We start from the raw sequence: 68709 nt of genomic DNA on the forward strand, positions 1-68709 counted from the left end.
ATCCCATGTAAGGTCACTGGTGGCCAGCTTGGGCTGCGACCCTACCACTATTTCAGGACATTCGTTCCGCATAGGTGCTGCGTCCGCGGCATCCAAAAATCGAGTGCCTGCACATGTTATTCAGAAATTAGGGCGTTGGCACTCGTCATGTTTCACCCGTTATATACCTCACCCCGAAACTGAAATGTCAGCAGCCTTTCAGAACTTGGCTTTGTAATAACGTTGCAATAAATGACTTCTGCCTATCAGTATGTCTTTTGCCCTCTTTCAGGCGTCCCTCCATGACGCGGTTGCGGCACAACTCTGACCGCTTAGGGGTAGGGTATCCCAGGTAGGGTCAGGTACGTACCTGGTTGCCACGACCACAAGTGTAAGGCCGATTCATTGGCCTGTATTTGTGGGAGGGGCTTGGCTGCCTACTTCAACGGCCGGCGCCCTCCCACATGTGTACGACGTGCAGAGTTCTCCCTCCCACCCACCCTTTTCACCTGTTACTCTCAAAGGGGATGCCCTCTTTCAGGCGTCCCTCCACGACGCGGTTGCGGCACAACTCTGACCGCTTAGGGGTAGGGTATCCCAGGTAGGGTCAGGTACGTACCTGGTTGCCACGACCACAAGTACAAGTGTTGGTACACAATAAGACCAAACACCTATCCAGCTTCCACCAAAAACCGCAAATATGGGTAAAATTTAAGTAGTCCCAAATAGCAGCCAGATGCAACATGCAACAAACATAGACTAACAAATCCACAATAGATACATAATGCACAATAATGTCGTCCTGAGGAAGCCAGACTTTACTAACGATACGCGTGGGGCGCTAGTCTCATGATCCAGGCCCACCTTGGTATTCCCTGCAGGTTTATTTGGTTCAGGTATTAGATCTTTGATGCCACATTATTGTGCATTATGTACCGTAGTGCCGTATGTATTGTGGATTTGTTAGTCTATGTTTGTTGCATGTTGCATCTGGCTGCTATTTGGGACTACTTACATTTTACCCATATTTGCGTTTTTTGGTGGAAGCTGGATAGGTGTTTGGTCTTATTGTGTACCAGCACTTGTACTTATTGTATACAAGTTTTAATCATGTTTGTGTGTCTTATGTAGCCTAATAAAAATCCTTGCAAGGAGAAATAAATAGTTCTATGTGTCAAAGTCGCAAACTAAGCAGCAGTCCTGGAAATAGGAGTCGATCCAACCTCCTTATCACATGCAATCAATAAACCAGAGTCCAGGTCCGCGCTTCAAAGGAGATATAGTTTAGAAAACGCCTTATTAAAGGAAAGCGCAGTTTAAATCGTATACCACGCTGAAAGTTCCCCACAGGCACACACCACACTGCCGACCGAAACTTCACGGGACAGCGATGACCCTTCAAAAGATCAGCAACATAGTGCAGTACCCGTGAATATGTCAAAGATTAAAGGTTTTATTATACTCACAACAGCACCGCTAGAAATCAGCATATAAAATCATCTGAAATATCAATGCCCGACCCGGGTTTCGCCCAGAGGCTTCATCAGGGGCTCTACATAGGTAAGTGCCGGTGTCTATTTATGCACCTGAGCAAGTGCTTCCATGTCAGGAATTAACCCTATCATGTCCGGCAAACCACCTTATCAGGTCATTAACAAAGGCAATGATCCCATATTATTTCAAAGTATCCCACATAACAGTGAAGTTATGTATGTACCTTCACTGTTATGTGGGATACTTTGAAATAATATGGGATCATTGCCTTTGTTAATGACCTGATAAGGTGGTTTGCCGGACATGATAGGGTTAATTCCTGACATGGAAGCACTTGCTCAGGTGCATAAATAGACACCGGCACTTACCTATGTAGAGCCCCTGACGAAGCCTCTGGGCGAAACCCGGGTCGGGCATTGATATTTCAGATGATTTTATATGCTGATTTCTAGCGGTGCTGTTGTGAGTATAATAAAACCTTTAATCTTTGACATATTCACGGGTACTGCACTATGTTGCTGATCTTTTGAAGGGTCATCGCTGTCCTGTGAAGTTTCGGTCGGCAGTGTGGTGTGTGCCTGTGGGGAAGTTTCAGCGTGGGATACGATTTAAACTGCGCTTTCCTTTAATAAGGTGTTTTCTAAATTATATCTCCTTTGAAGCGCGGACCTGGACTCTGGTTTATTAATAAAAATCCTTGTATTTCCTTTATACATAGTGGATATGCATTTTTTCCGGTTTCTGTGGGCCATAAGGCCAGTATTTGTTAGTATGCTGCCTGCATATCAAACTGTATGATCCATGGAAGTTGGCCCAACTAGATAGGATGGGGACAGGTAATGTAATGTGTGTACATGAAGACATACATAAGTATATAAGCCACTATGCATATCAATTTGTGTAAGGATGTAACAGTTAAAGGGGCCTTTAATATTGATGAGCCAAATGTATGAAAATGTATGAGCAGGCAAATAGGCATAGATAAAGTAAAATTATAATGGTGCGACCACACAACATGGTCGAATTGTGGTTGCAATGTGGCTGCGCTGCAGTGGAGTACTGCGTGACCGTGTGGGTTAGAGCCGGCCCTAATAAAACTAATGAGATCGCACTGTTTAGTCGGTCTGCATTGTTAATGGTCATGTGGCCATTAACAAGGCAGACCTTCTAAACAGCGTGGTCTCATTAATTTCATTAGGGCCGGCTCTAACCCACATGGTCACGCAGTACTCCACTGCAGCACAGCTGCATAACAAACGCAGCACGACCACACCGTGTAGTCCAATCCTTATAGCTAGAGGACCTTACTTAGGAGCATAGAAATGCACTTGGAATGGACATCAAACCAGGGTTTGAGGACTTTTCGAACGTGTCTTTTTACCACCACCCAATCTCCAGACACAAGTGGTGTTTTATCAAGATCTGTAAGTGAAGCAAAAACTCGAGAATGCATTTTAGTCAAATGCTTGTGCAAACTGATAACATAATCTGTCAGGCAACCATGTTGCATCTGGAGCTGCTGTGGGAAATATAATTCTGTCTTAGGGGCTGACCCAAAAAAGACCTTATAGGGACTAAGGCCTTTCTTACGGTTAGGGGTATACCTTACTGAAAAGAGGGCTACCAGCAGGCACTCTGTCCATGGCTTACCAGTCTCTGCCATGGATTTTTAAATCTTTAACTTTAGTGTCCCGTTCAGTTCTTATTTTTTTTACTACCCTACCGCTGCTATGTGGATAGTATGAAGCATGTAAGGTCTGTTTTATACCCAAAACCTTCATCATCTCCTGCATCACTTCATCTTTGAAGTGAACACCTCTGTCCCTTTCAAAGGTATCAGGTACCACATACCTGCATACAACTTCGGCCATAATCTTCTTTGCTGTGGTCTTAGCTACCCGGTATGCTTCTGGCCACCCTGAAAACAAGTCATTACACACAAATACATACTCATACACGCCCACCTTGGGTAGTTGAATGTAGTCTGCAAATGTTGAAACAGATACAAAGGGCAAGACGTGTGTTTCTGGGGTACCTTAACCACCTTGCCCACGTTGTTCTGGGCACAAATCATAAATCCTTGAGTATATCTGGCTGCTACAGTGTTGAACCCTGGGGTGTACCATGTGCTATGTACTAAATCACACAAAGCAGTTTTTTGACTGGTGCCTGTGCCATCGAGGGTTAGAGGGACCTGGGAAGGCAGAGTTTCCTTTGGAACTGTATTAGGCCTTCCTCATTTGCAGTCCCTCCTTTTTACATCCACTAGTCCCTTTCCTCCTTCCCTGCATGGATCTGTAAGGTCTTAAGAACTTCCAGAAAACAGGAGAAGTTATTTCAGGGACCTGAGCTGTGTCCACTAAGGCAGGGGTCTGCCTAGGCAATTTGGCAGCCATTGTTGCCGCCTGATCTGCCTTGGCTTTTCCCTTATCCTCCTCTGAGTCTGTTTTACAGTGACCTTTGTTTTTATCACCACCACTCAAGTTGGCGACATGAGGGCTTTCATAAGAGACCTCACTGCTTCCCCACTTTGATGGGTTTACCTGAAACTGTCAGGCAAATGGCCCCATAGTCATGGGCTATCCCAAAGACATACCTAAAATCAGTATAAATGTTGGCTGTTTTTCCCTCTGCATATCTGCGAACCATCTTCAGTCTTTAGCTCTGCTACTTAGGGCTCATTCACACGACAGTGGTTTGGTTCCGCATCCGAGCCGCATTTTTGGTGGCTCAGGTGGGGACCAATTCACTTCAATGGGCCCGCAAAAGGAAAGCACTGTCCACATCTGTTGCTCCGTTCCGTGGCCCCGCAAAAATTATAAGTCATGTCCTATTCTTGTCCGTTTTGCGGACAAGAATAGGCATTTCTATAATGGGCCGTCTGTTCCGTTCCGCAAATTGCGGAAGGCACACGGGCGGCATCCGTGTTTTGAGGATCTGCAATTTGCGGACCCCAAAACACGGCACAGTCGTGTGAACAAGCCCTTAGGCAGACATGTGTGGTGGTAATGACTATGCTTTTGTAGTGTCATGTTTAGTCACCACTGCCCAACCTGTGTAGTACTTGCCATGCTGACCATACCTCGATCCATCCACAAAGAGCACATGATCTAGATTACCTAATGGCTGATTTACCAAATCCCACTACCTCTTGTGACATCATCTGCAAACAGTCAGGAGCCTCTTCCTTTGAATCTGGAAGAAATCTGGAAGAAAATTTTAAAGTGCCCTAACTCTTCCCTCCCCCCTTGCTCCAGAGGCAACAGGGTGGCTGGATTCAAAGTATTACACCTTTGGACAGTAACATTGTCAGGCAACAAAATGCAACACTGCATTCTGAAATGGCAGGCGTCAAAAAAAGATTTTTGGGTTGTACTTGCATGAGGATAGATGTAATATCATGAGGAGCAAGCACTGTCACTTTGTGGTTCAGGACTATCTCAGAGCTTTTATCAAACATGGCTTGTACGACTGCTATAGCTCTGACGCAGAAAAGGCACCTCTGGCCATGGGTCAAGTCTGACTAAATAATATGCCACAGGGAGTTGTTGCTGGCCATGCAGTTGGGTAAGGACAGCTGAGGCATGGCCATTTACTTCTGTACAATACAATCTAAAGGTAATAATATGATAGGCCCAGTGCGGGGGAGCACAAAATTGCCAAGTTTAGGGCATAAAAGGTATCTACCACCTCATCTGTAAGGTGGAAGGGACTAAAAGACAAACAGTCATAAAGAGGCTGCATCAAACTTGCGTATACACCTAGCAGCCATGATCAGCCAAAAAGGACAAGAGTGACAATAAGAGCATTAAGTCACCAACATATTGCAAGGAGCCCAACCTCTGCATGTAGTACATTCCAATCTGACAAAACTTATGACATGACTACTATATACATACGGGGCGAGTTCTGGGCTCCCTGCGGCAGCACCACCTAGGTATACACTCATGTGTGAAGGCAAACAAATACCAACTGTCTGAATGTAGTGTATTGAAAAGAAAACATTTGCCAAATCAATCACAGTGAAGTGGGTAGAGGTAGCGGGAACCTGAGCCAGCAAGGTGTGTGTATTGGGCACAATGGGGCTGTTAAAAACTTCATTGACCGCACGTAGGTCACGTACCATCTGGTACTGGGTGGGTTTTCCCTTCTCACTTTTCGTTTTCACAGGTTACAAAAGAGTGTTAGAAGGGGATACAATCTCCTTAATAACCTTACCTTTTTTTAAAAGGACTGTCTGAGATATGGCATCTGACTGTGCCATACTCAAGAGATACTGCCTCTTCCTGGGAAGTGGGGCGCCAGGTTTCATCTCCATTTCAACAGGGGGAACTGGGAGCTTGCCAACATCCGTGGGTCCAGTAGCCCACAGATGGCCTGACATTCCCACAAGCAGGGCTTCTTTTCCCTCTTCTGAGAGTACTGACACAAACATGGACCATGGAGTTTTATCACTAATGGCCAACAAAGTTCCTAATCATTGAGCGCACCTGTGAGTTTCACAGTACCATCCTTCTGGTATGAGATGCTGGCATGTACTTTTGCAAGCAAGTCTGCACCTAGGAGGCAACAGGGGGCATTATCACTGACCAGCAAACCGGCAAGCACTTCCTGGTTAAGGGCAAATCTAACACGGATGGGTGGTGTTAAAAGGGGAGTGTACTACTTCCTATCCACGCCAACATAAGAACGGGTGTCCGTGGAGATTAAGTCAGGGGAGGACATGTTTGCTGTGCACAACTGTCTTGGCTGCTCCATTATCAATCAAAAACGGGACTACTTCATTATCGCCCAGAGCGAGGGATATCATTGGGGCCTGACTTGAATCTGCTAATATGTTTAAGGGCACAGCCGATACTAGATTGCCTGTTTCCTAATCTTGGTTTAACTTTTCCTCCTCACCTGTCTTTGTGTCATCCTTACAGCCTCTCCAGCCATCCCTAAAAACATGGGTGTCTGTGGGGACGGACAGTGATCTGGGCACAGTTAACAAAGAATACAATCTTCTCATGTGGTGTGGCCGAAGAGTACCACACACAGCACAACACTCTCTCCCTTCTGGGTTCTGGGTCCCGCAGACTCCGCAGGTCCATCCCCCAGGACCATTATAGGGTGGCAGACTTACTTTTTCCTTTCTCTGTTGGGGAGGTGGTTTAACATTATCATGATAACATTCATGTCTACACCTTTCATTAGCTTGCTGATGTCCTTCACTGCATTCTTTCTTCCTTACTACTTCTGCAGCATCTTATCTCAAGGTTGGCATTCTTCAGTAACATCATATGAAAGACAGAAAAGAATCTGTCTGGCCTTAAAGCTACAGTTTACCACAGTTGAGACCATTTCCATCACAATTCCCTTATTTTGTGATTCTAGCAGATGGGTAGGACCCCCAGGGCCGCGTACTTCACTTGACCTGGAGTCCTGAACATCTGCACCAACCACAACAACCTTTTATGAATCGAGATGAAGTTGCTTCCAAGTGCTGACCTAATCCTAGTAAAGGAAAAAACATAGAAGGCATTTCATCTAATTAAACAATACTACCAGTAATAACTAATTATAGGTACAGTATATGTGTATACTTCACTTATTCAGTTGAGTACTCTATGTAGTGCTACTTAGATCTATATGTACTTTTTCGTGCTTGTAGCTGTATCAGGAAAAATACCAGTAACTAAGATGGCTTCTGGGCAGGGAGTTAAGTTCCCTCAGTTAAGATGGCTGCCAGGGCCGGCCAGAAGTTGCAGGAGTTAAGATGGCAGCCAGGCTGGAAGTTGGATTAGTTAAGATGTTCGCTGGTGAGGAAGTTACCTCAGTTAAGATGGCTGCTGGGGGCGCGGCAGGGTCAGGAGGGTAGTATCCGTGGCATGTAAAAATAATTACTTGTCTATTCATCATGCATTTCTGCCAAGCCTAATTTCTTATACTTTATTATTTCTATGCTGATGCTGGCATTGTTTTTCATAATATCTAGAATAGAATGTTCTAAATTCAAGGCCGAATGTCCTGTGTTCACTTCTGTGAGAAACTTTGTAATAATTTTACTCCTTTTTGGTCTAAAGCCAGAGCACACACCTCCCTATGTCTCTGTGATGATTTATTTCATTCAAAACGTAACTCTTAATTTGGCCTTATCATCACATCAGTAGAGGTGATTTTGCTCACGGTAAACTTGGCTATGTGACATAAGGTCAGATTCCTGGTCTACACAGACATAACATTCAACATAGAACAGACATAGAGAAACATTTCCCATACATTAACCCCTTAAGGACCCATGACGTACATGTACGTCATATCTGGCCGGGACTTAAAGGGATTCTGTCAGCCAGATTTTCGATACAGAGTTGTTCATATCATCATATTAGTCTCCTTATCTAAATAAAAATATACTAGTTTTACCCCCACCTGTCCTTTCATTTTTGATAAAAATCACTTTTATTTATATGCTAATTACCTTCATAACGTGCCCAAGGGGCTGTCCCTCTGGCCGTTAGTGCACAGCCGCGCCCCTTATCTTGGAGCCCAGCGCCACCCCGCTGTTAATTATTCATTCTTCTCCTTGGCTTTTTCTTTTCGCAGTGCGCCGTAATCTCACGCAGGCGCCATTGATATACAAGTCAGGGCACACGGACAGGAGGAGGTGAAGCAGCGCGAGATTGTGGCACACTGCGGAAAAAAAAAAGCAGAGGAGCGGAGTGAATAACTAACAGGGGGGCGGCGCTGGGCTCTAAGATATGGGGCGCAGCTGGGCACCAACGGCCAGAGGGACAGCCCCTTGGGCACATTATGAAGGTAATTAGCATATAAATAAAAGCGATTTTTATCAAAAATGAAAGTTGAAGTCCCAAAGTGGGACAAAAAATAAAGTAAAAAATTTGTTTTACAAAAAAAATGTAAGTTTCAAGTGAAAAAAAAAAATAGGCGTCCTTTTCCCAAAATAAAGTAAAAAAATATTGCAAAAGGTAGGGAAAAAAATAAAAGTAGACATATTAGGTATCGCCGCATCCGTATCGACCAGCTCTATAAAAATATCATGACCTAAACCCCATGAACACCGTCAAAAAAAATAAAAACTGTGCTAAAAACTCAATTTTTTTGGTCACCTAACATCACTAAATGTGCAACACCAAGTGATCAAAAGGTGTATGTCCCCCAAAATTGTGGCAATCTAACCATCACCTCATCCTGCAAAAAATTAGCTCCTACCTAAGACAATCGCCCAAAAAATAAAAAAAATATGGCTCTGGCCTCATCCGTAGTGTTGAGCGCGAATATTCGAATTGCTAATTTTTTTCTCGAATATCGTAACTTCGAGATTTCGCGAATATTTTGAATATAGTTCTATATATTCGCGAAATCGAATATTCTTTTTTTTTTTTATCTGAAAATATGATTTCTCCCTGCTTCTTGCTTGTGTGTCAATAAGCCACTGACCCACAAGCAACTTAAGCAGGGGGGAATCATGTTTTCATATGGAAAATAAAATGACCAATATTCTAAAAAACTAATACATAGCAATATAGTGAATATATTCATTATTTAGTTATATTATCTGTACAGTTGTTCGCATACCCCTCCCCGACACCATGGGAACGCTTGTGGGTTAGAAAATACCATCGGATCTGAGTTTTCCCTGAGATCGTGAAAGCTCAGATTCGATGGTATATTCTAACGCACAGGCGTTCCCATGGTTACGGGGACGCTTGTCGGGGAGCAGTATGCCAAAGTGGAATAACAGTACACATAAATTACAGTCTATATGTGTATTTTACGAATATTCGTAATATTGCTCTAACTTCGTTTTTTAGAATATTCTTATATGACTGCAATTTAGCTAATATAGTGCTATAGTAATTTTTTTAATAGTGTATATATTTTCCAAAACTGAAGTTCAGAAGAGGCAAAAAAAAATTAGACAAAAAAAAAAAAGATTATAGCACTATATTAGCTAAATTACAATCTATATGTGTATTTTACGAATATTCTTAATATTGCTCTAACTTCGTCTTTTAGAATATTAAGAATATTCCAAAAGACGAAGTTAGAGCAATAGTAAGAATATTCGTAAAATACACATATTAGCCTAGCCATAGTCATAGGAACATTGCCTTATACAGGAAAAAAAATAAAAAATCGCACGATTAATTTAATCGCATATTATTCGCGATAAAGGAAATAATTACGAATATTCGATTTCGACAAATATAATACGAATATTTAATCGAATATTCGCAAAATATTGCGAAATCGAATATGGCACCTCCCGCTCATCACTACTCATCTGTAACAAACTGCTCTACAAAAATACCACATGACCTAACCCCCCTCAGATGAGCACCGTAAAAAAAATTTAATGGTGTAGAAAAAGCCATTTTTCGTCGTCTTACATCTCTAAAAGTGTAATAGCAAGTGATCAAAAAGTCATATGCACCCCAAAAATAAAACTGTGCCAATCAAACCGTCATCTCATCCTGCAAAAAATTAGCCCCTACATAAGACAGTCACCCAAAAAAATAAATATGGCTTTCAGAATATGGAGACACAAAAAAAATATTTTTTTTCAAAAATGCTTTATTATGTCATATTTGGTATTGTCCCGTCAGTAACAACCTGCTCTATAAAAATACCACATGATCTAACTTGTCAGATAAACATTGTAAATAACAAAAAATAAAAACGGTGCCAAAACAGCAATTTTTTGTTACCTTGCCTCACAAAAGTGTAATATAGAGCAACCAAAAATCATATGTACCCTAAAATAGTACCAACAAAACTGCCACCTCATCCCATATTTTTCAAAATGGGGTAATTTTTTCGGAGTTTCTACTCTTCAAATGTGACATGGCAACTTAAAATTATCCCAGTGAAATCTGCCTTACATAAACCATATTCCTTTCCTTCTGCACCCTGCCGTGTGCCCGTACAGCAGTTTACGACCACATATGGGGTGTTTCTGTAAACTACAGAATCAGGGTAATAAATATTGAGTTTTGTTTGGCTGTTAACCCTTGCTTTGTTACTGAAAAATTTTTATTAAAATCCGCCAAAAAAGTAAAATTCTGAAATTTCATCTACATCTTACTTCAACCTAAAGGGTTAACAAAGTTTGTAAAATCAGTGTTGAATACCTTGAGGGGTGTAGTTTCTAAAATGGGGCCATTTATGGGTGGTTCCTATTATGTAGGCCTCACAAAGTGAACTGGTCCTTAAAAAGTGTTTTTTGGAAATTTTCTAAAAAATTTCAAGTCTTCTAACATCCCATAAAATGTTATGTAATTTACAAAATGATCAAAACATGAAGTAGACATATGGGCAATGTAAAGTAATAACTCATTTAGGAGGTATCACTATCTGTTTTAAAAGCAGAGAAATTGAAAATTGAGATTTTCTTTCTAAATTTTTGGTAAATTTGGTATTTCTTTATAAATAAAAATTATATATTTTGACTCAAATTTACTACTGTCATGAAGTACAATATGTGATGAGAAGCGCTCCATACACACACACTCAGTACTTCACACACATTGCCTTGTTATTATCTCTTAGTATTGCAGACATTGTACTCTCTATCACACATTCCAATATCATGACGTCAATCCACTCACAGCTGCGGCCCCCGCTGTCTACCTTCATACACCTCAGGCACCAGCTGTGGGGTGGTATATTCACCGGGCAACAGAGACACGGTACCTCCCATGGTACACAGACAGACAAGACACAACACTCCCTGAGAGGGATGGCAGTCGCAACCGGACTCGACTCTTGACAGCCCTTCCTCCGAAGGGAGACACACAATCAACAAGTATATAAGACAGAAACAGCCGGACCCCCTACTTCTTACCAACAAGCAGAGCTCACCTCTACTGGTAGGATATTTTCCCTGGCTCCCACATCTGTTCTGCCAGCCGGGACTAATACATCTGCCACCACCTCTGGAGGGTCTCTAGAGATTCCCCAGTTCAGGCAGACATTTATTGTAGTCCCTAGAGATGAGTGAATCGAAGCTGACGAAGTGGAATTTGATCTGAATTTCAGGAAAAATTAGATTCACACCGAAGCCAAATTTCTTCGCGATTCATGGTAACAAATCACAATTTTTCCTAAAATGGCTGCTTCACATGTGAGGACATGGAGCAATGAACTCTGTGAAGGTGGGATCACCCATAATGCCATGCATGCAACCAATCAGCAGCCAGACAGCCCTGAGATGTCACAGCCCTATAAATTGCCTCAGCCATCTTGGATTCTGCCATTTTCCAGTGTACTTAGTGCAGGGAGAGACATCAGCAGGCGCTAGGGACAGTGCTAGAACAAACTTCATTGTGCTAAAAAAAAAATGAAAATGCAGGGAAAGATTATTCAAGGTGTAGGGAAAGGATTTATGTTGAACAGGGTTCAGTAGGGAAGGTTACAGCCTGGGTAATAGGAACAATCCTATTACACCTTGCTGCACTGACTGTGGCTCCAAATTGCCATTATATAGCTCTGTAATTCCAGCAAACTGTTCTTATTAGGGTGCAAGTGTTGTTTGATCCAGGCATTAACAGGTTTTATTACAAGGAAATATTTCTACGTCTTATTTGCCCTTATGTGTTGCAGTTACAGTTACAGTTCTAAAGCATTTTTTGGCTTGTATTAGTGGGAAAAAAGGGCTTATTAGCCGTTGTGTGGTGAAGTGCTAAAATTACAGCCCTTTTTGTTGTGTATTAGTGGCAAAAGTAAAATATATTTGCCGTTCAGCGGTGCAGTTAAATGTTCTAAAGCCTTTTGTGGTGTGTATTAGAGGAAAAAGAAAAAATATATTTGCCGTTCAGCAGTGCAGTTATATGTTCTAAAGCCTTTAGTGGCGTGTATTAGTGGAAAAAGAAAAAAAAATTAGCCGTTCAGCAGTGCAGTTATATGTTTTAAAGCCCTTTTTTGTGTGTATTAGTGGGGGGGAAAAGGGCTTGTTAGCCGTTGTGTGGTGAAATGAGAAAATTACTGACTTTTTTGGGGTGTTTTCATTTCCTTTTTATTTATTTATTAGATAAGTATGTTATTAGTTAGTATGTTATTTATTAGTTAGTATGTCAGACAGAGAAGTGCCAGGCCCTGCACAGGGAAGTGGCAGAGGCCTAAATCTTTCTGGCGCAGGCAGAGGTCGCAGCAGAGTAAGGGGCCATGGCAGCAGGGGTCACTTCGAGAGGCCTCAGCTCCCAGTGTCAGCTAGCGGCTGTGTCGTGACCAGCCACTCAGCGGTTCTTGAATGGTTTACTCGATCTTTGACTTCGTCGCAAGTGACATCAGACACCCCCATCTAATAGTCAGTGGATTCGTCAGACACAACCCTTAGTTGGCATGGCCCGGGAGCAGGCCCTGTGTCCTCACCTGTCCTCAACGTGCCTCTGTCCTTTTCTGTTCCCTCACCGCAAGAAGTATTATATGCTGTAGGTTCAGCTCCACTTTTCAGTGAGGAAGAGCTACTAGAAGACAGGCAGCAGCTACTGCCCAGCCAAGATGTGGAGGAGACATCCGCTGCTTCCTCCACTAGGCGGGCAAGTAGTGATGAGGAGAGTGGCGTGGGAGCTGGTGTTGAGAGCGCTCAGGCTCCTAACCCAGAGACGGTTGAGGAAGACATCAGTGACGTGCAGACAGTACTCGATGATGATGATGTAGCTGATAGCACTTGGGAGCCGGGTGATGAAGGGGCTTCATCGTCATCGAGAAAAAAGGGTGGCAGCTTGCCCGTGAGCCAGTGGCTGAGCCAGCAAGTCAATGGCGTGGGCGGGAGTCAGCAGGGTGGCAACAGTGAGAGGTCGGTAGTCAAACGCACCCAGGGTAGACCACCCACTTTGCGGGACCCTACCTGCCTGGGAAGTAGTGGTGCAGTGGCTCAAGGAGGCAGCGGTGGTAGCAGTCAGTCAGTATGTAGTGTTGGGGGTAAAACCACCTACTCAGCGGTGTGGCAGTTTTTTTAAGCAGACGGAGGAGGTGAACGTGGCCATATATAGAATCTATGGGCAGAGGGTGAAGAGTGGCCAGGGTGAAAATGTTGGTACTACGGCCCTGTGTCAACAAAACTTCATGCAAGACATCCTAAAAATGGAACATCTGCAAGACATCCTAAAAATGGCCAGGAAACTGCATGCACTTCAGCCACTTGTACACCGTAAAGCACACCCTCCCTGAGCTGCAGCGGCAGAGCGGCATCCCCCAACATAGGCTGAAATTCGACGTTTTCACCCGTTGGAATTCCACCCTCCATATTTTGGACCGACTGTACGAACAGAGAAAGGCCATCAACGATTTCCTGATGATCCAAGCGGACAGGAGTACTCCACTGTGTAACTTTAATGTCAGCCAGTGGCAGCTCATGTGTGACACCTGCCATTTGCTCTAGCCCTTTGAGGAGGCCACTTTATTTGTTAGTCGCCAGGACTACGGGATGAACAATGTAATTTCACTGCTTCATGTCCTGGAACAGATGCTGGTAAATATGGCTGGTCAGGAGACTGGAGACGTGGCACCTAGATCCCAAGGTCACATGAGCCCTGTGAGGGCTGAACTGGAGGAGGAAGGACATTGGAGCTCAAGCAGTGTGTAGCGAAATGGGTGGTTTTTCTACACAGGTGACAGGAGAGGAGGAGCAGGAACAGCCAGAGGAGCTACAGGACAATGAGGAAGATAAGGCGGAGGACCCAGACACACCTTGGCAGTATGCAGTAGAGATGGAGGCAGGGAGATCCTCCAAGTCACTTGTGCAAATGACCCGCTGCATGCTCACTTGCTTGGGTAGTGACAGCCGTATTGTCACGATTCGGCAGAGGGATGACTTCTGGCTCTCCACCTTGTTGGACCTTCGCTACCGGTCTAAAATGGGGGCCTTTTGTACACCCGCTGAGAGGGAGGACAAACTGAACTACAATAGAGACATCCTATGTAGTCAGTTGGCCGCGATACTATGTCACCTTGCCACTCTGTGGCCTCCTGATGCTGCCGCCGCCTACAAACTCTGTGATTGGGCCACTCTGTGGTCTCCTCATGCTGCTGCCACCTCAACAATATATCACCTTGTCACTGTGGCCTCCTGATGCTGCAGCCACCTCCACACTCTGTCATTGTGCCACTCTGCAGCCTCCTGATACTGCCGCCACCTACAGACTCTGTGATTGGGCTACTCTGTGGTCTCTTCATGCTGCTTTCACCTCACCACTATGTCACCTTGCCACTCTGTGGTCTCCTCATGCTGCTGCCACCTCCACACTATGTCACCTTGCCTCTCTTTATGGCCTCCTGATGCTGCTACCACCTCCACACTATGTCATTGTGCCACTCTGTGGCCTCTTGATGCTGCTCCCACCTAAAGACTCTGTGATTGGGCCACTATGTGGTCTCCTCATGCTGCTTCCACCTCCACACTATGTCATCTTGCCAATCTGTGGCCTCCTGATCCTGCCGCCACCTCCACACTCTGTCATTGTGCCACTCTGTGTCCCCCTGATGCTGCTGCCACATACAGTCTCTGTGATTGGACCACTCTGTGGTCACCTCATGCGGCTGCCACCTCCACACTATGTCACCTTGCCACTTTGTGGCCTCCTGATGCTGCCGACACTGCCACACTCTGTCATTGTGCCACTCTGTGGCCTCCTGATGCTGTCACCACCTATGGACTCTGTGAATGGGCTACTTTGTGGTATTTTGATGCTGCTTCCACCTGCACACTATGTCAACTTGCCACTATGTGGACTCCTGACACTGCCGCCATCTCCACACTATGACACCTTGCTACTCTGGGGTCTCCTCATGCTGCTGCCACCTACAGACTCTGTGATTGAGCCACTCTGTGGTCTCATGCTGCTTCCACCTCACCATTATGTCACCTAGCCACTCTGTGGCCTCCTGATGCTGCCACCACCTCCACACTATGTCACTTTGTGGCCTCATGATGCTGCCGACACTGCCACACTCTGTCATTCTGCCACTCTGTGGCCTCCTGATGCTGTCACCACCTATGGACTCTGTGATTGGGCCACTTTGTGGTATATTCATGCTGCTTCCACCTCAACACTATGTCACCTTGCCACTCTGTGGTCTCTTCATGCTGCTGCCGCCTCCACACTATGTCATCTTCCACTCTGTGGCCTCCTGATGCTGCCACCACCTCCAAACTATGTCACCTTGCCACTCTGTGGCTTCCTGATGCTGCAGCCATGTCCACACTATGTTACCTTGCCATTCTGTGGCCTCCTGATGCTGCTGCCACCTCCACATTCTGTCATTGTGCCACTCTGTATCCTCCTGATGCTGCTGCCACCTACAGATTCTGTGATTGGACCACTCTGTGGTCTTCTCAAGCTGCTGCCACCTCCATACTATGTCACCTTGCCACTCTGTGGTCTCCTCATGCTGCTGACACCTCCACACTATGTCACCTTGCCACTATGTGGACTCCTGACACTGCCGCCATCTCCACACTATGTCACCTTGCCACTCTGTGGCCTCCTGATGCTGCCGCCACCTCCACACTCTGTCATTGTGCCACTCTGTGGCCTCCTGATGCAGCCACCTTCTACAGACTCTGTGATTGGGCCACTCTGTGGTCTCCTCATGCTGCTTCCACCTCACCACTATGTCACCTTGCAACTCTATGGCCTCCTGATGCTGCCGCCATCTTCACACTATGTCACCTTGCCACTCTGTGGTTTCCTCATGCTGCTGCCACCTCAACACTATATCACCTTGTCACTGTGGCCTCCTGATGCTGCCGCCACCTTCACACTCTGTCATTGTGCCACTCTGCAGCCTCCTGATGCTGCCGCCACCTACAGACTCTGTGATTGGGCTAATCTGTGGTCTCTTCATGCTGCTTTCACCTCACCACTATGTCACCTTGCCATTCTATGGCTTCCTAATTCTGCCACCACCTCGACCTTATGTCACCTTGCCACTCTGTGGCCTCCTGATGCTGCCGCCACCTCCACACTCTGTCATTGTGCTACTATGTGTGCTTCTGATGCTGCTGCCACATACAGACTCTGTGATTGGACCACTCTGTGGTCTCCTCATGCTGCTGCCACCTCCACACTATGTCACTTTGCCACTTTGTGGCCTCCTGATGTTGCCGACACTGCCACACTCTGTCATTGTGCCACTCTGTGGCCTCCTGATGCTGTCACCACCTATGGACCCTGTGATTGGGCCACTTTGTGGTATATTCATATTTACTCTGTGGTCTCCTCATGCTGCTGTCATCTCCACACTATGTCACCTTCCCACTCTGTGGCCTCCTGATGCTGCTGCCACCTCCACACTATGTCACCTTGCTACTCTGTGGCCTCCTGATGCTGCCGTCACCTCCACACTCTGTCATTGTGCCACTCTGTGGCCTCCTGATGCTGCTCCCACCTATAGACTCTATGATTGGGCCACTCTGTGGTCTCCTCATGCTGCTGACACCTCACCACTATCTCATCTTGCCACTCTGTGGTCTCCTCATACCACTGCCACCTCCACACTAATTCACCTTGCCAATCTGTGGCCTCCTGATGCTGCCACCACCTTTACACAATGTCACCTTGCCACTGTGGCCTCCTGATGCGGCCGCCACCTCCACACCCTGTCATTCTGCCACTCTGTGTCCTCCTGATGCTGCTGCCACCTACAGTCTCTGTGATTGGGCCACTCTGTGGTGTCCTCCTGCTGCTGCCACCTCCACACTGTCACCTTGCCACTCTGTGGCCTCCTGATGCTGCCGCCACCTCCACACTCTGTCATTGTGCTACTATGTGTCCTTCTGATGCTGCTGCAACCTACAGACTCTGTGATTGGACCACTCTGTGGTCTCCTTATGCTGCTGCCACCTCCACACTATGTCACCTTGCCACTTTGTGGCCTCCTGATGCTGCCAACACTGCCACAATCTGTCATTGTGACACTCTGTGGCCTCCTGATGCTGTCACCACCTATGGACTCTGTGAATGCACCACTTTGTGGTATCCTCATGCTGCTTCCACCTCAACACTATGTCACCTTGCCACTCTGTGGCCTCCTCATGCTGCCGCCACCTCCACACTATGTCATCTTGCCACTCTGTGACCTCCTGCTGCTGCCGCCACCTCCACAGTCTGCCATTGTGCCACTCTGTGGCCTCCTGATTGTGCTGCCACCTATAGACTCTGTGATTGGGCCACTCTGTGGTCTCCTCATGCTGCTTCCACCTCACCACTATGTCACCTTGCCACTTTGTGGTGTCCTCATGCTTCTGCTGCCTCCACACTATGTCACCATGCCACTCTGTGGTCTCCTCATGGTGCTGCTACCTCTACACTATGTTACCATGCCACTCTGTGGTATCCTCATGCCGCTTCCACCTCACCACTATGTCACCTTACCACTCTGTGGTCTCCTCATGCTGCTGCAACCTCCACACTATGTCACCTTCCCACTCTGTGGCTTCCTGATGCTGCCGCCACCTCCACACTATATCACCTTGCCACTCTGTGGCCTCCTGATGCTGCTTCCACCTCACCACTATGTCACCTTGCCACTCTGTGGTCTCCTCATGCTGCTGCCACCTCCACATGATGTCACCTTGCCACTCAGTGGCCTACTGATGCTTCTGCTACCTCCACACTATGTCATCTTGCCACTCTGTGGCCTCCTGATGCAGCCGCCACCTCCACACTCTGTCATTGTGCCACTCTGTGGCCTCCTGAAGCTGCCACCACCTAAATCTGTGTTTGGGCCACTTTGTGGGCTCCTCATGCTTTTCACCTCACCACTATGTTGCCTTGCCACTCTGTGGTCTCCTCATGCTGCTGCACCCTCCACACTGTGTTAACTTGCCACTCTGTGGCCTCCTGATGCTACCTCTGTCTCCACACTCTGTCATTGTGCCACTCTATGGCCTTCTGATGCTGCCACCACCTACAGACTCTGTAATTGGGCCACTCTGTGGTGTCCTCATGCTGCTTTAACCTAACCACTATGTCACCTTGCCACTCTGTGGTCTCCTCATGCTGCTGCCACCTCCACACTATGTCACCTTGACACTCTGTGGCCTCCTGATGCTGCCACCACCTACAAACTCTGTGATTGGGCCACTCTGTGGTCTTCTCATGCTGCTTCCACCTCATCACTATGTCACCTTGCCACTCTGTGGCCTCCTGATGCTGCCGCCACATCCACACTCTGTCATTGTGCCACTCTGTGGCCTCCTGATGCTGCCACCACCTACAGACTCTGTGATTGGGCCACTCTGTGGTGTCCTCATGCTGCTTTCACCTAACCACTATGTCACCTTGCCACTCTGTGGTCTCCTCATGCTGCTGCCACCTCCACACTATGTCACCTTGCCACTCTGTGGCCTCTTGATGCTGCCGCCACCTCCACACTCTGTCATTGTGCCACTCTGTGGCCTCCTGATGCTGCCACCACCTACAGACTCTGTGATTGGGCCACTCTGTGGTGTCCTCATGCTGCTTTCACCTAACCACTATGTCACCTTGCCACTCTGTGGTCTTCTCATGCTGCTGCCACCTCCACACTAATTCACCTTGCCAATCTGTGGCCTCCTGATGCTGCCACCACCTTTACACAATGTCACCTTGCCACTGTGGCCTCCTGATGCGGCCGCCACCTCCACACCCTGTCATTCTGCCACTCTGTGTCCTCCTGATGCTGCTGCCACCTACAGTCTCTGTGATTGGGCCACTCTGTGGTGTCCTCCTGCTGCTGCCACCTCCACACCGTCACCTTGCCACTCTGTGGCCTCCTGATGCTGCCGCCACCTCCACACTCTGTCATTGTGCTACTATGTGTCCTTCTGATGCTGCTGCAACCTACAGACTCTGTGATTGGACCACTCTGTGGTCTCCTTATGCTGCTGCCACCTCCACACTATGTCACCTTGCCACTTTGTGGCCTCCTGATGCTGCCAACACTGCCACAATCTGTCATTGTGACACTCTGTGGCCTCCTGATGCTGTCACCACCTATGGACTCTGTGAATGCACCACTTTGTGGTATCCTCATGCTGCTTCCACCTCAACACTATGTCACCTTGCCACTCTGTGGCCTCCTCATGCTGCCGCCACCTCCACACTATGTCATCTTGCCACTCTGTAACCTCCTGCTGCTGCCGCCACCTCCACAGTCTGCCATTGTGCCACTCTGTGGCCTCCTGATTGTGCTGCCACCTATAGACTCTGTGATTGGGCCACTCTGTGGTCTCCTCATGCTGCTTCCACCTCACCACTATGTCACCTTGCCACTTTGTGGTGTCCTCATGCTTCTGCTGCCTCCACACTATGTCACCATGCCACTCTGTGGTCTCCTCATGGTGCTGCTACCTCTACACTATGTTACCATGCCACTCTGTGGTATCCTCATGCCGCTTCCACCTCACCACTATGTCACCTTACCACTCTGTGGTCTCCTCATGCTGCTGCAACCTCCACACTATGTCACCTTCCCACTCTGTGGCTTCCTGATGCTGCCGCCACCTCCACACTATATCACCTTGCCACTCTGTGGCCTCCTGATGCTGCTTCCACCTCACCACTATGTCACCTTGCCACTCTGTGGTCTCCTCATGCTGCTGCCACCTCCACATGATGTCACCTTGCCACTCAGTGGCCTACTGATGCTTCTGCTACCTCCACACTATGTCATCTTGCCACTCTGTGGCCTCCTGATGCAGCCGCCACCTCCACACTCTGTCATTGTGCCACTCTGTGGCCTCCTGAAGCTGCCACCACCTAAATCTGTGTTTGGGCCACTTTGTGGGCTCCTCATGCTTTTCACCTCACCACTATGTTGCCTTGCCACTCTGTGGTCTCCTCATGCTGCTGCACCCTCCACACTGTGTTAACTTGCCACTCTGTGGCCTCCTGATGCTACCTCTGTCTCCACACTCTGTCATTGTGCCACTCTATGGCCTTCTGATGCTGCCACCACCTACAGACTCTGTAATTGGGCCACTCTGTGGTGTCCTCATGCTGCTTTAACCTAACCACTATGTCACCTTGCCACTCTGTGGTCTCCTCATGCTGCTGCCACCTCCACACTATGTCACCTTGACACTCTGTGGCCTCCTGATGCTGCCACCACCTACAAACTCTGTGATTGGGCCACTCTGTGGTCTACTCATGCTGCTTCCACCTCATCACTATGTCACCTTGCCACTCTGTGGCCTCCTGATGCTGCCGCCACATCCACACTCTGTCATTGTGCCACTCTGTGGCCTCCTGATGCTGCCACCACCTACAGACTCTGTGATTGGGCCACTCTGTGGTGTCCTCATGCTGCTTTCACCTAACCACTATGTCACCTTGCCACTCTGTGGTCTTCTCATGCTGCTGCCACCTCCACACTATGTCACCTTGCCACTCTGTGGCCTCTTGATGCTGCCGCCACCTCCACACTCTGTTATTGTGCTACTCTGTGGCCTCCTGATGCTGCCACCACCTACAAACTCTGTGACTGGGCCACTCTGTGGTCTACTCATGCTGCTTTCACCTAACCACTATGTCACCTTGCCACTCTGTGGTCTTCTCATGCTGCTGCCACCTCCACACTATGTCACCTTGCCACTCTGTGGCCTCTTGATGCTGCCGCCACCTCCACACTCTGTTATTGTGCTACTCTGTGGCCTCCTGATGCTGCCACCACCTACAAACTCTGTGACTGGGCCACTCTGTGGTCTACTCATGCTGCTTTCACCTAACCACTATGTCACCTTGCCACTCTGTGGTCTTCTCATGCTGCTGCCACCTCCACACTATGTCACCTTGCCACTCTGTGGCCTCTTGATGCTGCTGCCACCTCCACACTCTGTCATTGTGCCACTCTGTGGCCTCCTGATGCTGCCACCACCTACAGACTGTGATTGGGCCACTCTGTGGTGTCCTCATGCTGCTTTCACCTAACCACTATGTCACCTTGCCACTCTGTGGTCTACTCATGCTGCTGCCACCTTCACACAATGTCACCTTGCCACTCTGTGGCCTCCTGATGCTGCCACCACCCTCCCTACTTCACGACTGGGCCACTATTTAGCCTTTTTGGCTTGGCTGACATCATCATTTATTTGACCCTTCCTCATCTCTCAGAAGGAAGGTAAAATGAGATGCACAATGGATCCTGTCTGTTTAGCAGCTGTAAGGCCTGTATGGTCCCATCACAATTGGCTTGTGATTTAGTAGCCAAAAGAAGGAGTGGGTACAAAACACAGAAGACTTCCAAACAGTGATGGCCAGTTCGCATTGTTCGCTTGCGAACATATGCAGGCTGCCATTATTTTTTACAAGTCCGGCGAGGCACAGGTAAGCCCTTACCTGTGCCGCGAGCCGGTCTAAAAACAAATGCGGTCACCGGGTGCAGGCAGTTCTGAGAACAGCCCGATGAAGGCCACCTATGGCTGTTCTTGGAACTGCCTGCTCCCTTTGACCGCACTTGTTTTCAGACCGGCTCGCGCACAGGTAAGGGCTTACCTGTGCGTCGCCGGACTTGTGAGAAAAGATGGCAGCCCACTGCTTGCAAATATTCCGTTCATGTGTCATCTCTGTTTTTGATCCACTCCTGTTTTTTTTTTTGCATTAGCAATCCTGAATGCAATGGATTACTAATGCAAAAAAAACAGGAGTGGATCAAAAACAGAGATGACCGAGTGAGGGCGGATGCTCCATAGACAGGATCTGTTTTTTGTGGGTTATTGTTCTGATGGATCAGAGGAAGGGCAAAATAATCAGTGACGTCAAAGCATACTTACTGCTGACACCCTGTCCACTCTGTTGGGGGGCTCTACTTGTAAAAGCGTTTAATAGAACAGGTTCTGTAGACATCTTTGTGGAATCAGCTGACGGTGTAAAAGGAGTGTTGCTTCTTCTTGGCGCTAACATCGTCCTATAAGGCCCCTTTCACATGGGCGAGAATTCCACGCAGGTGCAATGCGTGAGGTGAACGCATTGCACCCGCACTGAATCCGGGCAGTGATTTTCACGCATCACTTGTGCGTTGCGTGAAAATCACAGCATGTTCTATATTCTGCATTTTTCACGCAACGCAGGCCCCATAGAAATGAATGGGAATGCGAGAAAATCGCAAGCATCCGCAAGCAAGTGCAGATGCGGTGCGATTTTCACGCATGGTTGCTAGAAGATGATAGGGATGAAAGCAACCCCGGACCCCATTAAAGTGTATTTCCTGTATTATTTTCCCTTATAACATGGTTATATGGGGAAATAATAGCATTCTTAATACAGAATGCTTAGTAAACTGTAGATTGAGGTATTAAAAAATAAAAAAAATTAACTTACCTGTTCCAATTGATAGAAGATTTCTATCTTCATTCAGCAGGACCTGCGCTGATGTCGTGGTGAGCGCGATTACATCACCAAAGGTCCTTTTGCAGGTCCTGAAAGAAGAAGCAAGAAGAGGATGCTGACTGCGCGATCAATTGGAATAGGTAAGTAAATTTTTTAACACGTCAATCTACATTTTACTATGCATTCTGTATTAAGAATGCTATTATTTTCCCTTATAACCATGTTATAAGGGAAAATATTCAAATCTACAGAACACCGAACTCAAACCCAAACTTCAGTTATGAAGTTCGGGTTAGGGTCTGGGTACCACAGTCAGTGTACCGCACAATAATAACTGAACATCGTAAAGCAATCGCAGTCAAAACTTACTGCAATTGCGTACCTACTCACACGATTTTCCCTGATTGCAGACGCAACGCTTCCGGACATGCTCATCTGCAAGGGGCCTAAGGCTGAGGTAATGCTTAAGTTATTTGGTCAGACTGCCCAAATAAGTAAAGTTTGCAGTAATTCTAAGAGCGACACCTGTCATCTGCATGTCATATGGACTCACAGTATTATTTCACTACCAAAGCAGACTCCCTATGCTTGTTACTGCAAGGCACAGTGTTCTACACCACTATAAAGGCTCTCTGCAGCCAGGAAATAGACGCTTTTTAATGTCATTTGCCGCAAATAATTTCAGATCGAACCAAATTTTTTCCCAAAAATTAGGCGAACCGGCGAATCGAATTTTTGAAAAATTCGCTCATCTCTAGTTATAACCTTTTTATTTTTTTTCCATTTACATAGTCATATGAGGGCTTGTTTTTTGCGGGAATACTTTCTAATGGCACCATTTAATAATGCATACGATGTAGAGGGAAGCTGGAATTTTTTTTTCTAATGATGTGGAATTGGAAACTAAACGCAATTATCTTATGAGTTTCCTTATTACGACCTTTACTATGAGGTAAAACTGACCTGTTACTTCATTCTTACTGTCAGTATGATTACAGCATTTCCACATAGTTTTTCTTTTGTTTTAATACTTAAAAAAATGTAAACTTTTGGAAAATAAATATTTTTGCTTTGCATTGGCATATTCGGACCCCCATAAGTTTTTATATTTACATGTACAGAGCTGTCTGAGGGTTCATTGTTTGCGGAGAGATCTGTACTTTTTTTTAATACAATTTTTGGATGTGTAGAACTTTTTTGATTACTTTTTATTTTTGTATTTGTGAAATTAAGCAACAACCAAAAAAAAATGAATCTGCCATTTCGATTTTTCCGTTATGGCACTCACCATATGGGATGAATACATTTATATTTTAATAGTATTGGTGTTTTGGGACGATGCAATGGCTGATTATTTTTTTTCATTGTTTATTTTTATTATGCTGAAGGAGAGTGATTTGAATTTTTATATATTTTTTTAATATAAAAAAAAATTACCTAATTAAAAAAAAAAATCTTTTTCACTAAGGGGACTTAAATATGCGATCTCCATATCGCTTCTGCCTCACACTGAAATAAATTACCATTGTAGTGTATGGGAGATTCGCTATGTTCTTATGAAACTGTAAGGCCCCTTTCACACGGGCGAATTTTCCGCACGGGTGCAATGCGTGACTTGAAAGCATTGCACCCGCACTGAATCCTGACCCATTAATTTCAATAGGGCTGTGTACATGAGTGATGTTTTTCACGCATCACTTGTGCGTTGCGTAAAAATTGCAGCATGTTCTATATTCTGCGTTTTTCACGCAACGCAGGCCCCAAAGAAGTGAATGGGGCTTCGTGAAAATCACATTGCATCCACAAGCAAGTGCGGATGCAATGCGATTTTCACAGGTGGTTGCTAAGGAGAGGATAAGAAATAGGGATGAGGTCCATTCACTTTATTATTTTCTATTATAACATGGTTATTATGGAAAATAATAGCATTCTTTAATACAGAATGCAAAGTAAAATGTCCCTTGAGGGTTAAAAAATAATAAAAAAATTACTCATCTCATCCACTTGATCGCACAGCCGTTATTGTCTTCTTTCTTCTTCTTGCAGGACCTGCAAAAGGACCTGCGCTGACGTCATCGCGCTCGCCAATCTACAGAATACCAAACCCAAACTTAAGTGAAGAAGTCCGGGTTCGGGTCTGGGTACCATATTCAGTTTTTTATCATGCGCGTGCAAAACGCATTAAAACGCTTCACACTTGTGCAGAAAAAACTGAACAACGCAATGCAATCGCAGACAAAGCTGACTGGAATTGTGTGCGCACTCGCGCAGGTTTCTTGCAACGCATCCGGACCAAATCCGTGACGCCCGTGTGCAAGAGGCCTAATAGCTTTAATTCCTTCACAGAGACCCAAGTCATTAGAGAAAACAAACAGTGATGCTCAAGTCAGTGTATTTAAATCTAATTTAGCCTCTATTTCTGAAAAGTTTCTGGCGGGATTCGAACTTACAACCTTCTACATTACAGCCAAGAATGTTAAACACTACACTATAGAGCTGCATGACCAGTTACTAAACTAAACTAAAAACGAATAAATCAAATAATAATATAGGCTGGCTCACAGTATTTTTGCATCAAATAAAATATTTATTAATATAAAATGCAACTACTTAGATATCAACATATCAGCACAAATACATATACGTGTATATTGTATAGATATAGACAGTGCGGAGCTCACGCACTAACCTATACAGACTGGAGTACTCCTAACAAATAGATAAAACCTTATGGCTATACTGGACCTGCAGACTTTCAGTTGAAACCACTAAAAATGTCCACGGACTTATATACCAATTTGTTGGAACCGAACAGGTTCAAAAGTTGTCCTTATAACAGTAAACTCTGTATTTAGGTACCTTTTAACGGTGATGGTTATACTGCTTTTCAAGTTGCAGCGTTCGCTCTCTCTCCACTTTGGGAGCGGGCTTCCGACCCGTTCTCTCAGCGTCCCACGTGAACAGCTGGATGGCAAGTCGCTGGTTAATGACGTAGGTGCTTGGAGCCGTAGGGTTGGCGGAAGCTAATGCAGCTACGATGTTGCTTGCTTGAGCCCGTCAGGTTACCGGAGCTTGATGTAGCAGAGTTTACTTTGTAGTTCGTTTGCTTCTCTTCTGTAGCGTTGATATACAAACGGACAGGTAGATGATAGCATAGGGTTTCTTTCAATGGCTGAAAAAGTCCTTTTTTTGCAGGATAAAAACCGCACCAGTAGCCTTGGTCTAATACACACTAGACGCGTTTCGGAACGTTGTTCCTTCCTCAGTAGTTGAATGTAGAATGCTGAATGTGAACCTAACTAGTCATGGATTTAAATACCCTTTCGGGTTTAAAATAAAACGTGGTTCGGATCCTGGACTGTGCAGCTTAATGGGCTGCAAAATCCTGATCTTCACCCTATCTACTAATAACACATAAATAATCAATATTGGACTCCAGTATATTATACGCTGGAGTCTATAATGTCACACTATGTGAATATACATTAGAAATGCATAAATAAAATAAAATAAAAAAAAACAAACAAAAAAAAATTTAAATTCAAAAATTAAAATGAACAAATCACTAGCTCAGGAACTGCCGGAACTTCTGGAGTGTAGCACTGGGGGGGATGGGAAGGAATGCAGGGGGAGTCAGTGCGCTGTTAACCAGCCCAGCATCGACTCCCCATGTAAACCGACCCATCCTCCCTATAGGAAGCCAAAAATTTCAATCTCCGAGTTGAGACCCGCAGGCATCAAAGATCCAAACTCGAAGATCTTCTTGGACTCCTGTCTAGACATTTTGGCCACAAAATCTCCTCCCCTCCAGTCTTCTTTGACCGATTGTATGGCCAAAAATTTCATTTGGCTAGGGTCACCTGCATGATGAAGTTTAAAATGTTTGGATAAGGGATGCGTTTCAGACTGTTTCTTAATATTATTGATATGTTCTGCAATTCTGGTCTTGAATACCCTTTTAGTGCGTCCAATGTACTGCTTTGGGCATGGGCATTGAATAATGTAAATGACAGCTTTGCTATTGCATGACAAAATTTCATTAATTTCCCATTTGAAATTATTAGACGTTGATGTTACCATTTTTGTGTTTCTATCAAACTGTGTTTTTCTACAGTTCTGACAGCAGCCACATCTGAAGAAACCTTTCAGATTGGACCATGGGGTTGTCACTAATTTTGTTTGCTTTTTCCTTATTGTGGGGGCCACTTGGAGTCCCAGATTGGGAGCCCGAGTGTATACTATTGGAGGATGCATAGGGAGTATGGGACCCAACATCTTGTCGTCCTTTAGTAGATGCCAATGTTTTCGGACGATACTATTCACCATCTTATGATCTTTGTTGTATGGTAAGATTATTTTAGCTGTTATATCTCGTTCTTGGGTGATATTACATATTTCCTTTGGTTTAAAGAAGGAGGCTCTATCCAATTCTCTCACTCTTTGTATTGAATCCTCCAACAGTCTATTGGGATATTCTTTTTGCAAAAATTGTGCTTTCATATATTGTGCCTCCACCTCAAATTGTTCTTTTTCTGTACAGTTTCTTTTTAAGCGCCTAAATTGGCTAAAAGGGACGTTCAAAAGCCACCTTGGGAGGTGACAGCTTGTATTCAAGATAAAGCTATTCTTGGCTACATCTTTTTGGTATGTACTGCAGGCAAAGGTTTCTTGTTTCTTTTCAATACGTAAATCTAAAAATTCTACTGAATGTGGATCAATGTTGGCTGAAAATTTCAGATTGAAATCATTTGTATTAATATCATCAATAAATTGTAGCAGTGTTACATGAGATCCCTTCCAAATTAACAGAATATCATCAAACTAAAAACTAAAATATGAGACTTCTGCTGTTAGTAAGTATTCCTACACAGCGGAAGTTTTTTTTTTTTGTAACTGGTTTTACAGCTGTATATTGTAGTGGTTAACATTCTGGGCTGTAATGTAGAAGGCTGTGAGTTCGAATCCCGTCAGAAATAGAGTCTAAATTTAATTTATATATTTTTTTGTAATTGTAAAAAAAGTGTACCGCAATTATATATATATATATATATATATATAGATCAAATCATACTTCTGATATATATGAATGCATAATATGTGGGAAACTACTACTAATGTATATTCTAAATATATAATAATATATGTAAATATATTATGGCTAAAAACATATATATATATATATATATACCAGGAATACTACTAGTAACAGCAGAAGTCTCATTTATTTATTTATTCATTATTATCATTTTTTTTTAAGTAACTGGCCATGCAGCTCTATAGTGTAGTGGTTAAGATGTGTTGTGAGTTCGAATCCCACCAGAAACTTTTCAGAAATAGGGGCTAAATTAGATTTAAATACACTGGGTGTCCCCAAGCACTGACTCCATATATGGACATAGCTATATATGGAGTCAGAGCAGGGACTCCTAAGCCAAACTAGTCCCGACACCCTCCCCTCTTCGGAGTAGGGGGTGCCTGCTTTAATGCTCGGGTTCTCCCATTAACTTCCAGTGTGTTTGGGTGCTCTGTAGAGCACCTGAGCATCGGGAAGTGTTCTACTCGAGCACTAGAGCACACGAGCAAAGTGCTTGACCAACACTAATAGATAGGCAATCCATTGGGATACTGATGCTGTAAGGGGGAAAAGGCTATCTGAGGAGTAACCCACATTCTATAATAGGTGTAGAATTGGCATGAGAGTATGACAGGTCTTGATACCACTAGATGATTAGTGTTGAGCGAGCTTTAGGCCCGAACCGAAGTTGCATATGACTTTGTTGAATAACTTTGGTAGTTGATTTATGAAGTGGAAAACCACTTTAAAACTTGAAACCGAACTCTGCTTCAGTTCCGAGATATTAGTCGGAACCAAAGCCGAGCATTGCAGACCATCACTGGGGCCAGAGGGAGCCCCCCCAGAAGTGACTCAATTAGAGCATTGCACTAATTAGTGTGATGCTCTAATTGAGTCACTACAGGGGAGACTCCCTCTGGCCACAGTGATGGTCTGCCATACTAAAAGTAAAAAGAAGTAAAACAGTCAGGACAGCAAGTAGAATACACTAGTTAAAGTTTTTTTTATTTACCTGTCTTTTTAAATTACAAATTCACATATACATTGTTAAAATGTGATTGGATGAAAGTGTCCCTTTTAATATTTAACCTTATAAATCAATAAGCACGTCTGAAATGACTGAACCATGAGGCACACCGTACCTTGTGCCCAAATGCTACCAGTTTCTAGTAAACAGTTAACATTTAGCATGTGCAGATCATAGCAAGAGGCATTCGTGTCACCTGCACCTGGTCATCTCTGAGAATTTGGGCAAGATTTAATGACATCGGGGCAAATTTACTGATGTCTACATTTTAAAATAAAAATTTATACTAGACAGTCTAAAGATTTATCACAATGGCTAATGATGGATGATAGGTAATGTAATGTGCACAAAATCCATTTGCTAGCTTATTTTACAGCAGAATATTTTTGGCACACGTTGGAGCACCTTAAGCCATGCCCCTTTCTGGTTGGTCACCCTTTTTGCTGCAAAAAAATAAATAATAAATAAAAAAATGGTGCAAATCATGTTTTTACATTGTGCCAGAGTTCTCCTCTATCAGAAATATGTCTGCTCCACACATACAACAGCTCACAGCTCACAGACAGAAAGTCAATAACGCAGAATATGTTGCAGTTAGGGAACTTTGTGATATAACCTATGGACACTTTACTATCTGCATGTGAGGACAACTTAGGGTGAAGGAGAAATGAACAGTTACAGATCTGGAATAAGACCAATTGGCTTCTAATCAGCACAAAACATTCATTGTGTAGATGTGCCAGACCAGCGGCAGTGCTAGAAGCAATTTACTCAGTTGTCATAGATGCAAATCCCAGCTACACACCCTATGAGCACAAACCGAGGAGCGGTTATACCGACACATCAGAGAGGGGCCTGGGCATGCGGCCATAACGCCACCCCTGGACACTTGCAGGACCTAATCGGCATATCTATATAAAGTGTTTTTTCAGCTTGTGGACCTGTGAAAGACACAAAACAGGTACTATTTTTATGTTGTGCAACTGTGCTCTACCGTGATATGAGTGGTCTAAAATGCTCAACGTAGGTGACAGACTCGCTTAAAACATGACTTGTAGCCAAACCAGACACTCCTTCCAAACAAAAAGACTCCCATCTATAGACAACTGTTTTGGGATTTCTCCCACTCATCATTACCAAGCAGGGCACTGGTGAGACGCATATGATGCATCTCTCGGGTGGTTTCTTCTAGCAGACACTGGCCATTAGGCATTAGGAAGTGTAACAGACACAATGCTCCAATCCGGAGGACAGCTAATTTGGATACCTTTTTCCTGGGACTTTGTGAATCAGGCTTTATAGCTAACATTCAAGGAAGGTAACAGCACCCAGGCTTGAATATATCAAAAGACATCCTGGTTTATTCAACACCATACATGGTGTTGTGTACGTCCAGCATTTTGGCTCTATATCAGAGCAAAAACGTTGCGTGGACACGCAGTGTTAAATAAACCTGAAGGATGTTTGATGTACAGAAATCTGTGTGCTGTTGCCTTAGGCCTCATGCACACGGCGGTGCTGTTTTTTTTTTGCCATCTGCAAACCACGGATCCGCAAAAAACCGAAGCCGCCCGTGTTGCCATCCGCAATTTGCGGAACGGAATGGGTGCCGGCAATATAAATGCCTATTCTTGTCCGCAAAGCGTGGACAAGAATAGGACATGTTATATTTTTTTTTGCGGGGCCGCGGATGAAGCCACGGATGCTGACAGCACACGGAGTGCTGTCCGCATCTTTTGCGGACCCATTGAAGTGAATGGGTCCGCATCGGAGCTGCCAAAACGGCGGCTCGGATGCGGACCCAAACAACGGCCGTGTGCATGAGGCCTTACTGGAATATTGGACTGACATACTACGGACTGTATGCCTTTATACCCAGGCATACAGTTTCTTCCTCACAGATTCCAACAGAACTGATGAGAAAAACAACTGTGACTTGGTCCGTTGCATTTGTTGCAAAATTCTCTTCTATAAGGGAAACTATCTACTATTAAGAGAGAATACGGGAGAATATGGTGCCTCATGGTAGAACAATTAGGTGGCACATGGGGAGCTTATAGATTCATAACATTGACCCACAGTTAGGCCTCTTGCACACGAACCTGTGCACCCAGTTGCCGTATTGCGGACCGCAGCACGACCACGGGGCGCACACGTTTGTTTGCAGGAGGCCTTAGTGTGCGACTGTACAGGTTTTGTGCCTTGTGGTTCGCCTCCGCCTCTTGTGCTACGTTCACATGCTGCGCATGCGTTCGCAAGCTAATAATTCTGCATACATCGATATTAGGATTTCCTCCAAAATTGGTAAATTCTACAGCACTGCTGGGTGGGTATAAACTCCGATGGAGTATGCATAGTGTTTCTGCATGAAAGGGTCAGGTGTCTATTGCTCAGTTGATCCTTGCGTTATTATTTAGTGGTGCATAAAAGAATGAAAGGCAATCTGGTAGAGAAGCATCATGGTTTCGGGCTGCATTATTGCCTCAGGTCCTTGAGATCACTGAGGGAATACTACATTCGTGGCATTTTGACCTCACGCTGAAGAGACATTTGGTGATGTGTGCTGTGGGTCATTCTCCTGTTACAATTAAATTGTAACTAAAGAATGGTTGAAAAAGAAATTTTGTGTTTTGGAATGGACAAGAGAGATCTGACCTTAACCCTTTGAGGACCATAAGATTACCATCATCAATATAAAAATAATTATATTTTTTTCCCTTTAAAAATATATTTGAACAATAAATAAAGCTAGATCCATTTGTTGATCAGAACTAATATTTTGACTAAAAAAAAAAAAAAAAAAAAAGTATTTTAAGATCTTAATCAGATGATACAGGCAATTAAAAACATGGGACAAATACATCCCTTGGTCGGTTCTCAAAGGGTTAACCCTACCAAGATGCTAAAGAGTGCTGTGCATGCAAGGCATTGGAAAATATTGATGAACTGAAACACATTAGAAGGGATGAATGGTCCAAAGTTCCTTCTCAACATTGTGCAAATCTTATTTGCAGCTACAGGAAACATTTGGTGGAGGTGGTTTCAGAGATAGAGGGATCTACAAATTATTGCATTTGTGTTCACTCACTTTTTCTCCCTGTGCTGTTTTTTTTATTTTTATAAAGTTTATTGAAGAGTTCACAGAGCCAACCATTATTACATAGGCATTGGAAAAAACAAAGTACGTGGAAATGGTGAGCTCATTAAGGCCCCTTTCACACGGGCGTGAATTCTGTGCGGGTGCAATGCGTGCAGTGAACGCATTGCACCCGCACTGAATCCGGACCCATTCACTTCAATGGGGCTGTGCAGATGAGCGGTGATTTTCACACATCACTTGTGCGTTGCGTGAAAATCGCAGCATGTTCTATATTCTGTGTTTTTCATGCAACGCAGGCCCCATAGAAATGAATGGGTCTGTGTGAAAATCGCAAAACATCCGCAAGTAAGTGCAGATGCGGTGCGATTTTCACACATGGTTGCTAGGAGATGATGTAAGAAAATTGATAAAATTTACTGTATTATTTTCCCTTATAACATGGTTATAAAGGAAAATAATAGCATTCTTAATACAGAATGCTTGCTAAAATGTGGCTTTAGGGGTTTAAACAATCACCTCATCCTGCTGTTCGCGCAGCCGGCATCATCTTCTTTCAGGACCTGCAAAAGGACCTTTTGATGACGTAATCGCGCTCACCACGTGGTGAGCTCAGTGACGTCAGCGCAGGTCCTGCTGAATGAAGATAGAAATCTTTTATCTTCATTCAGCAGGACCTACGCTGACATCACCTAGCTCACCATGTGGTGAGCGCGATTACATCATCAAAAGGTCCTTTTGCAGGTCCTGAAAGAAGAAGAAGAAAGAAGATTGCCGGCTGCGCGAACAACAGGATGAGGTGAGTAAATTTTTTATCTTATTTTTTAACCCCTAAAGCCACATTTTTGTAAGCATTCTGTATTAACAATGCTATTATTTTCCCTTATAACTATGTTATAAGGGAAAATAATAAAATATACAGAACACCTAACCCAAACCCGAACTTCAGTGAAGAAGTTGGGGTACCACAGTCAGTTTTATTTTTTATCACGCGCATGCAAAACGCATTGCACCCGTGTGATAAAAACTGAACATCAGAACGCAATCTCAGTCAAAACTGACTGCAATTGAGCACCTACTCGCACGATTTTCGCAACACATCTGGACACGCTCATCTGCAAGGGGCCTAACAGTTCCCCTCCCCCTTCTAGCACAGGTGACAGGGCACATCACAGGTGACCCCTAGTGGCTCCTGGACACAGTGACAGCTATATAGAAAATAAAGAAAGAATGTCTGGATTCCTCCACATCTGAGATAATTAATTAGAAGGTATCTATCTAGAACCATAGAGCAGTCTTTCCAAAGAACTAGTCAGAGCTGCCTTACCGTACCAGGAGGTGGCACAGAAAGGTGTCACCAGGGGCGTACCTAGAGCATTTGGCACCCGGGGCGAACCCTTTGTTTGGCACCCCCCCCCCCAAGAAAGTTAAGAAAACATGCAAATTACACCCCCTCCCTTAATAACACCCCCCCTTAATTACACCCCCTCCCTCCCCACCTTAATTACACCCACACCCCTTAATTACACCCCCTCTCTTCTCCCCTTAATTACACCCCCCCTTAATTACACCCCCTCCCTCCCCACCTTAATTACACCCCCTCCCTTAATAACACCCCCCCTTAATTACACACTCCCCCCCTTAATTACACCCCCTCCCTCCCCACCTTACCCCTCCCTTAATTACACACACACACATCCCTTAATTACACCCCCCCCCCTTAATTACAAACCCCCACTTAATTACGCACACACACACCCCTTAATTGCACAATTATTTACTCACATTTTGATGATGCCTCAGGCTCCGTCCGACCGCTGGTAATGGATCCTTCCGCTTCTTTAAAAGATCCGTGAAGGCGGCGCGGCGTCAGCGTCGTGACGTCATGTTGCGCGCCGCCGCAATAATCCTTCCACAGAAGCCGGCCTGGCGGAGTCGCGTCGCGGTGCAGCAGTGGATGGAGGGGTGACTCCGTCATGGCACCCCCCTTGTGAGTGGCACCCGGGGCAGGCCGCCCCCCCCCGCGGTACGCCACTGGGTGTCACTACTGTTTTAATTTCCTTATCAGAAAGGAATGCATTAATAAACGATTGCCACTTCCTAAAGAATGCTGTTGTGAGTGTTGCTGTTCGCCATTCTGTTTCTGCCAGTTTCTAAGCTGTTAATGTTTACTCATTAGGGCAAATTTACTAATACTGTCTCAAATGAAAACAGTGTAAACTGAGGGGTCATGCACACAAACAAATTTTTTGTCCATGTCTGTTTTTTTTTTTGCAGCCCATATGCTGAACAATTAATTTCAATGGGGCCATAAAAATCTGAAATGACTCTGTGTGCATTCCGTTTCCGTATGTAAATAAGTCTGTTCCACAAAGAAATAGAACATGTCCTATTCTTGGACAAAGATAAGCATTGTTACACATGGATCCACACAAAAAAACTGATGCAATACAGATGTCACACGGACGTCATCCATATTTTAAATTTAGGCAGACTGCAAAATATATACAGTCGTGCAAATGAGCCCTAAGACTGACCCTAAGGCCCATTTTCAGAGATGTCTGTCCTCACATTAACACAAAGACTTTCCACATCATATGATAAATCTTGAAGGAACAATGTTTCCTTATGTGGATCATCATCATCTGGATAACAGATTCAGTAGCTTTAACAGCCATGCAGCTGAATGCAGCAAAGGTAAATTCTGGTGAAAAAGAGGGCCTTGAGATAAAATATCCTGCCAAAGCGGCAGATGCCAAGGTTCAGCAGACCTTCTAGAGGAGCTGCTAAAGAAGGAGGAAAAGGGGGGTGAGACATACGGAAATCTTGACCACCAAAGCAAATGGATCCTTGGATCAAGAGACAAAAGATTTGAGTTTCCGACTGAAGCTGTAGACCATAGGGTCCATGTCTGGATGAACCCACCTGTCACAAATCAACTGAAACACTTGGGGAAGAAGGGCCTACTCACCTGGATCTATATGTTCTTTGCTGAGGAAATCCGCAATCCAGTTGTCCACATTGGATATGTGAATGGTCAACAGTGCTGGAATGTAAACGAGAAGATTAGATCAGTCTCTGACATGCCTGGCAGACTCCGTGTGCTGCCTTAGTGGATGAGGTAGGAACTGCAGTCAGACACAGTCACAGAAGCAGAAACACATTCTGAAGAAGTGTCAAAAGGTTTCTCTGGTGGGAGAACAATTCTGGTTCAGTGGGTGTCAAAGTACATCCCCAGCAATGTGATTTACTGAGACGGCAGAAGGGGGGGACTTCAGGAGATTGATGATCTAGCCAAACTGATCCAGTGGCTACAAAACAATCTCCAGGCTGTCCAGATTGGATGACAATGACAGGCCCTTGATCAAGAGGTTGTCTAGGTAAAAGATCACTGATATTCCCCCAAGCATGAAGGAGGGCCATGACCAAGTTGAGCACTTCCTGGATATCCTATCTAGGACAGAAATTCCCCTAGTTCCATGCATGTGATCACTGACCTCAGGGACTCCATCTGGAAAAGCTTTACCCAGATGATTGATTTTTAGGAACTACGTACAGAATGGAATAAAAACAGTAATAATGGTCTTGGGAGGGGAACAGAACAATCACACCCTGGATGAGGAGAGATTGGATATTCTGAAAAAAAAAAAAAAAAAAGGCGCGAGTCTTGGTTGGAGATTTTGAAAGCGTTGAACGAAAAATTTGCAGGGGGATTGGAAGCAAACTCTTTTAGGCTGAGTTCACACGAGCGTGACAGTTTAGGTCCGGATGCGTTCAGGGTGCGTTCAGTTAAACTCGCACCATTTTGCAAGCAAGTTCAGTCAGTTTTGTCTGCAATTGCGTTTAGTTGTTCAGTTTTTTCCGCGCGGGTGCAATGCGTTTTGATGCGTTTTTCACGCGCGTGAAAAAAAACTGAAGGTTTACAAACAACATCTCCTAGCAACCATCAGTGAAAAACGCATTGCATCCGCACTTGCTTGCAGATGCAATGCGTTATTAACGCAGCCCCATTCACTTCTATGGAGCCAGGGCTGCGTGAAAAACGCAGAATATAGAACATGCTGCGATTTTAAAGCATTGCAGAAGTGATGCATGAAAAAAAACGCTCATGTACACAGACCCATTGAAATGAATGGGTCAGGATTCAGTGCAGGTGCAATGCGTTCACCTACTGCATTGCACCCGCGCGGAAATCTCGCCCGTGTGAACGAAGATTAAAAAAAAAAAACGCACCGCAGGTCAAAATCTGCACGAAAAAAAAATCTGCATCGTGTACATTAGAATTTCAAGTTCCCATAGAATACAATGTACATGACCTACGGTGCCGATTTTCCACTGAGAATCCGCACGCAATCTTAAATGTGTGCATTTAGCCTAAGGTAGTATGTTTAGCCAGTTTTGCAACAGCTGGAGGGCCTTAGGTTGGGCATCCCTGCTCTAAGCATCTTGGAATTGTGAAGCCTATCCACGAAGTTATACTCTTAGGCTAAAGAATCAAAATCTGTTTGATCTGGAAAAAATTTGGCAGGGAGGAAGAGTTATCCGGGCAATTACCTTTCACCTTGGTAAAATAAACTTACTAAATGCTTTTAATTACGGAAATTGCCTCTGAGTTTTCCTTACCTGCTTCTTCATTGTTTATTGCTTGTTGTCCGGGGTTATGGCCACCTTACTTGTGCAGTGCCCTCTTGCATTTCCTGGCTCTCCCACCCACTGGTTAGGGCATGTGCCTCCTATAGCCACTAATGTAAAAACTGTTTTAGCGTAGTCCCTTGTTGGAAAGGTATAGCTGGTGTGAGGAGTTCTCACTTTTTGAAGTTTCCCCAATGACACAGATGAGAAACCCTTTTTCCATTATACCATGTCCCTTGTCAGACAAGGTATAAAAACTGTCTTATAGTATCAAATACTTGATAAATGCATAAATGAATTGTCCCTAAAACTGGTGCATTTTCAACAGTAAATCTATTATAAAAAACACTATTAGTAATCAATGCAGAAAGCCAGGTAGTTCCAAAGGGTTCACTTTTCTTGCAATTGTACAGTCGTGGCCAAAAGTTTTGAGAATTACATAAATATTGGAAATTGGAAAAGTTGCTGCTTAAGTTTTTATAATCACAATTTGCATATACTCCAGAATGTTATGAAGAGTGATCAGATGAATTGCATAGTCCTTCTTTGCCATGAAAATTAACTTAATCCCCAAAAAATCTTTCCACTGCATTTCATTGCTGTCATTAAAGGGGTTGTCCCACTTTGCTTTTTCAATCTTACCAGCAGTAGATGTCCTGATAACTTCCTGGTTTGGCTCCTGTAGTTGAGTGAAGGCCGGCCACGCCTCCTCATGACTCACCCTGAGAGCTCAGTCCTTGCGTGCTCGTTCATGTGGATGAGTCATCCTTCTGGAGCCGACAATGTATGTGAGGCCCCCCCCCCCCCCCAGTATAATAAACATTGAGTGCGGCCCCCCCCCCAGTATAATATACATTGAGTGCGCCCCCCCCCCAGTATAATAAACATTGAGTGCGGCCCCCCCCAGTATAATATACATTGAGTGCGCCCCCCCCCCAGTATAATATACATTGAGTGCGGGCCCCCCCCCCCAGTATAATAAACATTGGTGGCGCAGTGGGAAGTGCCAATGAGGGTTAAAAAAATTAATAAAAAATTAACTCACCTCCACCAATTGATCGCGCAGCTGCCGGTCTCCTGTTCTTTCTTTAGGACCTGTCAAAGCACCTGTGGTGACATCACTGTGGTCATCACATGGTACATCATATGATCCATCACCATGGTAATGGACCATGTGATTAGCTCAGTGACGTCACCACAGGTCCTGAAGCAAGAACAGGAGACCGGCAGCTGCGCGATCAATTGGTGGAGGTGAGTTAATTTTTTAACCCTCATTGGCACTTCCCACTGCGCCACCAATGTTTATTATACTGGGGTGGGGGCCGCACTCTATGTTTATTATACTGGGGGGGGGGGCCTCACTATGTTTATTATACTGGGGGGAGGGCCGCACTCAATGTTTATTATACTGGGGGGAGGGCCGCACTCAATGTTTATTATACTGGGGTGTTGGGGGGGCGCACTGCGCCACCAATGTTAATACAAATGCAGGAGGTGGGTGCCGGAGTGAAATAGCCGGCACCCGACCTCTATGATAGGGGGCTGCGATCAGCGGCAGTTAACCCCTAAGGTGCCGCTCCGTCATAGAGGTCGGGTGCCGGCTATTTGATTCCGGCACCCGCCTCCTGTATTTGCGCATGCGCGGACGTGCGCATACTCGTAGGAATGGAGAGGCGGCCCGATAACTTGTTCAGCTGTTGTGCGCAGGCGCGGCACAGCGATGCGGCCGGACGAAAGAGGCCGTATCCATGGGATACCGAAATCAACAAAGGGATCGCATAACAGGATTTTTTGTAAGAAAGGTAGCTTTTTGATTATGACATAGATAGGAAGATATGTTCTGTGGGGGTAAATAAATTAGATAAAACCTATTTAATGAAGTGGGACAACCCCTTTAAAGGACCTGCTGAGATCATTTCAGTAATCGTCTTGTTAACTCAGGTGAGAATGTTGACGAGCACAAGGCTGGAGATCATTATGTCAGGCTGATTGGGTTAAAATGGCAGACTTGACCTGTTAAAAGGAGGGTGATGCTTGAAATCATTGTTCTTCCATTGTTAACCATGGTGACCTGCAAAGAAACGCGTGCAGCCATCATTGCGTTGCATATAAATGGCTTCACAGGCAAGGATATTGTGGCTACTAAGATTGCACCTCAATCAACAATTTATAGGATCATCAAGAACTTCAAGGAAAGAGGTTCAATTCTTGTTAAGAAGGCTTCAGGGCATCCAAGAAAGTCCAGCAAGCGCCAGTATCGTCTCCTAAAGAGGATTCAGCTGCAGGATCGGAGTGCCACCAGTGCAGAGCTTGCTCAGGAATGGCAGCAGGCAGGTGTGAGCGCATCTGCACGCACAGTGAGGCGAAGACTTTTGGAAGATGGCCTGGAGTCAAGAAGGGCAGCAAAGAAGCCACTTCTCTCCAAAAAAATACATCAGGGACAGATTGATCTTCTGCAGAAAATATGGTGAATGGACTGCTGAGGACTTCGGCAAAGTCATATTCTCCGATGAAGCCTCTTTCCGATTGTTTGGGGCATCAGGAAAAAGGCTTGTCCGGAGAAGAAAAGGTGAGCGCTACCATCAGTCCTGTGTCATGCCAACAGTAAAGCATCCTGAGACCATTCATGTGTGGGGTTGCTTCTCATCCAAGGGAGTGGGCTCACTCACAATTTTGCCCCAAAACACAACCATGAATAAAGAATGGTACCAAAACACCATCCAACAACAGTTTGGTGAAGAACAATGCATTTTCCAGCACGATGGAGCACCGTGCCATAAGGCAAAAGTGATAACTAAGTGGCTCGGGGACAAAAACGTTGACATTTTGGGTCCAAGGCCTGGAAACTCCCCAGATCTTAATCCCATTGAGAACTTGTGGTCAATCCTCAAGAGGCGGGTGGACAAACAAAAACCCACTAATTCTGACAAACTCCAAGAAGTGATTGTGAAAGAATGGGTTGCTATCAGTCAGGAATTGGCCCAGAAGTTGATTGAGAGCATGCCCAGTCGAATTGCAGAGGTCCTGAAAAAGAAGGGCCAACACTGCAAATACTGACTCTTTGCATAAATGTCATGTAATTGTCGATAAAAGCCTTTGAAACGTATGAAGTGCGTGTAATTATATTTCATTACATCACAGAAACAACTGAAACAAAGATCTAAAAGCAGTTTAGCAGCAAACTTTGTGAAAACTAATATTTGTGTCATTCTCAAAACTTTTGGCCACGACTGTACATTGTAAACTATATATGTAAAAGGATGTACTGTTCCCCCTGGCCAGATTACTTTTTCTTTATCCTTTCATAAATTTGCTTATTCTGGGAAAAAAAAAAAAAAAAAAAAAAAAAAAACATCCACGGTAAAGATCCAAGGAGATGAAATGGTAATCGAAAAAAAAAACTAAAAAAAAAACTGTGGAGACTGGACCACAAGCAACATATAAATCTACATAAGATGTCAATAAAGCAGCAGCCAGAGGTTGTTATACATGGTTTCCTGTATACATGAAGCAGAGGCACAAATTATCGAACCACTTGGTTATATCCAACTGATATTCGTAATTCAACTCGATTATACAAATTTCCTTTGAAGGTGCTCTGATTTGTTAATAGTTCTGACAAATTATTAGTTGTAATAAGTTGTAGTAAGTTTATTAGTGAGACTTGGACTCTACTTGTACCAGCTTATTAAACTATTACATTGTTTGCTGAACTGTACATAGCTGACCATGCTTATTCCGTAGTTTGAATCGAGTGGGAAGGTGTATTCTACTGAAGGCTCAGTGGGACAATAACCAATTTGGGCTAATACTTTTTTTCCACTCATGGCATTTACAGAAATTCATTTATTCACTGTCTTCTTAATTACATTTCCCATCCAAGAATATGTTGTCTTTAAAATACATTGCATTTTGTAGTAGAAAATTGTCATTCTGTACATGAAAATATATATTACAGTGAAACAGTAAGACACATAGTCCGCACTTCATAGACTGGTGGTCCCCATCCATACAAGGTTTGTCAATCAGCACAGAAATCAGATGCAATTCAAATCTGTCAGGCCTCCAGAAATATCTTTCACGCCTAGCAATGGACGCAACAGAAGCTCATATGAAGTTGTTGGCTCCCAATAATGGAACCAAATATTCTTTTGGCTACTATTCCAAAATTTAGCAGCGCTTTTCAGCTCGTTCTTGCTGTGAACAGAAAAAAATAAAATAAACGGAAATTAATTTGTACAATTTCCAATCCGAAAACAGGAAAACTCACAATTTAACTTTTAACTTTCAAAATAAAGTAAGAACACTCCCCAAATTCTAATAAAATATTTGTTTTTTCAGGGGCTGCCCCAGTGCACAAAGCAAGGTCTCTAAAGCCCTGACCTCAACCCCATCAAACAACTTTGAGATTAACTAGAATGTAGACTGTGAGCCAGGCCCTCTCGTCCACCATCAGTGTCTGATCTCACAAAACCTCTTCTGGATGAATGGGCAAAAATTCCCACAGACACACTCCAAAAGGGAGGGCGAAATCTGTATTTTATGGGTTTAGAATGGGATGCCATAAAATCTCTTGTAGGTGTCCAATACTTTTATATATTTCTATTTTTTATTGTGTTTTTTTTTTTTCTTTATAATTTTTCATGCCACTATCTAAATTTAAAAATAATCCAGAAATCTTACAGTTTTCACACTGGCTACTGAGCTTCATAATAGGCTGTCACTTCCTGTGCTGTAGAGATTATTTCTCAGCAGTCATCTCAGCATCATCACAGGATTACAATGACAGGCAATGTCTATTACAGATTGCCATAGAAGTCAATCTCAGGCTTCAGTTTCCCTTGTCTACGTGGCTGCTGTATGCATATCTCTTATTTCAGAGACATAGTTACCTTAACAACCCTCTGTAGCTGTGAGAGGACCTCTTCATATCGCTGCTCAAACTGCCTGAGGCTCTCACTCATCACCAGCTGCTTCTGTAACTTTGGGACACCAGCTTCCCGCATCATGTTCAGATACCTCTGCTCCTGAGGAGGGGAAAGGACAAACATTCAGAGCTTGTCATCTCTAATTCACACGTGATAAGGGCATATTTTACAGACCTGTATTCTCAGCAGCATTGTAAACGCGAGACCAGTCGTCCCTCCTCGGGCTGTCCTTCCGACCCTACAATAGGAAGAACATTCAGCCTTTACTGCCTGAGGAGTTGATTTTCTCAGGGTGGACAGAGTGAAATTATATGATCTAAATCAGACAATTATGACTCGTCCCTTCTTTGGCAATATGTCCCAATATTGCCAAAGAAGGGACGAACATCATTGATCCGTTTAGGCAGGGTATCAATAGGCGACAGTGAGGGTTTAGCCACCGAGAGGTGGGGTCGCCCCTTTCGGGGCGGGTTCTCCGCCTGTAGGCAGGGGTACATTGAGGGTTGTATTAGGGATATTGTTCCCTTCCCCTTATCCACCACCTCTCTTTCTACCGTTTGGCCAGGTCCACAGTCATCTAACTGCAAGTTGACGCAAATTTTTCTATACATCGGACTACATTATCCTGATACGTCCAAGTAAGGCCTTGTCTAATTATTTGACGTAGCCTAATATATATACTAAGAAGGGGTATTATTTTAACTAACAACAGTAAAAGTTATGTTTTATATGAAAAGTCATTTTTCTCTGTGATGTCTTTCTAAATTTCTAAGCCTTCTAATGTCCCCAAAAAATAAAATGGCATTCACAAAATTATCCAAACATGAAGTAGAATGTGGGGAATGTAAAGTAATAACTATTATATGAGGTATCACTATTTGTTTTAAAAGCAGAGAAAACGAGATTTTTGTGAACTCACCTTGTAAAATCTCTTTCTCGCTTTATTCATTGGGGGACACAGGACCATGGGTATAGCTTGCTGCTGCCACTAGGAGGCGACACTAGGCTGAAAGCTGTTTGCTCCTCCCCTGCAGGCTATACCCCCTCCAGCCTGGAGAGAGCATATCAGTTTGTGCTTCAGCAGTAGGAGAAACATACCGAAACAAAACAAAACAGGAAGACCACAGTCCAACAAAACAACCGAACCTGACCTCAGTCCCAACCGGTAACTTGGACCACTGGTCTCAGTAGAAACCAACAACAATGGGTGGGTGCTGTGTCCCCCAATGAATAAAGCGAGAAAGAGATTTTACAAGGTGAGTTCACAAAAATCTCGTTTTCTCGCTCATATCATTGGGGGACACAGGACCATGGGATGTCCTAAAGCAGTCCCCAGGGTGGGAAAACCGCTGACTCCACCTCCACCGTCGAGCCACTACACTGCGGCCTGTAAGATCCTACGGCCAAGAGCAGCATCCGCCGATGCGAACGAATGCACCTTGTAAAACTTGGTGAAGGTGTGCAAGACCAAGTCGCTGCCTTACACAGTTGAGACGCCGAAGCGTGGTGAAAGTGTGCCCAAGAAGCCCCGACCGCCCTGGTAGAGTGAGCCGTGACACCAGGCGGAGGAACCCTGCCTTTGGAGCGGTAGGCCTCGTGAATGGCCAATCTAATCCACCGAGCAATCGCCACCTTGGATGCCGCCAAACCCTTCCGAGGACCCTCCGGAACTAGGAACAAAGAGTCCGCTCGCCTAAAGGAGGCTACCGCGGCCAGGTAGATCCGTAAGGCCCGCACCACATCCAGACGATGAAGCGCCACCTCCCTAGGATGGGAAGGTTTAGGGCAAAGCGAGGGGAGGACAATGTCCTCATTGACATGGAACGCCGACACCACCTTCGGCAGAAACGACGGCACCGTCCGGAGCACCACCTTATCCTGATGGAACACCAAGAAGGGCTCCTTGCACGACAGTGCCGCCAGTTCCGACACCCGACGTATGGACGTAATGGCAACCAGGAACGCGACCTTCCATGACAACATGCGGAGGGAGACATCTCGCAGGGGTTCAAACGGCTCGGACTGAAGTGCCACCAGCACCAAATTCAGGTCCCAGGAATGCAACGGTGGCCGATATGGAACCGCGGTGTGCGCAACACCCTGCATGAAGGTCTTGACGGGCCCCAGCACCGCCAGTGTACGCTGGAAAAATATGGAAAGGGCCGAAACCTGCCCTTTTAACGAACTTAGGGCCAGACCCAGCTCCAAACCCGCCTGAAGAAAAGCCAACACCGTAGGGAGGGAAAACCTCCTAGAGGGGAGGTCCCTGTCCTCACAGAATTTCAAGAACGACCTCCACGTACGATAGTAGATTCTCGCGGAGGAGGGCTTCCGAGCCCTAATCATCGTGCGAACGACCGCATCCGAGAAACCCCTGTTCTTCAGCAGGAAGGTTTCAATAGCCACGCCGTCAAACGCAGCGTATGTAAACCCTGGTGGAAGACTCGGCCCTGTGAGAGCAGGTCGGGCCTGAGTGGAAGAGGCCACGGCGCGTCCCCCAGGAGCAGAACGAGCTCCGAGTACCAAGCTCGGCGCGGCCAGTCTGGGGCAATTAGGAGCGTTTGAACACCCTCCATCCTGATTCTGCGAAGAATCCGCGGTAGGAGCGGCAGCGGCGGGAATACGTACAGGAAACTGAAGTCGTCCCACGGTGCCACGAGTGCGTCTACGTCGTAGGCCATCGGATCCCTTGCGCGAGACAGGAAGCACGGGAGTTTGTGGTTCAACCGAGATGCCATTAGGTCCACTTCTGGGCGACCCCACCGGAGACAAAGGTCCTCGAACACCTCCAGGTGGAGAGCCCACTCCCCCGAGTCCACCGTCGTTCGGCTGAGGAAATCCGCCGTCCAATTGTCCACGCCCGGGATGAAGATCGCCGAGACCACCGGGACATGGGCTTCCGCCCACTGCAGAATCCTCGCGGCCTCGTCCATCACCGGTCCGCTGCGCGTACCCCCCTGGTGATTGATGTAGGCAACCGCTGTGGCGTTGTCCGACTGTATCCTGACCGGACAGCCCCGCAAATCGGTGGTCCAATGGCAAAGGGAGAGGTAGATGGCCCGGAGCTCCAGGATATTGATGGGTAGTCTGGACTCCGACAGAGACCAGACACCTTGGGCTGTCCGAGTACCGAAGACCCCTCCCCAACCGCGGAGGCTGGCGTCTGTCGTAATCACCGTCCATGACACCGGCAGGAACGACTTCCCTGACGACAGGTGGTCCGGAACCATCCACCAGGCGAGAGCTTCGCGAACGGGCTGAGACAGCGAGATCCTGAGGTCCAGTGAATCCCGGGACTTGTCCCAGGAGGACAGGATGAGCCGCTGAAACTCCCTGGTGTGGAACTGGGCGAACGGTACCGCCTCGAATGAGGCCACCATCAGCCCCAGAACTCGCATGCAGTTGCGAATCGATACCTTGCGATGCCGGGTGAGCAGAACCACTGCATTCTGAATGCCCAATCTCTTGTCCAGAGGGAGACGGACCACGGCGGCCTCGGAATCCAAAGTCATACCCAGGAACCTGATCCGAGTGGTCGGAGACAGGCATGACTTCCTTCGGTTGAGAATCCAACCGAAGCGAGTGAGCGTGCTCATCGTAATCCGAAGGCTGTCTGCGCATTGCGACGCCGACGGGGCTTTGACTAAGATGTCGTCCAGGTATGGGAGAAGGGTAATGCCTCTGGACCGCAGAATCCCCAGAAGGGGTGCCAGAACCTTCGTGAACACCCGCGGGGCCGTCGCCAAACCGAATGGCAGCGCGACGAATTGGAAGTGATCCGACTGGATGGCAAATCGGAGGAAACGTTGGTGCATGGTAGCGATAGGTATGTGGAGATACGCATCTTGTACGTCCAAAGACGCCATGTGCTCCCCCTGCACCAATGAGGCTACAACGGAGCGAAGAGATTCCATTCTGAACCTCTGAACCCGTAGATAGCGATTCAGAAGTTTGAGGTCCAGCACCGGTCTCACATCGCCCTCCTTCTTGGGGACCACAAACAGGTTGGAATAAAAACCTGTGAAACGCTCTTCTGGAGGTACCGGAGAAATCACCCCCCGCAGAAGTAGGGACTGGACGGCGTTCAAGAAAGCCGCGGCCCGGACGGGATCCCTGGGAGGCTGGGAAGGGAAGAAACGGTTGGGGGGAAGGGACCTGAATTCTATTTTGTAGCCCGAAGAAACTACCTCGAGCGTCCATGCGTCCGGAATGTGGGCGTGCCAAATGTCCTGGAACAGGAGAAGACGCCCCCCCACCTGAGAGGGTGGGAACAAATCTTCATGCGGAAGGCTGCTTACTTGGCGCTGTGCGAGGTTGCTGGGCACGCGGACGCCAAGCCTGCTGAGGCTTAAAGGATGGGCCCTTCCGCCGATCCTGGTTGGGTGGTCCCGCTGCGGGGGTGGGAACTGAACGGGTGCCCGAGAAACGGCGAAAGGACTGGAAGCGTGAAGACGCAGATCTGGACTGAAAAGGCCGCTTCGCTTTGGGTTGGGGCAGATGGGTGCTTTTGCCACCCGTAGCTTCTGAGATTATGACATCCAGTTTCGGCCCAAAAAGCCGAGCCCCAGAAAACGGAAGCTTTAGGAGAGAGCGTTTAGAGGAAGAATCAGCCTTCCAGGCCTTGAGCCATAACTCCCTGCGGACCGAAGTGGTGAGAGCTGAGGCACGGGCAACCATCGACCCAGCATCCAGTGCCGCTTCACAGATATATTTTCCCGCATGTGAAATTTGGAGCGCAGACAACTCGAGCTCAGCAGGCGGGAGGTTGGACAAAATGTCCTGGCTTAACCGGATGGACCACTCCGAAACCGCCTTGGCTACCCAGGCGGACGCGAAAATCGGACGCAGCGCCGAACCGCTCGCCGTAAAGATTGACTTGGAGAGCGACTCTACGCGACGGTCCACCGGATCCTGGAGTGAAGAACCATCCGCTACCGGAATGGTCGTAGATTTTGCCAGTCGAGCCACCGGCGGATCCACCTTCGGCGGGGAGGACCACAGTTCCACTGTCTCGCGTGGAAAGGGGTAGAGAAGGTCCAGGGGCACTGGTGCAGTACGGCACGCCTGTTATACCGAGAGTGGGGGCCTGGGAGGCGATCACTTACCTATCTTCATCTGTAGACTTCACCCTCAGCTGTAACACCAGCAGGACCACCCTACGACCGCTGGCACCAGGCAACAGGGGTCCGGGCAGAAGAGGGCTGAAGAAAGGGTAGTCCTGTAGCTGGGGGGAAGCAGGGGAGCGAGGCTGCCCTGGTCCGCTTTTTCTTCTTGGGGTGGCAAGGCGGTGAGCAAGGTACACCGGCCCGCCTCCCGGGGATGCAGGGACGCAAGCGACCCTGGACCCCCTATCCGGATTCTGGAAAAAATAAAAAAATAATCAAAGCGCCACCCTGCAAAGCAGGGAGGTCTGCCTCCTACGACACTAAGCTAAAAACTGATATGCTCTCTCCAGGCTGGAGGGGGTATAGCCTGCAGGGGAGGAGCAAACAGCTTTCAGCCTAGTGTCGCCTCCTAGTGGCAGCAGCAAGCTATACCCATGGTCCTGTGTCCCCCAATGATATGAGCGAGAAATAGAAATTTGGAAAGTTGCAAATTTTTCTAATTTTATTTGTAAATTTGGCATTTTTTTCAAATAAAAATATTGACTGAAATTTACCACTATCATGAAGTACAAGGTGTCATGAGAACACAATCTCACAATGTCCTGGATAAGTAAAAGTGTTCCAAAGCTATCACCACATAAAGTGACATGTCAGATTTGCAAAAAATGGCCTGTCCTTAAGGTGAAAAATGGCAGGTTCCTGAAGTGGTTAAAGGGAACTTAATTCCATACAGAATACATATTTGTATGCACATACGATTACCATACCTGTGAACATATACTCTGATGTACTGCGGAGCATCGTAGTTTATCACGCACTTCACTCCGGTGAGGTCTATTCCTCTTGCAGTGGCATCTGTGCTTATTAGCCTGTATGAGCACGTAAAATACTGTGATCAATTGTGATATATTTAAATTAGTATTTACAAAGATATATGTCAAATCCAGTCTCACCGCTGCCCCATTCCCAGATATTTATGGCCCCAAAAGGAGGTTCCTAGTGCAATCCCCAAGAGTAGACAGAAAATCGAGACAAAAGCTGAAATTATCAGAATCGCATCAAACAGGGAAAGCAAATGGTTTTAATGTGCTTCAATCTGTCAAGAATTTGGAGCTCTGTATTAGGGTGCATTCACATGTATTTTGTAGTCCACAAGTAATATGGATGCCGTCTGTGTGACATTCGGGTTGCATTCATTTTTTTTTGTGTGGACCCATTGTAACAATGTCTACTCTTGTCCGCAAAACGGACAACAATAGGGAATGTTCCATCTCTTTTGCGGGGCTGTGCACATACACATTTTTTGCAGCCCCTTGAAATGAATGGGTCCACATCCGAACAGCAAAAAAATGTGGATTGGATGAGGAGAAAAAATATGGTTATGTGAATGGGGCCTTAAAAAGGGACCCGAATTTATTTTTAATTTTTTTTACAAAGAATTCTGCCCCTATTTAAATAAAATTCACTTATACTCTCCTGCCATGAGCAGTTCACCAACTTATACAAGAGCAACAATTGGTAAAGTTGCAAATATAGCATCCTATGGAACAAGCCACGTTTTTCAGTTGGGTTCATATGGATTCTGGCACCCTCTATACGTCAAACATGGAGGCTGTGGGGATCTTAAAAACAGCCACTTACATCAACTGTCATAGGTAGGAATCTCTTTGACATAGCAACATTCCTAACTATGTGCCAATGTGCCCCTCAAAACCCTTTTTTTGTTATATAACTCATCCTAGTCACAAACACTTCATAGCAAACTGAGGACAGGGCCAATTATTGGGATTGAATGTTCCTACAAATGCTCATTCCCAACAACTGGCCCATGTAAAGGTCGCCGATCACCTGCCAATGAAGCAGGTAATCGCATCATTGATATGGCACCCAAAATCGTTGCTTGTCTACAGCAAAGGGGAATGGGCTGACGGCAATAATGCAAAGCGAATGAGGGGTGAATAATTGTAATAACGATCGCTCATCACCCTTCACAATGCATCAGTCCGCCTGAAAAACCCTGTAAACTAGAGCCAATTGTATATTGTCGGTTGGCGCTCCCCCTGCCTGGCATCTCCCCCTCTTAATTCCCACGCCAAGGAATGCAACGACGCCAAGTTCTCTCTGATTCCCGTCATATTATTCCAACTCACAGCTGTAGCTTTCCTTGCTCAAATTCCTTTAGGGTTTTCTTCCTCTCCCCAGGGCTAAGACGAGACGAGAACTCTGCTACACTGATTCCTCCAAAAAGTTTTATGAGCAGGAACAGGCTGGAAAATACAGACATGGTGAATGTAAAGTAAAACAAGATAAACCAATATCTACATGGACCAATCATTATTCAGCTTCAATTACATGCAGCAATCATCTCTTCTGGATCGGGCTGAACGATCACTAGTGCAGACTTCTTTTTTTTTTTTTTAACTTGTCTTAGTGTACTTTCACACTAGCGTTTGTTTTTTTCCGGCATTGAGTTCCGTCCTAGGAGCTCAATATCGGAAAAGAACTGATCAGTTTGATCCCCACGCATTCTGAATGGAGAGCAATCCGTTCAGGATGCATCGGGATGCCTTCAGTTCAGTCTTTCTGGCCCAAAATCCGGAAAACTTGCATCTTTTTCCATAGGAACGTATTAGTGCTGGATCCGGCATTCAAAATACTGCAATGCCGGATCTGTCCTTCCGGTCTGCGCATGGATGACACCGGAAAGACGGATCCGGCATGTCAATGCATTTGTAAGACGGATCAGGATCCTGATCAGTCTTACAAGTATCATCAGTTGGCATACGTTTTGACGGATCCGGCAGGCAGTTCCGGCGACGGAACTGCCTGACGGAATCCTCTGCCACAAATGTGAAAGTACTCTTATTGGATGAAAAAAATTAAGTGGTGCACAAAATCATATTGTGTCACGGACATATTGAGTATGGTACAATCAATGAACATGGAAGCGCCAGTTCACGTCTAAATAGATGGAGCATAGGTGGTTACATGGGAAATAAAAAAGAAATTTAAGATACTAGAATTCTAGTAAAACCAGAAGACCAGTACATCCTTGGGATGAAATGCAGAAGGAATAAGATGATCAATTTAAAGGGGTTATCCTTGTGAAGTCACACATGACGCAGGGGGAGCAGGTCACTGATGTGTTATCATATTTTCGAAAGGGTCTTGGCCGCATTCCAAACCTGCAAAGCTAATTTGTAGATTTATTATCTACTGGCAGCACACCCATGTTTACCCAGGACAATGTGCCGTCACCCAGATGATTCTGTGTGTCGCATTATGCAAGATGCAATCACCTGACAAATGATCAGCGCCACCTTTACACAGGACAATTATGGGGAATGTGTGTAGAAAAGTTTGCCCTTGAGAACTTTCCTGATACTCAGCCCGTGTAAAAGGGAACTTAATGTACAGTAAAGTCATGTTCCTGGGACTAAATATATTACACTATGGAAAACATGAATAGGGAGTGGATAAACCTGTTAAGGTTTTGGCCAATTCTTCCTAAAGTGCATGAAGTGTCACTAGCAGATGTACAGAGGCATTTTTCATTCTTGTTAGAAGGTCCCTGGCTGCTGATCCATGACCCATGTAAAAGCATATGCAAGTGAAAAAAAATCTTTTATTTTTTATTATTATAATTTTATTTCTTGTTTTTACTTATTCCCAGTAGGGGACCAAGTGATCCTCTGATCACATAAATGATACAAAGCAATACTTCTCCATTGCAATGTATTATTTCAGCTACAGTAAAGCTGACAGGCTGCTTATTGGGCCTTATATCCCATTGGTAACCCCTTGGCACCCCACGATTGCGTTGTGGAGGGAGGAAACAATGGGGTGAGAAAATGATCCAGTTAAGATGTGGCAGTCAACATCATAGCCAGGGTTCTGGTGAAATATGCACGTGCATGCCAGGTGTGACGAGGCGTTACAGTGCAGGTGTTCTCATCTCCCATCCACTAGCTGCACAAGTCAGAATTGTTATACAAAAGTCTACACAAGGATTTCTCATAGGCGCTTAGGAAAGGAAGGTTTATCACTAAGGACATAAAAACCCAATACTTGCAGCAAAGCACAGCAGTTAGTGGTCATCTGAAAGTGGTTACCATAGTTCAGCTGCACCCTGTATAGACACCTTAATAGGGTCTACCAAGATTTTAATACTGATGACCTATCCTCAATATTTCATCATCAATATTTGGGGGGGGGGGGGGGGGGGGGGTCCAAAACGTATAAGGGTGGTATCATACAAAAGGGATGATTTATAAAAACTATTGTTATTGAAAAATGGCTTTGTTACCCATAGAAATCTATCAGATTCCACCTTTCATATCCCAAAGGAGCTCTGAAAAATGAAAGGTGGAATCTCATTGACTGGTATGGGGAACGAAGCCAGTCTTCCACCAGTTTTGATACATCTCCCCCAATAATTTTGTTGGGAAAATGCCACATTTTTCAGGGCATTAATGTAACACCATGCTTTAGATGTTACATTACAGCCTATAGTTGTTGTTTTTCTTTGTAGCATCTTTGGTTTCAATGGCTTTTTTTCCCTGAAAACACAGCCAGCAGTGGGTATGGCAATTTATTTCCAGTATTCGATATAGGACTTGAAAGACACCAAGAAAACTGGCCGTACAAAAGGACACCAAAAAACCAAACCAAAAACAAATGTTATCTGGTAATAACTCCAGTATTAGTCACTTACCGGTGTGAAGACTCTTTGGAGTTGGTGAAGCAGAGCACACGGGAAAAGCGCAGGGTGAGTAAGAAGTGGAGGAGGATGAGGGGCTTTGAGTTTAGGTTGCATGGAATATAGTAGTGCTGTGAGACATAAATATCAGTCATTTCTTACAACACTTCGTATATTAGCAATACAAGAGTATCCTATTTGAAAACATCTTTAAAAGCTGCTCACCGTAAGCCCCTGAGGGAGGGAGAAGTTTTCAGAAGTGGCGGGCCTAGTTTGATCATCAGTGGTGTTAGATTTTGGCTGCTTGTATATGGATGTAAAGAGCCGCGGTTGGTACAGGCCCAGCTTCTGAAGTTTCTCTGGATTATGCGTCAGGGTAGCAGAGAAAAGCAGTTTCTGCAAGGGGAGCTGAAGCTGCCCATAACTGTAGGGTAAAGTGACAAGTGTGACAGATGAAATTATGAAATAACAGATATTCAGAGCAAGCACAGAATCTAGGATGGAGACCCTTGCACAAGTAAGTGGATGATGTATTCTATGATGCCACTCCCTAGTAGGTTCAGAGATCAAAATTTCAGACGAGTAATTATTGTAGACATCAACCATCAAAGGTCTACTAGATAGAGTTTAAGTGGATGAAGTACAATAGGGATTGAAGAAGAGAGTGTATAATAGGTTAGTTACTTTGCTGCAGTTGGCACTCCTGGCATCTTGCGAGCAAAAACGCTGCCATGATCACGTGGTTCCAACTTATATGCAGCACTGATGACTTGAGGTAGCCAGTCTTGACTCATAGTGTCAATCATACGATCTGCCTCATCAATAACCTGCCAGATAAAAAATATGCAGCTCAATAAACAGACATGTAACATCCAATATACATGTTTTATAGCCTACTAAAGCTTACCAGAAATCGTAAATGCCTCAAGGTGAAGCCTTCTGTCTTCTGGATGTGGTCGACAAGTCTACCTGGAGTGCACACCAGAATGTCAGCCAAACTGCAGAACCCAAAGATCCTATGGTACAAAGTAGAAGAATTTAATTATCACAGATAAAAAACAAAGATCCCAAATGACCACCATTCTCTAACGCTGGGTTCACACCTGAGCGTTTTGAAAGGAGCGCTCTGTATGCGCGATTGTACCGGCGTTTGCAATCGCGCATACAGAGACAAGCGAACGCCCATTGTCGCGCGTTCCCGAAAGTCTATGTACGGGAACACGCGACAAGACGCCCCACAGAAGCTCATGTACTTCTTGGGGCATCGGGCGTTTTACAGCACGATCGTACGCGCTGTAAAACGCCCAGGTGAGAACCATTCCCATAGGGAAGCATTGGTTTCTCCTTGTTGAGCGTTTTACAGCGCTGTAAAACGCTCAGGTGTAAACCCAGCCTAAAAGGCAAAGGGGACTGTGGGTAAAGGCCCATTCTAACTAGTGGTAAATGTGGCCCATCCATTAAATTATAGGTGGGGGCTCCACCGCTGATCTCATGTTTCAGGTAAATAAACACGTGGCTGTTCCTGGATGTCTCATGTGCACTGCAAGCTCATTCCTTCTTCTCCAATTTGTATCTGCCAGCCACCTTCTATATGTCAGTGGGTAAGGCTGAGATCACAGTTCAGTTATTTGGTCGGTGATTTCCATTAGTTATTGTGAGCCAAAACCAGGAGTGAAGCCAACTCTGAGATAAGGTATAATGGAAAGATCTGCACTTGTTCTGCGTTTACAGCCGCACCTGGTTTTGGCTCACAATGACTGATGGACATCACTGACCAAATAACTGAAGTGTGAACCCAGCTTTAGATGTAACCCACATCCTTGTGATAGCTGGGACCAAATTGTGGGACCATCACCAATCATATATGGAATATCCTATGGATATGCTTAGGGCTGCAACGATTAATCGATGTAATCGATTATATTCGATAACTGGATTCGTTGTCGACGAATCCAGTTATCGAATAATCGCCGATTCGTTGCTATGCGGGCGCTGCATCTTTATTTTACCTTTTTACAATGACGCTCCTGTAACAGCCAGGCAGAGCGGACGGCGGCGTAACGTCACTCACTCACGTGACACGCCTGCTCCGCCTCCTTCATTCATGAAGTGGGCGGAGCAGGTGCGTCACGTGATTGAGTGACGTTACGCCGCCGTCCGCTCTGCCTGGCTGTTACAGGAGCGTCATTGTAAAAAGGTAAAATAAAGATGCAGTGATTAGTCCGACTTATAAGCATCGGGGCCGGGGCTGTTATGGGGAGGGGGGAGGATCTGTCTATGGCACTGCTATGGGGAGGGGGGTCTGTGTATAGCACTGCTATGGGGAGGGGGGAGGATCTGTCTATGGCACTGCTATGGGGAGGGGGGTCTGTGTATAGCACTGCTATGGGGAGGGGGGAGGATCTGTCTATGGCACTGCTATGGGGAGGGGGGTCTGTGTATAGCACTGCTATGGGGAGGAGGGGGGGTCTGTGTATTGCACTGCTATGGGAAGGGGGATCTGTGCACTGTTATGAGGAAAGGGATCTGTGCACTGTTATGCCCATAACAGTGCACATATCCCCCTCTCCATAATAGTGTCGTCCACAGGTCCCCCTCTCCATAATAGTGTCGTCCACAGATCCCCCATAATAGTGTCGTCCACAGATCCCCCATAATAGTGTCGTCCACAGATCCCCCATAATAGTGTCGTCCACAGATCCCCCATAATAGTGTCGTCCACAGATCCCCCATAATAGTGTCGTCCACAGATCCCCCATAATAGTGTCGTCCACAGATCCCCCATAATAGTGTCGTCCACAGATCCCCCATAATAGTGTCGTCCACAGATCCCCCATAATAGTGTCGTCCACAATTTGTTTTAATATGGCCTTTGAACATAATTTTTCAAGCAAGATCATATAAACCTCTCTGTTTTGTAATTTTGTCGTTTCTCCCGATTAATCGATTAATCGTAGAAATTAATCGGCAACTAATCGATTATTCAAATAATCGTTAGCTGCAGCCCTAGATATGCTTCAAACAACTCTAGCTGGAATATGCCTTTAAGTAATTAAACAAAAACTAACAACTTACTTTTTAGTTACCAAAGTCTCCTGCTCTTTAGCAAAAGATTTATGCCCGGCTATCAGGACAACCTTGAGACCTGTCCCAGCAGCATAGACATTAAAAACCTTGCAGACCTGACAAAGTAAAAAAAAAAAAAGAGTAAATCATGAACAGTCATTTCAGAAGGAACAATAAGAGAACTAAAGCTGAAGGCCATGACTTGTCTGGTCATTGAGGTACTTACCTGTTGTGCCAGCTCCTTTGTGGGCAGTACTACAAGGGCTCGAACTTCACATACAACACGTTTCGTCAAAACCTGAGAACATATTATCTTGTTAACAGGGTTGCCTCAAGAAGATGACTATTTTTAACTATAGTTAAGATTTAGCCATCTCCTCTAACACCCAGCGATTACCTGTTATTGTCAGAGGCAGCCCTGTCTGGTCAGTCAGAGCCAATGTAGCATGACATGGTGGGCATTCAAATCTATGGCTGTAAACGTAGTGCATACACACTTCAGGTCTCCCTAAGTGTTATCATATCAGCAGACAACTATTAGATTGGAGGGGGGTCTCCTCAAAATGAATGGAGAGGCTGGTCGACCATAAGCTGCGCCACTCCACTCATTCTCCCGGGGACTGACGGAACTAGCGTAGTGCTGTACTCAGCTGGCTCTGGCACTCTCACAAAGACTGAATGGTGCGGCACAACACATGCTTTACCAGACTCTTCATTCATTTTGGTGTAGGGGGCCCCTGTTCCCATTATCAGCGGGGGTCCCAGAAGTCAGACTTGCCCAGCTGTAATAGTTTTCTGCTATACTGGGGATAGGAGATATCTTGATATAACTGGAATACACCATTAATACAACAGACCAAATATCAATTTTGACAAACTGACCTGTACTATTGGAACAACAAACGCCAACGTCTTCCCACTTCCAGTAGGTGCAGAAACACAAACGTCATTTGGGCGGTATCCACCTCTGCCTACAAGAAAACCATGGACACAACTGTCCAAAATAGCTGGGATGACATCAGCTTGAACTAAACAGAAGTAAAGAAAAAAAAAAGATCATATTCCATGAAAGGAAAGCTATGGGTTGATGGTGACTACAGTTTTTCCCAACGGCAATACTGAGAAGTCTAGAAAAATGTCTGCTCCAATCTACTTTAGTTTTTTATTACATGTTGTGCTTTGTGTTAAATGTTCATTTAACAAGGAAATGTCATTTCAAATGCCCCTAAGATCCACAACGTTTCATCTGGGAGCGTTTTCCGATCCTCCAGTGTTGAGATCAAATTTTCCTTTAGACTGAAGTTAAAAAAAAAATGTATAACTACCTGGAAAGAAAGTTTTCACTTTGTTAGCCTCCAGTTTCTTTTTGATGTACGGGTCTAATCCAGGAATATCATGAACGGATACAAGGTTATGCTTAATATCCTTCTGAACCAGATTAGGTTTAGCCAGCCACTGTGGTAGAACTGGAAGCACCTACAAGAAGGAAACAGATGCAGAGTCACTTTACAAATAAAGCATGTCTTATACTCTTCAGGCTACATGCAAACGACTGTGGTGTGTTTTGCGGTCCGCAAAACACGGATGGTGTCCGTGCGCGTTCCGCAATTTGTGGAATGGCACGGACAGCCTTTAATATAACTGCCTATTCTTGTCCGCAAAGAGAGGACAAGAATAGGACATGTTATATTTTTTTTTGCAGGGCCACGGAACAGAGCAACGGATGCGGACAGCACACGGAGTGCTGTCCGCATCTTTTGCGGCCCCATTGAAGTGAATGGGTCCGCATCCGAGCCGCCAAAACTGCAGCTCGAATGCGGACCAAAACAACGTCCGTGTGCATGAGGCCTTAAGGCATAAAACTGCTGTCTTACCTTCTGAACTGGTTTGGCCTCAAAGCCTCCAAGTAGTAGAAAGTTGGGTTCTGTAGAAGAATTGTGTTTTCTTTGGCTCTTCTGTTGCACTTTAGCCTCCCCAGTTGGTGCTGATTTTTCTTCTACTTCAGCGTTATTATTCTTTTTGAGTGGTACCTTGGTATAGCCATTTGTTGAATCTCCTGATTCTTTGCTAAAGTCCTCATCCCCTTGCTTGTGTTTCTTCTTCCGAGGAGCTTTTGCATCTTCGCTTTGGACCGATTCAGAGCTGGCACTTATGGTTGCCTCTTTTTTATGGACTTTCTTGCTTGGCTCCTCCTGTTCATCTTGTGCTTCTATGCTTATGCTCTTCTCTTGCTGCTCTTTGTTGATTTTTTTCTTGCGTTGCTTCTTTGCCTTCAACTCCTCTCTTTCTTCTGGTTCAGCATCAAGAGAAGGTTTCTCCACCTCAGTAGGTGTCTCATCACTGAGAGTTTTCTTTCGTTTCTTTGTTTTTTTCTTCTTTTCTTCACTATGATTGTTTATTTCAACTGTATCCTCAACCACTTCTTCACTGAAGGACTTAGAAACTTCCTTCACTTTTTGCTCCTTACATTTTAGTTGTGACTGTCGATCCTTGGCTTGCTGACGTAACTTCTCCAGCAAAGCTTTGGCGCGATCTTCAGTGGAATCCACCTCATCACCAAGGTACCTAATAGTTGTGAAAGGATAATGGTAACATAAAACATAGAGTACATTAAAGGCTATTGACACATTTGGAGGCTTTTTTATTTTATTATTAATATTGTTTCGGGCTAGAAATAATTTTTCAAATGGTCTTTATTAAAATGTTCAACAGATTTTCTTTTACATCTTTTACTTTCAATGCATTTGCAGACTAGAAGGCTCACTACTTCACACTGAATCCTGCTCTGTTGTCTCGATCTGTAGTCCTTATCTCAGAACTCCTGACAGCTCATAAACACGCAAGAATTTAGCTGGAATGAGGCGTTCAGAAATAAGGACTACAGATCCAGCCATTCGAACAGGTGCCTGGTGGATTCAGTGTGAAGCAGAGTGCCTGCTAGTCTTCAAAAGCATTAAAGGGAACCTGTCACCGGGATTTTGTGTATAGAGCTGAGGACACGGGTTGCTAGATGGCCGCTAGCACATCCGCAATACCCAGTCCCCATAGCTCTGTGTGCTTTTATTGTGGAAAAAACACGATTTGATACATATGCAAATTAACCTGAGATGAGTCCTGTATGTGTGATGAGTCAGGGACAGGACTCATCTCAGGGTAATTTGCATATGTATCAAATCAGGTTTTTTCCACAATAAAGGCACACAGAGCTATGGGGACTGGGTATTGCGGATGTGCTAGTGGCCATCTAGCAACCCATGTCCTCAGCTCTATACACAAAATCCCGGTGACAGGTTCCCTTTAAAACGAAAGCTGTACAAGAAAAACCTAAAAGTTTTAAGTATCGATTGAAAGTGATTTTTAGCCCACAATGAGTAGGATGCAATAAAACAAATGTCCCAGAGGTGTCCATAGCCTTTAAACTCAGTCTTATCATATTTTTTACCCCATGCCGGAACTATACAAATGGGTATAATATACCTTTCTAACTTTACAAGCCGGATTAACTAACTTTAAGGCTACTTTCCTACTCGCGCTTGGTGCGGATCCGTCAAGAATCTGCACAGACGGATCCGTTCAGAACGGATCCAGTTGTATTATGTCTTCTATAGCCATGACGGATCCGTCTTCTATTGTGCCAGATTGTGTCATAGAAAACTGATCCGTCCCCATTGACTTACATTGTGTGTTAGAACGGATCCCTTTGGCTCAGTTTCGCCAGACGGACACAAAAACGCTGCAAGCAGCGTTTTGGTGTCCGCCTCCAGAGCGGAATGGTGACTGATCGGAGGCAAACTGATGCATTCTGAGCCGATCCTTATCCATTCAGAATGCATTAGGGCAAAACTGATCAGTTTTGGACCGCTTGTGAGAGCCCATGACTGATCTCAAAAACGTAAGGCCAAAACGCCAGTGTCAAAGTAGCCTAAGGGGTGCTGAGGTAGCACTTGCAAGGACCCTAAACTGCAGAACCCTAACACAGATTTTGCATCAGGGCCTATGAAGTTCAAGTTACGTCTCTGGCTACCATAACAAAAAAAGAACAAAACATGTGATTGATGAAAAGATCCTTAGATCTCTCCATTTCTAAAAATGAAGGGACACAAATTGATTGCTTAGCTGCAAAGGAAATGTGACACAGGGGCCAAGGGGCATGATCACAATGGATAGGGGTCTCTGGACCCAGATCCCCACCAATCACAGCAACTGAAACGTCCACGATCTAAAACAATGATATATAAAATAACTGTACATAAAATAATGAATCCATTAAATGTTTCCATTAAGTGAATTCTGACAAGGAGCATCAATGCTGATTGCTGTAGTGGGTGATATTAGTACATGGAGCTGGAGATTCCATGCAGAGATCTTTCATCATGGAGCCATTTACAGAACCCAGATCTGTAGGACTGTATGGTTTGCAGCCAGTGAGGATGCCGCAGATCTGTGGGTTCGCTTTCCTGCCTGTGCACACGAGAAAGCATTGCGTTATACAGACGCACAATGTGATAAATATAAGAGCACCTGTTGATGACAAACAGCGACATCCTGAGGGGAGCTCTTCGGGGACCCCGGCATAACACAGCGGCAGATCACGTGGGAACACGCATGGCAGCAAGTCGCATCTCAGTGACATCAGCAAGCAGCCATCTACCATGCGCCATGTATAGAGACAATTACAGTTGGGGAGCGCCCTCTGCTGGCTCGGAAGGTGTTGACACCAGAATAGGTGGCACTTTTATCAATAAAAGAACTGTCAGTGCATAAAATATGTAATATTCCTAAAAGGTAAAGATTAAAAAATGGTGTCTAAAGGCACAGCCATACATGGCAGATACTCTCTGATTTTCTGCAGCAGAATTGTGTGGTGAAAATCTGCAGTGTGTATATTAGCAGAAATGTAAAGCAGGTTTAAGAAATATCTCATTCTTACACCTGAAATTTTTTACCATTTAGGGCTCATGCACACGACTGTGGACGTTTTTGCGGGCCACAAATTGTGGATCTGCAAAACAAGGATAATGGCTGTGTGTGTTCCACATTTTGCAGGTCGATATGTCCTGCCCTCTGTTAGAACTGCATATTCTTGTCCGCAAAACGGACATGTCTGCGTCTGACAGTGGCATGCCTAGGGTGTTTGGCACCTGGGGCGGGTCCTTTCTCTGCCACCAATACTTTAAATAAAATTGTACTCCCTTACAGTAGTATTGCCCTCATTGTACAACCTTCATAGTAGTTTGGTCCAGATATATGCCCTCTTATGGTAGTTATGCCAATATTGTGCCCCTTCAAGGTAGTTATGCCTTCACCAGGGGCGTAGCTATAGGGGGTGCAGAGGTAGCAGTCGCTACCGGGCCCAGGAGCCTGAGGGGGCCCAAAGACTCTTGTGCCGCATAATAAGACACCGGTATTATAGAAAATGCATGTTGGTCAAGTTACACTTCTGGCTGGAGGGTAGGGGTTAGGGCAAGAATTTGTCATGGGGGGGAGGTGCCGTTTCAATTTTTGCCTCAGGCAGCATGAAGGCTATGTGGTTCCCTGCCCCTGGCCACAAAGCACTGAGGGAAGGGGGCCCAAGCTAAACTCTTACACCGGGGCCCTTGAGTCTTTAGCTCCGCCCCTGGCCTTCACTGTACAACTTTCACAGTAGTTGTGCCCACATTGTGTCCCTTTAAAGTACTTATCCCTTCATTGTGCCCCCTTCACAGTAGTAATGCCCTCTCTGTGCCCCTTCAGAGTTGTTATGCCCTCACTGTGCCCCCATAACAGTAATAATGCCCACTCAGTTATGCCCACCCACTTTACAAGAGTAATGCTCTCTGTGCCTCCTTCACAGTAGCAATGCCCATTGTATCCCATTTATAGTAGTAATGCCCATTGTGCCCACTTCATAGTTATAATGCCCATTGTATCCCATTTATAGTAGTAATGCCCATTGTGCCCCCTCCATAGTAGTAATGCCCATTGTGCCCCCCTAATATTAGTAATGCCCTTTGTAGTAGTATTGCCCTCTGTGCCCCCTCTGTAGTAGTATTGCCCTCTGTGCCCCCTTTGTAGTAGTAATGCCCTCTGTGCACCCTTTGTAGTATTAATGCCCTCTGTGCCCCTTTGTAGTAGTAATAATGCCCTCTGTGCCCCCTTTGTAGTAGTAATGCCCTCTGTGCCCCATCCATTGTAGAAATACCCTCTGTGCCCCCACCATGGTAGAAATGCCTTTCTTTTAAATAATAAAAAAAACATAGTAACTACTCACCTTGTCCTGTTCCTGAAGCTCACAGTCCTCTCTCACCTACAGACACAGATCGCTCTGCAGCACTGTGTGGGTGGAGCTTATGCATATTTCTGGGCTGCAGGCTCCGCCCACACAGGCCGGTAGCGCGACTTGTTTCTGCAGGCTGAATGTTGGAGCAGGGAGAAGTCTTCCTGCTTCAACATTCAGTGCGGGAGAGACAGAGCGCAAGGAGATGAGTGACAGGACTACAGCTCCCTGTGCTTCCGCAATGAACGCTTCCATCTATATTGATGGAAGCGCTCATTGCTTCTAGGCTCTGGCACCCCCTGAAAGCCGGCACCTGGGGCGGAGCGCCCCCCCCCCCCCCCCCCCCATGGCATGCCACTGGTGTTAGCTTTCCGAGCTCTTGTAGATCCACATCAATTGGGGCACCGACAAACATAGAGCTAGGGGGTTTTGCCCCAAAAAACTTGGCGCCCAACGTGGGGCTCGACTTAAGGACACTTCATTGATCTTCTGACAACTTGGATAGTCCGGACCGGGATGGACAGACATAAAAGACAGCATACGTATAAAGTCATTTTACAGTCGAGCCCATATTGATAAAGAACCTTGAAAGTTGAAAATACCTATGAGTAGTGTCGGACTGGGGTACCTAGGGACCACCAGTAAAATGTATTTTGGGGGCCCACCGTATGGATATATTTAAATATAATAAATAATCTAAAAAATGTTTTATATGAACATATGCTGGTTGATGTGCTGTACATTGAATATATGTATGTAGTGTACTAAATCTAATGTGTTATGTGCCACTTGTGCAGGGGGTGGGAGACTAGGGGCCCACCTTGCTCAGGGGCCCACCGGGAGATTCCCCTGTACCCCTGTGGGCCAGTCCGAGCCTGCCTATGAGTGTTGGGTTCAGGGCCGTCATTAATATTGATTGGACCCTGGGCAAGAATTTACTTGGGCCCCCCTGGATCCCACCTTCCCACACCCTAGCATGCAATCACGCCCTCCACCACAACACACACACAAAAAAAAAAAGAAATCCACACACCTCGTAGAGTAGTAAACCTTAATAATGATGAGTGGACACTAGAGGTGTTCCTTGGCAGTAATGTAAATACTGTCTTTTTTTCTGAAAAGGCAGTGTTTACATTAAGAAGCTTGCAGAGACATGCTATGGACACCAGAACTACTATAGTGTACCCTAATATAGAGAAGAAGAAAAAAAGAATCGGCACAAAAGTATAAAAAAAAAGGCTGTATCATTATTCTAAAAATTATAACGTGCTCCTGACACTAATAGTGCAAACATAACGTCCCGCCAAAATAATTGTGGTAAGCTGATACTGTGCCATTGGTGGGACTTTTGGGAGCACTATTACTGTGGGGGCCACAGTAATAGTGCTCCCAAAAGTCCCACCAATAGGAATAATTCTCTGCTAGAGCACACATGGTAGTAATAGTGCTCCTACAGTGCCCCCAACATGTCCCCACTGTGCCCCAGAAGTAATAATGCTCCCATAGTGCCCATACTAGTAATCATGTTCCCCGTAGATCCTCAGTAAGAATAAAGTCAATCATAATGCCCCCAGTAGTAAAAATTCTCCTTATAATGTGCCAGTGCAAAATATACCCCCTTTTAATGCACCCAGTTCAGCTAATGTCCCCATAGTGTCCCCATAATGTGCCAATATAAAATACCCCTATATAGTGCCCCCAGTAAATGCCCCATAGTGCTCCTCTCCCCCTTCTTCCTAGTGCCCCCATAATGTACCAGTATAAAATGCCCCATATCTAGTGCCCCAGTAGATGCCCTCAGTGTCCCCAATAAGTTGCAAGTATAAAATACCCCTTCTTAGTGCACCCCATAGATGAGCCCATAGTACTCATCTCTCTCCACTTCCCCATAGTACCCACCATAATGTGCCCCAGTATAAAATACACCTATACAGAGCCCCCCATATAAAATACCCCTTCATAATGCCCCCAATAATGTGCCAAAAGGAAGTGCCCCCATAGTGCCACCCAATCATGTGCCAGTAACAAGTACCCCCATAGATGCCCCCAATCATGTGCCAGTAACAAGTACCCCTATAGATGCCCCCAATCATGTGTCAGTAACAAATGCCCCCATAGATGCGCTCATCTCCCTGTGCCCTGCCGCGGTCCCCCACATCACCAGTGGCCAGCGGGGCTCAAGAGGCAGCTGCCTTGGGTCCCCCAGGAGCAACTGGGCCCGGGGCAGCTGCCCCTTTTGCCCCACGTTAAAGGATAACTGTCACACTTAGACCCTAATTTCAATTTTCATATATGTAGTTACTAATAACATGATATTCCAGAATCAGTTACCATTAGACTGACTTACCCCATATTTAATAAGATTCAGTCCTTAGCAACCAGTCTGCATTAAACTGCAATTTCACTATTCAGTTAAGATGGCCGCCACTGCCCTCCCCCTGAGGCTAATCCCGCCTGCCCTCACTAGCCAGTAACAATAGCCCCCCAGAAGTGTCAGTAACCAGAGCCCTCCCCCCTAAAGGGTTAGTCTCCTGCAGCACAAAGGGGTCCTCTTGCCACATGTTGCTTTCATTTATACACTGAGCAGACGGCAGATCTCCCTTCCCTGGTCTGCGCTGCTTCAACTCTGCATTGTCCTAGTCTGCTGAGTGAGGGAGCGTCTGCCAAGCGCAGGGACAGGGAGAAGTGCACACAGCCCAGGCACCATTATCAGCTGCTGGGGAGGACCTGGCTTTAATCATTTACTTACAGTCCCTGGCTGTCAGTAATCTGACCTTGCACGCTGCGTGCTTCTGCTTGCTCCGTCCTTCAACACATAGGACCATGCCTAGCAACCCTATTTTAAGCACAGATAAAAATAGGTAGTACAGGGAACAAAACTGTGGAATTAAGGGGTAATTGAATACACAGTGAAAAGTTGAAATAGGGCCACCAAGGTGATATTAATCACCACAATCCAATACTCAAAAAAAATAATATTACAGTTATACTTTAAGGACGGCCCTGGTTGGGTTTAGTTTCTGATCATGAGTAACTTTGATTGGGATGTTTTTTGTCTGCCTTTAGGAGTCACGGTTTATGCTTTGTTTGTTCTTTACTGTGTTTGGAAAATAGCAGAACATTATAGAAAGGGAAATCAAAGTCCTTGGACTCCAATGTCCGGTTTGTAGACATTTGATTTGTATAATAAATCTCAGAAACAGAGTACACTAGGTGAATATAGTAAGAAAACTCTGAGGAAACTGAGGCTCAGAAACAGAGTACACTAGGTGAATATAGTAAGAAACTCTGAGAAAACTGAGGCTCAGAAACAGAGTACACTAGGTGAATATAGTGAGGAAGCTCTGAGGAAATAAATGTCTGAATTGTTCTGGTACAGTTGAAGAGCAATGGGGAATCATTTTAGTATACCCGAAGGTTATAAGACAGTTATAAAATTGGTAAAGGAAAGGGGAGGTAAAGAAGGTCTGAAGAATGTGGACCGAGTATTGGAGAAGGCAGTGATGAAGTATGGGAATCTTAACCTAGAAGTCTGTGAAAGATTCAGAAGGACCCATTGTGGTTGGATAAATCATGGATGTGAAGAAGTGGTTGTGGATAAAAGTAGTTTGTGATGTTGAAACTGAAGGATGGAGAGGAGAAGTTGTACGAGGTAGATTGTTGTATACTTATAAACAGAAATGTGAGAAGTCTGGAGATACCCACCACCATACTCCCTGGCCAGTAGCTAACGTCTGTGGAAATGAGAACCCAGACTGGACTGACATTAGTAAGGTTTGTGGGGCACATCGACCCCAGAAACCAGCATTGAAACCAACATAGTCTGTATTGACTAAGAATAGAATCTTACCTAGCGTACGCGGTCAGACACCCAAAACAGATGCCATGGACCCATCTGCCCCTATGGCTCCCGAAGCCCCAGGACCGTTAGGACAGTATGGTTACGTTACTGTGACAGAATATCACCCTTGGAGTCCTAAAGATCAATTAGGACTTTTGAATAGACTCCCAGACCCCCTGATGAGACCAATGCCCACTGCCAGGATGTTACAATAGATCCAGGCGAGATACAGAGCCACCTGAGCTGAAACTAGGGGAATCACAGTATCAGGTTGTGGAACCTTTCTTGACTGAACATAGGAGGAGGGCTTTTGACAATTTGTCTCTAGAAGAGTGGGAGAAACCTCTACCATCAGGGGCAGAGTTTGTCCGAGTTTTCACAGAATGGGCAAGGGAAAAAGAAGATAAGAGTTCCAGAAATCTAAAGGATGTAGTTCAGGGACCTCAAGAGACAGTAGAGACGTGTGAAGCTGGACTGCAAACCATTTGGACTGACATGGGGTAGGATCATACTGGAGGAATGGGTGAGAAATTGTTGACATCAGCTATTATGGAAGACTTGAGACCTGCTCTGCAAGCCAAGTTAAATGCTTGTAAACCTGAATGGCGAGTCACTCTACTGCCACAATTGATTGCTGCTGCAAAAGGTTTAGAACTGGGCATAAAAAAGAATTCAGGGACTGCAGTTAAATATGTCAATCAGGGACAAGGACAGCAACAAACATCCCATAGCATAAGAAAGGGACATTATCCATTTTTTCCAACTAGCTAGGTTTGATCCAATCTAACAGATATACCTGCACCTTACGGACTTGATACATGAGATAGTCCATCCATTATCTCATCCATCCCACTATCACGTGTATGTATGTTTTTATGTCTTTATGTTTTAATAAATTGCACCATTTTACTTTATTGGTTCTTTGCGTGAACCCTTATGTTTGAGTGCCGATCCAATACTAAAAAGTACCTTAGATGTATTCACTTACTGGTGTGACAGATGGTTACCTCATAATATACACACAAATATGCCAAATGCCACATGCTAATGAGCTGATTTGAGTCCGGCGCATTTTTAATTCAGAGCTATAGCCACTCCCCTGCCCACCTGCTGCTGATTCATATGGAAAAACTGTCAATCAGCAGCAGGTAGGCGGGGAGAAGTCAGGAGCTCATAAATATTCAGGACTCATTATTATGAGCTGGAGCTTTTCAATACAAGATGCTGGCAGATTGACTAGGTCAATTAAAGAAAGTGACCCAGCATTTTGCTAAGAGAATCAGTCACTTATTTATGTTGCCCTTAGTTAGGACACCATAAAACTGGTGACAGGTTCCCTTTAACAAGGTGACAGTTTTACAAACTCCAATAGCCCAAAACCCACATACCTTACTGTCACAAGTTCCATCCACTACTACGTGTTTTGGGCCTCTTTCACACGGGTGTCCTGGATTTGGTACCCAGACCCGAACTTCTTCACTGAAGTTCGGGTTTGGGTTCGGTGTTGTGTAGATCTTAATACAGAATGCTTAGTAAAATGTACCTTGAGGGGTTAAAAAATACAAAAAATTAACTCACTTCATCCACTTGATCGCGCAGCTGGCATCCTCTTTTTTTTCTTCTTTCAGGACCTGCAAAAGGAACTTTGATGACGTAATCTCACTCACCACGTGGTGAGCGTAGTGACGTTAGCGCAGGTCCTGCTGAATTCATTCAGCAGGACCTGCACTGACATCACCTCGCTCACCATATGGTGAGCACAATTACTTCCTCAAAGGTCCTTTTGCAGGTCCTGAAAGAAGAAGAAAGAAGACGCCGGCTGCGCGATCAAGTGGATGAGGTGAGTTCATTTTTTTATTTTTTAACCCCTCAGCACATTTTACTAAGCATTCTGTATTGGAAATGCTATTATTTTCCCTTATAACCATGTTATATACAGTGTAAAATAATAATACAGTGAATAGACTTTTATGGGGTCCGGGGTTGCTCATCCCTATCATCTCTTAGCAACCATGCGTGAAAATCGCACCGCGTACGCACTTGCTTGCGGATGCTTGCGATTTTCACGCAGCCCTATTCATTTCTATGGGGCCTGCGCTACGTGACAAATGCAGAATATAGAACATGCTGCGATTTTTACGCAACGCACAAGTGATGCGTGAAAATCACTGCTCATCTGCACAGCCCTATTGAAGTGTATGGGTCCGGATTCAGTGCGGGTGCAATGCGTTCACCTCACGCATTGCACCTGCGCGGAATTCTCACCTGTGTGAAAGGCGCCTTACAGTGATAGATTTGGCAAATATCTTCTTTAGTGTCCTGCTGCATCCTGACTGTCAATATCTGTTTGCTTTTACTTTTAAGAGTAACCAGTATACTTGGACTGTCCTGCCTCAGAGAGCTCAGAACTCCCCGACCATGTATACACAGGCTCTGCAATCTGTCCTTACAAACTAGGCAGCACCTGGCTCAGTCGTCCTGTTACAATACATGGATGATTTGCTCCTGTGTGCTGAAAGCAATGAAATTTGCTGTGAAGCAACTATATCTCTTTTAATTTTCCTACATCAGAACGGGTGTAAAGCCTCAAAACAGAAGCTGCAGTTTTGTAAAAACAAGGTATTATGTATTATGCAGCCTCTGTATGATTGACTGTCATCTGACCTATTTCACGTTACAGAAGGCAGTGAATAATTTTCATACATTGAAGCTGGGAATACCCAGCCCTTGGTATTCCAAAATATGACGAGGAATTTCAGTTGTTCTGCTCAGAAATGCAGGGTCACAGCATGGCTGTGCTGACTCAGAAACATGGTGACCGCCAGCGGCCAGTGGTGTACTTTTCAGCCAGATTAGATCCTGTCGCCAGAGGTGCACCCTCCTGTGCCAGGGTGGTAGCGGCAGCGCAGGCAATGTTAGAAGAAGCTTCTGAAATTGTATTTGACTATCCGGTGATTGTACAAACACCTCATGACATACAATGCATATTAACACAGGTTCAACCTAAGCATGTTTCTATGGCTAGGCAACATAGACTCCAGTGTGCACTCCTCATGCACGCTAACATTTCTTTCAAAAGGTTTACTACTCTGAATCCTGCTACTTTGTTACCAATCACAGAGGTGGAGCTGAAGGCCCTCACTGAGTCGTGGAAGTTGGCCAAGGGGAAGAAGGTGAACATCTATATGGACTCAAGGTAGGCTAGAGAGTTTCTAAAATCAGCACTCTGTACTTGAACATATGAACTCTCTGTTATTACCAGAGGAGGTTGCTATTATTAAGGTAAAGGCTCACACAAGATGTACCACGGTGGAAGCAAAAGGCAATGATCGAGCAGACAAGGCAGCCAAACAAGCTGCACTTCAGCCGCTAAATGCTGACGCCACCCAGGTGAGATGTCTGTGAAGGTTCTCATTTATCCAGGTCATGGTATATTTGTATATTTGTAAAGAATAAATCAAGGCAACTGGACGTACTGTAGATTTCTTGAAAACGTTTCACTTGTTCTTCCAACGAGCTTTCTCAATTCTGAGTGACTGTACAAAAATTCGGGGAATAAATATGTAACTGAATCAACATCTGGTAATTATACCCAGCATTGGGTCAAAGGTGTTGATTCCATTATCCTAATTGGAGTCAGTAGGTGACAAAGACTTCCCAGAAAAAGGTGTCAAGTTCAAATATGTGGAAGACACTTGGGTTAAAATTCATAAACAAGAGTTACAGGCTTTCACCGACCACATCAACTCAGTGGATCATATCATAATTTCACCCGGGAAGATATGCAGAACAACAAACTGGCGTTTCTGGACTGTCTTATAACAGTGGAAGAGGGAAGGAAGCTGGGAATAGAGGTCTATCGAAAACCAACACACACAGACCAGTACCTGCTATTTGATTCCCACCATCCTCTAGACCACAAACTGGGAGTCATCCAGACTCTACACCACTGGGCAGAGAAAATCCCCACCAGCACAGAGGCCAAGGCGAAGGAACTCAAACACCTCAGAGGGGCACTTAAAACTTGTGGGTATCCAGTTTGGGCCTTTGTCAAAACAGAAGGAAGGAGAAGAAAGAGCACCAAGACTACCAGTGAGGGCGAGAAGCATGACAGACGCAAGAATATGGTTATCCCATATGTAGCTGGGGTGTCTGAGAAACTCAAAAGGATTTTTAATAAACATCACTTTCCTGTTT

At 45.3% G+C, this 68709-nt stretch overlaps 1 protein-coding gene across 1 annotated transcript; it reads right to left on the minus strand.

Annotated features, from left to right (window-relative positions):
* Positions 1–40233: 40233 nt before the first annotated feature.
* DDX51 (DEAD-box helicase 51) lies at positions 40234–59031 on the minus strand. The gene is made up of 15 exons (XM_044289661.1): positions 58937–59031; positions 56290–56980; positions 55741–55891; positions 55298–55443; positions 54642–54713; positions 54425–54531; positions 52257–52365; positions 52034–52176; positions 51575–51773; positions 51365–51480; positions 48801–48917; positions 47418–47519; positions 41720–41783; positions 41510–41644; positions 40234–40814 (listed from the first exon to the last, which is right to left on the minus strand). Exons 1-15 carry the CDS (start codon positions 58957–58959, stop codon positions 40788–40790), a joined length of 2202 nt encoding a protein of 733 aa, XP_044145596.1. The 5' UTR covers positions 58960–59031; the 3' UTR covers positions 40234–40787.
* Positions 59032–68709: the final 9678 nt, after the last annotated feature.

Source organism: Bufo gargarizans, chromosome 1 (genome assembly GCF_014858855.1).
Source record: "Bufo gargarizans isolate SCDJY-AF-19 chromosome 1, ASM1485885v1, whole genome shotgun sequence".
Classification (NCBI taxonomy): domain Eukaryota; kingdom Metazoa; phylum Chordata; class Amphibia; order Anura; family Bufonidae; genus Bufo; species Bufo gargarizans.

Bases quoted from the DNA above. Each gene is read 5' to 3' on its own strand.
- DDX51 (XM_044289661.1), bottom strand. From the start codon at position 58,959: ATGTCGCTGTTTGTCATCAACAG. The intron at 56,981-58,936 runs GTGCTCTTATAT...CACAACTATTAG, and splicing joins TCGCTGTTTGTCATCAACAG to GTACCTTGGTGATGAGGTGG. The intron at 41,645-41,719 runs GTCTGTAAAATA...TCCCCTCCTCAG, and splicing joins CAATGCTGCTGAGAATACAG to GAGCAGAGGTATCTGAACAT.